General features: G+C 42.3%; 1 protein-coding gene across 6 annotated transcripts; it reads left to right on the top strand.

The window, feature by feature from the left end:
• The first annotated feature begins 8,711 nt into the window (after window positions 1-8,711).
• PKIB (cAMP-dependent protein kinase inhibitor beta) lies at window positions 8,712-65,432 on the top strand. Of its 6 annotated transcripts, none has more exons than XM_030031848.2 (4): window positions 9,213-9,402; window positions 58,979-59,129; window positions 60,021-60,195; window positions 64,566-65,432. In XM_030031848.2, exons 3-4 carry the CDS (start codon window positions 60,048-60,050, stop codon window positions 64,649-64,651), a joined length of 234 nt encoding a protein of 77 aa, XP_029887708.1. In that variant the 5' UTR covers window positions 9,213-9,402; window positions 58,979-59,129; window positions 60,021-60,047; the 3' UTR covers window positions 64,652-65,432. The 6 variants fall into 6 exon arrangements, with proteins under 6 accessions (XP_029887687.1, XP_029887708.1, XP_040984038.1 ...); XM_041128104.1 differs by lacking the exon at window positions 58,979-59,129 and adding an exon at window positions 12,788-12,853; XM_030031827.2 differs by lacking the exons at window positions 9,213-9,402; window positions 58,979-59,129 and adding an exon at window positions 8,712-8,838.
• The last annotated feature ends 398 nt before the right edge of the window (window positions 65,433-65,830 follow it).

The following is a 65,830-nucleotide window of genomic DNA, read 5'->3' as shown; positions in this document are numbered from 1 at the left end:
GCTTGGATGCCTGTAATAATTTTAGTTCTCTGATCACCTTGTGATGACACACAGATAATTCTCCACCATGGTGTTTCTCTCATCATTCATCTCTCTACTGATGTGTGCTTCATTCCTTGTTAATGTGTTTCAGGGCTTGTTTGCTCTTCTAGCTGTTGCAGCCATAGAGAGGCTGTTTTATATTATTCTATAAGCTCCAGTCTTTTATGGAACACTTACTGAAGAATGCTCCCTAGTTAACAGAAGTCTGAGGAAGAACCTGGCATTTTGGAGATGACAAAGGTAAGCCGGGTACCTTAATGTGGCATTCGTTTAGCTGGGACTGGCACTCTGAAAAAAGCGGTGCTCCAAAGCCCTGGGAATTTATAGCTGAAAGAGAAGTTATTACTTGCTTTGCTTAAAAAAAAAAAAAAAAAAAGAGGAAACCCAAGAGAATAATGTTGTAAAGGAGTTACAGAAGTATCAAAATACATTATAGATTGCATGGGAAGTAAGAGCTGACAGAGATGTCACTGTAGCCTGTGTACTCATAACATAAATGAACGACAACACACAGTGTCCAGTCATTTGATGAGGAAATGAAGAAATGTGTTATTTGGGGATTGTAAGAGAGAATCAGGCACTGTAACTCTTCTAACCTTATTTCTTGCACCTGAGTCGCCGTACGATGCTACACGAGCGGTCCTTAATGCCGGTGGAGTTCATCTGATGGCAGGAGCACTGGCTGACTGTGGTTGCTGTTAGACTGCACGTGCTGTGTCTTGTGCTATATCCCATCTGTGCTTCCCGTGCAGGCAGAAGGGATGTCCCGCTGCTACTTGCCTTTCTGTGGTTTGAGCAACATGTGCTTGTGACAGGCATGTGCTTTACATGGCCAGCTTTGAGGGATGGGTCAAACACGCTTGGAAGAGGGAAACATGGAAGGGGACAAGAGGAATGCTGCGAGCCCATTCCTTTTGGAGTGAGAAAACTGGAGATTATTCTTCGTGTTCAACTTTTTTGTTTTTGCAGTTCTCTGCCTTTTTAGCACCTTTCCTCAGTAATTACAGCTTATCCTGGACATCTGACCAGATTGTACCCGGTAGGACAATTTCCCAACATTTCCAGCTGGGACTGGTTGGTATCCTCATCCCATATGATCATTTTGTCTAACTGCTACGGTGTGCAGAGGACAGCTAGCTCAGAAAAAGTCAAAATGTTCAGCCCAGGAATTCATACAGGGTGTGACATTACTGCAGCAGCCAGTGTTAGCAGCTCTGGAAGGTTGAGTGGACTTCAGTCATACAGAAACACCTTGCAGACAGCCATACAAGTAAGTATTGTCCAGCCTCCTTGTACCTTTCCAACAGAATGAGGAAAAATGAATAAAAACCTAAATGTAAAAGGAACTGGTGCATTAAGGTGTATTTGGACAAAAATCTGATACCCCAGAAATCAGGAACTGTGTAAATCTTCCAACTGAGCTAGCTTGCTAAATAATTTCTGTCAACAGAGGGCCTGGGGTGACTGAGTAGACAAGATGAAATCATGCACACCAAAGAGTGTTAAGAAACTATTCCACAACACAAAAGCAATTTGCACTGTTTTTCTCACGGTTCTAAAGCAAGCAGGCAGCAGTTTTCCAGTGCTTGCATTGTACCTTTCCTGTGCCTCATGCTGCAAAACTCAACTATTAGGAGACAGGTAACGGCCTGGCAACCTTTCTGCACTGCTTCTGTAGCACTAGGAACTTAGAGTTGTACAATGAGAGGAATCGGTGTCTTCTCTTTAAATGCTAATGCATAAACTGGACATTTCACCCCAGCAAAGGGCAGTGTTTGAGCACAGTCCATCTGCTAATGCATAGCTCTGCATAGTCAACCCCAGTTCTCGAGGACCTACCTGACAATTAAGCACATGTAGATGGTTGCACTATAGCAGAGCTTGAGTGGAGACCATGCTTTCGTGATACCACTCTGGCAATATTCATTAGTGCCTGTGGCCTGCCTACCCCCCCATTTGCTGCTCCAGTTTACAGTATGACCCCATAGCCAGTTGTACAGAACAACTGAGGAGATGATGCACCATTTCACGGAGCTAAAATTGACTGTCTGTGAAGGAGGTGTGGGGGCAGAAGAACTCCTTAACTTGATGTTGCTGCCAGCACATTCGTATAATGAAAACACAAGTCTCAGCTGCCTGTGTTGCAGTTGTAACATCGCAGTGATATGTGTTAGGCCTGGAATACGTTCCACAAGGCTCTGGAAAGACTGGTGAGCACCACCATGGAGGGTCTTCTGAGCCTGTACACAGTGCTGCTTCTCTTCAGAAGTCCAGCAAGTCATGTTTGAGATTCTATCTTGCCTTCGCTGTCTTTTGGGGAATGCACTTGGAGCTCTTTTGCTGTGGTTTATCACTCCTGAACAAAAAGGTTGTCTATTTATTGATCTGAAGAGGAGATGTTTCCTCCCCAGCTAGGTGAAACATGGAAACATAGCCTGGGGAATGACTGTGAACACATTCCAATTCTCTGTATTTTTTGCACCTCATCTTTCTTCCCTTATTTCATATTTTCACCTCAGCTAGCTTAAGTTATGAGGGTTAGGGTGTTTATTTCAGAGGTATTCCTTTACTTAGTGTGATGCTTTGTGAAATAGTCAGCTAAGCATTAATCACCATTTATCCTGTCATTTTGGCTGTGGCTGACATATATTAAAACTGTACCTCAGGATATACACATCTGGCGATGACAGTCATTTGTTAATTGAATGTGACTTTTAATGAACTTTTGACCCAGCAGGCTATGCCAGGGGTTTATGAACAACCATATTTGTTACAAGTGTTTTTGTAATTTTTGGTAGCAAGGATCAAACAAAAACATAGAGACTTTACGATAGCTGCTGCAGCACGCAGGGTTGAACGTATTTTGCCCGTTAATCCCCACAGGTACCGGATTCACCAAAGTTACATCTGACTTGATAAATGCAAACTCCTAATGACTGGTGTTTTATGGCCACTCTGGAATGTATCCTCTGAATATGGCCATTCATCACGCCAGCCATCACAGCACATAGCCTCCTCAGTGGCAGTACCACCAGCTTGACTTGACTTCCTTCTCCATTCTTTGGAGAGAAGACTGCTCTTGATGGCATGGTGTACGTGCCGTTGGCGAGGTTATACGTGTGCCCGTCTGTGTTCTCCATGGAGGTGACATGGAAGCAGCTCACTTTGCCTTAGAAAGCAGCAACAGGCTTCAAAGGGGAGCGCATACTTTTCCTATGAAAGAAGTGAGGATGACCAAAATGATACAATTCAACTGTAGGTATATCTGGGATGCAAAAATGAACTTTACAGTGGGAATGGACCCTTTCCTGATTCTTTTGGTTCTGTTTCTATTAAAGATTTGTCTGCAACAGCTAGCTCTAGAGATGCCTCTTTCTTTAGCTCCATTTCTGATTGCCATTGTTTACATTCCTTTGGAAGAAATGGAGGTCAAACACAGGACAGGATGAGGGAAGCTTTGGAAATTAGCTATGTATACAGAGACTTGGCGAGAGCATTAATAGACGCAAAGGAAAATTGCAAAATGAAAGAAAATAATCTAAATGAAGGCAACTCGCAATGTGAATATCAAAAGAGAACTAGTTTGGAAATGGAAATACAGCATGCTTGGAATTAATGTAGACTCATTCTAGGCCTGGCATGATTCATACATTGCCAACAGGCTGTACAATTTGCATCAGTATCTATGTTTCAATAGAATTTTGTAATGAGGCTATTTAAATGCTCTAATCCTTTTATGAATGTGTGTGGGAGCCTGGAGATGAGGAAGGGTAGGAGGCCAGAGCTGGATATCTGCAGGGCACATCTCACATGTGACCTGTCAGGGCCAACTCTGGGCTGAAAAAGCTGCATCTCTGTTCAAACCCTGGCTTTGTCGTTCTGATACGAACACACATTTCAGCTGCAGATCCTCTGGGTAGACATTTCTGAATCTAGGCAATGTAATCTAGTCCCTTCTCCTTAGAGCGCTTTAATTCAGAGCCCACATATAGCTGTCAGTTCTGCTCTAGGTCGCAGCAAGACTTGAAGCCTGATGCTGTATCACAGACGACAGGATGCTTGCATGTGGAAGTTTGGATGTATTTGGATGCATATGTGTAATCTCATGAATCAGAAGCTTGATTTTTACTTAATACTTGCTTTCAACTTCTGTGGAGTTAACTCTTGCTTTGTAGTAATTTAGAGGCCAGTTGCTAGAGACCAATATGTTTGATCAACATGAGGGTACGATGGTAACAAGAAAAAGATGCTGCCACTTAGAGTAATTGTGCTATGCAAACTAGGAAGGGCTCCATGCAGTGCTCATGCTGTCAGTATTTTAATGAAAATACTGGTAAATAAGTAAATAAAAAATCTAGTATTCCTACTGAAACACCTTTTCCAACTAGCATTCTCCCCAAGAAGATTTCTGAATGTCTCCAGAATCTGACCTTTCCCCAAGTAAGGAGGAAGACCGCAGGCGTTAAAGCTGCGGGGAGCTGAGACACAGATGATGCACTTGCTTTTCTGTTTCTGTTGCCTATTATAAGCCTTGTTGCTTTTGGTCATTTATTAGAGGCCTCACACATATAAAGAACTGGAAATCTGAATTTTTGTGTTTAATTGCACCTGATGGGTATTTCTTCCATAATTTGCACTTTGTTACCCATTTATGATTTTTGTTTCTACATCATTCTCTGATTATGTGGGCAAAGTGTCTTTTAACATTGCACCATGCGGAACAAGTACTTCCTTTTATTTGTTTAAAACCCACTGTCTGAGGATGTCATTCAGTGCCTCTTTTCTTGTGTTGTGAGGCAGAAGTTGCATCTGGACCATTTTCTTTAATATCCCATGATGGGCCTTTAAGTAGTTATTAATCCTTTTCATCTCAAGATAGTTGAGTTTCTTTATAAAGGTCTTTGCAGGTCTTTCCTAAAAGACATTAACAGAAGCATTAATGGTATTTAAAAGTCCTGTATAGACTGGATCATTTACATATGAAGGAGCTTGACGAAGCCTTCAGAAGACAGCAAGGAGGAAGAGGAGGAGGAGGAAGAAGAAGAGGGGGAGGAGGAGGAGGAGAAGGAGGAGGCATGGCTTCCTTCCACAAAAGGAAGGTTGATGATTCCCCATTAGTTCAGAGTTATTCATGTGCCAACTGAAACCACTCTTTAGGATACTTTTAAGTGGAATTGCCTCAAATGCAAATACCCTCTGGAGCCCTTTTCCAGCTTTGGTACGTGCTATTTGGCTGACTTCAAAATCTATTTGAATGGTAAGTTTACACTTCAATTAGTGGAACAGCTAGTCAGTATCTGACCTCTCTAGGAACTTCTGGGTGAATAGGACTTAGGCCAGCTGATTTTATCATCCATTTTACTTATCTGAGCTATTTTTTTTTCTTCCAACCATTCAATGTGAGATAACTCTTCAGACCTGTTTTTTGTAAAGAAAGAGTACGTACAGATAAGAAGGTCTCCAAGCTCTTTGGTAGTGAACACTACAACAAAAAGTTGAGTTAGCATCTCTTCTGTGGCCTTTTTTGTGATCCTTCTACTCCTTGGTCACCTCTCAACTCTGCAAAGCTTCCTAGTTCTTGTGGTCTAAGGTTTTATTAGTAACTTTTACACTTGCCTTTAGCAAGGTGTTCTTTCAAATCTTTGTTTATAGTTTTAAGCCTCATTTGTCTGGGTTTATGATCTATGTAAGCTCCCTTGTTTGCACACAACTTCCACTTTTTGAACAATGTCTTTAACCTTCAGATAAGGCCTCTTCTTCAATTTAGCTCTGTCACTTATAGCCCTCTAAGAATATATACATATATTTTTTTACAAGGAATATTCATTTATTCTGCATCTCTTAAGACGATGCTTTTAAGGAGGGCAAAATGTCACCTTTCTAAAGCCAGCTCTCTAGAAGAAAGGAGAGAGTTCAGAAGCCTTTACTGAGGTGAGACTGCCTCCAGCTTAAAAGGCAGCCTGAGCCTCCGATACATTGCTACGTCCAGTGCTGTGACTGCTGAGAAAACCCAGCTCAGCATAGGTCTATCCCCAGCTCAGGGAAGGGCCATTGGCAGGAGGTTTGCTACGTGGCCCATCCAGTGAGGTGGCCAACGGAGAAGGACGGTGGTCCTGCACCTCCCCGTCGCTCCCCAGGTGCGGTTCCCTCCCTCTCCTGGCTGGCATCGCCAGTGCCCGCTGCAGCAAAACAATCGTAAAAGTCTGCATTTTGCCTTTGTTTCATTTTTACTTTACTTATATCCTGTTTATCTTGAAAATTTTAGATGCCAGGTGGAACATGGAACATGGTCACAGGACTAGCAAGGATCTGGGCCACTGAATTCATTCCCTGGCTCCTAGGCACCACAGTAAAACACAATCTTCTTCATTAATTTCTCAACTGGAATTCAAAAATAGTAATCTACAGTATTTTCCTCACTGGGTTGTTTCCTGTGATAGCAATCGATTTCATTAGAAGCTTCTTCAGGATTTAGTCTTCTATTGTTTTCTATCAGAAACATCCAACAATATGTACAATACAATATAAAGAAAGAAAGGCTTGGCATGAATATTATTTAAGTCCACTAGGATTTTTTTCCTAATCCTCCAGATGTCTAAAAATATAGAAACTGCACAGAGCTACAACATGAAAAGTTTCTCAGCAAGCCTTACAGATATAAAACCTGTTTTTCAGGTGACATTGATTTTGCTATAAGGAGGGAAAAATGAAAATAAATGAAAGAAACAGCAGTTTACGATAACGAAAGGGAAGAGAAACCCTGTTGTGGCTCTAAGTAGGATGCTCTATGTTTCTGTCAAGGCATGCCCACAGGAGAAAATAAGTTGATCCCAGCTGCTTCGAAACAGCTTTCCACTACTGAATATCACAAAGGTGACTGGTGACAGGTTTGCAGGAAGGATTTTTCTCTCAGTGCCACAGTGGGAACATGCACATCCCTGAAGAAGAACTTCTTGCCATGTAGTGACCATCTCACTTCTTGGCAGCGACAGTTCTTCCAGGCATTGGGTTTGGGTCTGATTTAAAATAAGTGTCTGAAGTGCTCCATACCAAACACGACGTGTGAAATCCCACCTGTACTCGGCAGACAGGGGTGAGGAAAGCATCTTGTACTACCCCCGAAGAAATAATACCACTACAGCAGTCTGAAGGAATACGCAGGTTGGGTTTTCCCTCAGAAGACATCCAGATGGGCTAGAAAGATGTCAAGGCAATATTCACAAGCTAAATCTAGGACTGCATTTTGGCACTAATATCTGTAATGACGATACATATGGTGGTTGGGTGTATTCTTCTTTCCTCATGTGTCCTCACACAAACGAAGCACCGTAGGTGATCAGCGCACTGAATTCCAGTTTCTGCAGGAAAAATAAGCTGCTGAATGTAAATCTGTAGTATAAATACTAGCTTTATGGGAGAATAACTGCAGGTTCATTCTTCTGAATAAACTTTTCTTATAACCCAGAAAATGAAAGACATCTCTCATTTATTTTTGTCATTAAATTAAAAATAGTAGTCATAAGGGTTTTTTTGAGAAATCAGACCATCTGCCCAAATAATAAAATGAATGGCAAAGAGACTATTTATTAAAGAAAAATATTTTAGAGGGAATAGTGGAATGACTCCAAACTAGAGCTCTTATACTTTAAGAGGACATTTAGAAAGATCTAATAAAAATGTAAGATCACCAATTCCAAGCCATCACCTGAGTTATTAGGTATTTAAAGTTCCCATTGTAAATTGGATTACTGTAACAATATGGCTTAAATAGCCTTAACAATAGATCCTAAGTATTCTAGGTCACACCAGAAAAGTGTAAAAAGAAAACTAAGGGATTTTAGGTTCAGGTATGCCAACTTCAGCTTCAAAACAGGATAAAATTTTAACCCTCTGACTCCCTTTATTTGTTATCACAAATAAATATGATAAAAATCTTGACACAGTTTGTAGTGTAAGCACTGAAAAACCCAGGTACCATGATACCTATCTTCAGCTGAATCTGTCCAGTTCTCAGAATATCAGGTATAAATGGAAAACCTCTGTGCAAGTTCCCTTGTCGGGCAGCTATGAGTGGATCTAGGGAAACGGCTGGATCAAGGCTCCCATAAACATGGATTGCCTGTAGTGAGATTTTCAGAGCAGTTTAAAGGGATTTCAGAATAGATAGTCTAGAGTCTTTTTGGTACAATGTAAAAAAAAAACCAAAACACAAACCTGTATTAATAATCAGTGCCTGAGATTTCTAGGTCTTTTAAAAAGCTTTCAAAGCCAGTTTGGTATAATACGGTCCTACACATCCAGCTATAGGGAATGCAACTATGCCTTGATATACTCTTAAGATGCCGGGCATTAACTTCTGCGTTTCCACTGAAACGCAGTAATTACGACAGAGAACTTGCACTATTCTTCACAGGGCAACCTTTTAAGAGGAAAAACGCAACGGCTGCTGATTTCAGGCCCAGGTTGGATTTTTTCAAGCTCCTGCGTAAAGGCACGTCCCAGAGGCCAGAAGTCTGAGGACAGACTGGTGCAGCTGCACCACGGCCTCTCCCCGCGCCCTACCGTAAAGCTGGTGGCCAAAAAAGGGTCACATATGGCTGCATCCAGGTGCCAACTCTTCGCCTTGTTTTCACACAGAATTTGTCAGACCGTAGCTGCTCGCGTCGGGCCGGAGGGGGAGGACGTCCTGTGTCATTTTGCTGGTGCAGTTTGAGGGACTGCAGCCAAAAAAAAAAACAAAAAAAAACAAAACCATGTAACATGAAGAACTGAAGACTAAACCGAGCAAGGCTGCAGGTAAGAGCTGTTATTTTTCCCCGCCATTTTTGGGGTGACCGGGCACCGGGGCCTGCTCTCCTCGCCGCCATGTTTGCTGAGGGACAGCTCGGTGCCTCAGGGGAGGGCCGCGGCGGGGGGGACGGGGACAGACAGGGACCCTCAGGGCAGACAGAGAGACACCCTCGGGGCAGACAGACAAACAGGGACCCTCAGGGCAGACAGACAGACAGGGACCCTCGGGGCAGATGTCCCTGTACGCTTGTTGGAGGTGAGGGGGGGTGTCCTCGGCCAGCACCCCTTTCCCGCCTGCAGAAGGTGTGTTGTGTGGGGGGGACAAGCCCGTCCGCCCCACACTCGGTATTTTGGGGACTGGCGCCCGCGGCAGCGCCGAGGGTCACCTCACGCAGGCGGCCCCTCGGGGCTGCCCCGCCGCGGCCACCTCAGGCGAAGCGCCTGAGGCGGGGAGCGGGGGGGGGGGGGGGGGCGGGCACGGCAGCCCGCCGCCTCCCGTCAGGGCCGCGGCTCCCGGCGCAGCGCGGGCCGAGGGCAGAGACCCGCCGGCCGCTGCACCTCCGGCGCCGGGTGAGTGAGGGAGGGAGGGAGGAAGGGAGGGAGGGAAGGCGGGCAGGGGCGGCGGCGGCGGCGGGCGGCGTGTGGGGAGACGCGGGAAGGGCCGAGCGGCGGCCGAGCGGAGCGCTGAGGGGAACGCCCGCGTCCCTCCCGGCTCCCCCAGTCCCCGGCCAGCGGCCCTTTGGTTCGGGGACCCCTTCGAGCGGCATCGCGGGCTGTCGGTCGGGGAGGAGTGACAGCCCGGGTGCTGTGGGAGAGGAGAGCCGAAGGAGGGGGCTGAGGGTGCTCCTGGGGACGGGAGGTCCCGCGTCCCGCCGTGTGCCGGGTGTTCGGCGCGACCGCGGGTAAGTCACGGCTCACCCGCCCGAGGTGCTCCCCTGCGATTGACCGAGCGGGTTTAATGCTCGTTAACGTTAGGTAATTAGGGTTTGGGAAGCGCTCGGGAAACTGGTAGTGGGTGTCGGGAAGAGACTTGCCTCTCGTCAGGGAGAAAACTCAAAATGACTTTTTCTCCGGCAGAAGAGCAATCAGAAGTGCTGCGGGTGCAGTTTGTTTCTACACCTCCTTTCTGAAATCGTGGTTGTGTGGTGAAATTAAGCAGTGGTGAGACCATGAAGAGTAGAGAATAAAAAGATCAGCTTTGTTTACGTAACGACACCGCTTAGTTATATTAAAATACATCTCTGAAAAACAACCCTTGTGCGTGAAGTCCATAATTAACGTTGCATGGACAAGGTAATGAACAACTAACATGCAGTTTGTTGATGCAAAAGACGTTCCTAGAAATTCGGTTAAAATACATCATTGACTTTCATCTTTACAGGATTGCGAGGAGTGTCCTTGTACTTTGATCACTCGCAAGGCAGGAATTTTTCTTTCCGATTGCAACAAAAATATTGGCAGTAGGAGAATTTTTTCTTAATTCGGTTATGAATGATGCTCCTCTGCATTTGTTAAAAGTTATTTGTGCACTCTGAAGAGCAGGCAAGTGCTTTTAGGGAAGGAAGAAGGAAGAGTATTCAAAATATTCCTGAAACAATAGATGAAATGATCTACAGTGTGCTGTTTGGTTGGTTGGTACAGATACACCCAATTCTTAAAGCCCTGAATTTTGAAAAGTAATGAGACTTTGGTCATTCCAAGAAAATCCCAGCCAGCTTTGGGGACATTGTGGTTAGGACTGATGAATGTGAAAAGATGTAGGGCATGTTGACTTACCAGTATAACTTTGTCACCTTTTGTAGCTAGAAGAAAACAGTTTGGATGAAATGCTTGATCAGAACAGGGATCTTGAAAACAGCTGAAGGAAAGAACATGACACTGTTTGCCTTTCCTCACTGAAGAAGTCATGGGGATGAGAATGGTCTGGGTTTTTTTTTTTGCTTCTGTTGTTAATATTCCCTTTGAAATTATGAACTTGAATGTTTGTGCTATGAAGTTTATGGAATGTTGCATTGTGGTTGATAAAAAATACTTATATGGAAGTAAGATAAATGGAAACTTTACTAGAAATACCCAAATAACTTATACAAGCAATCACTTTACTGTGCCATTAGAGTGAAGGTTTAGTTCTGTAGATTGGTTTTGAAATACACCCTGTTGGAATAGAGACCAGTCTATTTTGTCCTAGACATGTCATGACAGTAACAAATCTAAGCAAAACAGCGTAGTGTACATCAGTATGCTATAAAAATATAAATGAGCTTCAAAATCGTGACAAATTTAAAAAATATTGATGCAAATCAGGAAATGCAGAGAGAGAGAGAAGCTCAGGCCATGTTGTTAATCCGTCTGGAAGTGCAAAATTGTTCCCTTGTGTCCATTTATTGATCTATCCTGTTCAAATTATACTTTCTGTTAGTATAACGATGAGTGTTTTTAATGAATCATTCAGAATGTACCTGCTTCCTTCGATTTCTAAAACCTGGGATGAAAATCTGTGAGGAATCACATGTGTAGTTTTCTCCATCGGCTAGATCACTCTTGTGGGAGATTGTATGTTCCTTGAACTCCTGCCGGGCTTTCTGCTGGACTTCATTGATTTCTCTTTCTGGTGAAGATGCTCCAGGACCTTGCTCACTTCTCTGGGCATGGCTCCCTCTTGACTGGCTTTGGGGGAAAAGTGAGGGAAATTTCTGTGCTCTCTCCGTATCTCGATGGCCAAAGAGCCCTCATTCAATGCAATGTCTCCCCAGTGTGCTCCTTGTTCTCTCAAATGGTTTTGCAAGCAGTGAAACGGTGCAGGATTTTGGATTGATGACTTCACTTGTTCCACTCTGTGGCATCCAGACCGGTCACTCAGACCCATGGGATCGCCACCAGCACTGAAAGGGGAGGACTGCAAAAGTAAATCCAAGCCATCCTGTCTGGTAGAAGTATTTGGACATCTGTGTTAGAATGGATTAAGATTCTGGTGTTTACATTTTTACAAGGGGATCATCCAGATTTTCATTGCAGCCTAAGAGTATGGCTTAGCAGAAATCCTAGAAAGCCAGGAATGGTGATCTGTTTGTGAAAAGCTCCAAAATCTGGCTTTCCTCCTGTGAAATAATGTCTTCTGTACTTGACTTAATAATTCTGGTTTTAGAAGTTTTCCCATTTGAGTTTTCTGTTTGTTGTTTCTTCCCCTCTGTCCTGACTATATTCTTTTCAACCTGGTTTCCTAACGAGATGAAGCTAAAACAATAATGCCATCTTGACTGATAGCCCCCCTCATTGTCCTGGAGTAATTTTTTACCCCTGGGGATCAATTTCAACCAATATAAATAGAAGAGTAGAGATTTCAAAGGAATAAAATTCTTAGAAACCTCAAGACTGCTGGTGGCCAGGAAGATGAGAGAGATGACGTTGATGCCCCCACTGAGGGAAGAACTGTAGCAAGCATTCAGCTTATCAGACATGAGAAAATTTGTGTGGGTGCTCCGTAGGATGCTGACCTTCCTAGCTGCTGCTACTCACAGAGTCAGCAATTATATTTTTCAACTTCTCTGCTCCTCGGGAGTGCAGAGTCTTGGAAGTTTTGAACATGCCTTTTTTCCGCCATAGTCCCCTCAAAAGAAGCTCTATTTGTCCGAGATGTTTCTGGTAATGACATATATAGAAATGCTGTTGTTCCTCAACTACCTAAACTGACCTGCTGCTTTCCTAGCCCATAATTTAAAACTTCTAGCTAGATACAGGGTTGATAGCTGATGGTGCAGTAATTTTTCTTTCGTTACCTTGACCCAGTGCAAACACTCAATTACTGTGTTCATAATAAAACCTACTTTCTTCCACAGTCAGTTTCTCTGAATTGCTTACAAGTTTTTGATTAGACTTTAATTTGCTTCTTACTGCCACTGCTGTTTCTTCTGGTTACGGCTGCTTCTGAATGTCCTCTTTTGCTTTCTCTGCCTAGCGGGATGCTGTAGCACTCTTCCTGTGTCATGACAGGAGAAGGATAATGGAGGAGAAATGTAAAAAGGTATTGTGAGTTTATCTAGCAAGACCTTTATAAATACACGATGCTTTTATTGACTTGTAAGTGGTGGTTATTCTGATTATTTGTTCTGTTACATAACTGAAGTTAAGAGCTGTATTTATGGGTAATTGCCCATTTTCTCCTTCCTTGTCTTTCCAACATTAATACCATCTCAATACGTCCTTTCATCTCTCTCTCATTACCTCCCTAAAAAATTGCTTTGGGTGTTTGTTTTGTTTTGTTTTTTAGAAAGCTTTAATAGTATAGTAAGTTGATTTGCTAGGTTTTTTCCTGTTGTAGAAATCGTATCAACTGGACTTGCTCTCTGGGCATGAACATACATAAGTAAATGAAAGCAATTTAGTAAAGTGCTTAGTGGATAATGTTGATTTCTTTTAAGTATTTGTCTGCATTCAAGTTGCACTAAGCTCTCCTTTACATCTTCTAGAAATTGTTTATATATTATTAAAGCCTGTATTCCTCACCAAAGACAGAGCGCCGTGCTTGTATAGCAATTACATTTGACTTTAGTCTCCTGGTTTATATTAGCAAGAGGAGGAACGAGGCGCACAAGAACGTCTCTTGCTCTGGGAACAAGCACATATGCTCGCGTAACATCTTGCTGTGCCTCGTCTTCTTGCACTTTGATGGAGCCAAACATCTTTCCTTCCCCGCCGCAAGGACCTGGACCCAGTGGGCATGCCGGGCTGGGTGCCACCCAGCTGGTTTAAGAGGCAAGTCCCACAGCGGTTTCTCACCCCCCAGCCCTCACCAGCAGTTGCATCGCTCCCAGAAGAGCGGGATGTAGCAGTGTACGTAGGTGCTACCCAGTCTGTTTCGGTTAAGATGCATCCAAGGCATCTTAAAACCCTGCCAGTAGAAGTGTTTAACTTGAACCACTGCGACAGATCGGGTAGGGTGTGCAAACCCGTCCCCTTACCTTGGCAGGTCGGAGAAGGGCAGGGCCATCCTGCAGCGAGGGGAGCGTGGCCCCTGCCCGTGGGCTGGGGTGGGAAAGCCAGCCACGGGGCTGAGAGCAGGAGCCCTTAACATGGTTCAGCTGCGGCCAAGGCAGCACGTCCGAGTACAGCCTAAAAAACCATTGTCAGGGGAGGGAGATGACGATTTTACCAGCCGGGTCAGGTTTGCACCGCCCATGGGAAGACGTGTACCTTGAGCAGCCTTTGAGCGTGGAGCTGTGCCAGGTGTCCCCAGGCTGAGGTTTTTGGACAGGGGGTGTTCAGCTAGCTTGCCAGAGCACAGTAAGCGCTGAATATACGCGGCAGAAGCTCTTTTGCATGTGCTTGCTTTGGTGTGTAGCACGCATCTTTCCGTGCTGACCCCAGAGGTGGGGGCAGTTCTGTGCTAGGTTGTGTGGCAAGGACGCGGCTCTTAATTAAAAACCTTGCATTTTCTGCGGTGTCTTCAGGAAGACCCCAGAGAAGCAATTGCAGATCAGGGAGCACTTCTTGCTTTTTTCTTCTTTAATCCAGATTAAGCAGTATTTGCTGCATACGTAATGATAGCAACACATTATTTCACTCTCTGTTGGCTTTCCCCGTCCTGTCCACATATTCCGTCCGACAGAGGAAGGTGAAGTGGGTTGGTAGTACACAGTACTGTTTACGTCTGCAGATCTAAACACCTGCTGATGCAGAACAGGGGAATAATTTATGCTGCTTTCCAGCCTTCACGGGCAAATGGGCAGCCTTTTATTTTAGCCTTTTTCAATTACGTTTGAAACCGGTTTACAGAATTCTGTGGGAAACCCACAAGTTTGTCCGTAGGCTCCTGAGTAACCTGTAACTGTGTTTAGTAATGCAGCTGCAGAGTTGTTGAAATGCCCTTGGAAGACATGCTGCATTCAACACTTCTTGGGTAGGTACAGCTTCCTCCTCTGCAATCAAAATCCCTCCTTTGGAGTCAGCCTTGGATCAGATTGACATCCTACAACTCATTTTGCATAAAGAGAAGCCAGGGGGTCAATAAAAACAAGCATTAATGTGAATGCCGCTGGAGTACGCAAGCCATTTTTACAAGACAAACCCAAATGCCTTCAGATCTCAGGGTTTGGTCTTTGTGATTATTATTCCTGATGGAGCAGGCTGACTTGTTGAAGGGTAATGTCACTAGGATACTCTTCATGAACACCATTTTGAGTTAGTTGTGAATACAGAATGGTTAGCAGTACCTGTGTGATAGGCCTTAAAAGAAAAGGAACAAACAGAAGTGAAAATGAGGAGAACCAGGGAGGAAGGAAGTTTCAGTTTGTGTGCCCAGAGCACTTCTAATAGTGCTACTTCTTCATTCTTTCAGGACAATATTGCATTAAAGCATGTACATTTTCCCCATGACATAATATATTCTGATTAGGAAACATCTTAGAGTGAGTTTTTATGTGGAAGCTCTGTGGCTGTGTGTATATATTCATGTACACTACAGAAAACACCTGGAAGTGTGGTATTTCATGATCTCTGTAGGATGTCTAGTGACTGAGGCTGAGATACCAGACAGGTGTTAATAAAATTCACACAACTATGTGTTCTGTCTGGATAAAGTATTCCCTTTTGCTCAGGCTTGACACCTCCTTTAAGTTTTGTTTTGTCTAGTTTTGAATCTTGTGTCATTTGTATCCTCTAGCTGAGCACCTCACCCATTGATATTTATAATTTCTTTATTACAAGGTATCTTGCTTTTGCTCAGACAGAAGCAGAAGCGTTGGCAGCTGTTATATATTTCATACTAACTAATGAAAGTGCTTTGTGACATATCACTGTGTGGTGCCAAAGAGATTATCATTAAGGTGAGTCTACGCCCTCTGCCTCATCAAAAATAGCTTTAATTCTTGGGCAATATGTGGTATGCTTTGTTCATAAGCAATTCATATCTACAAAGGTGGATTTTACAGTCTTTAATTAAGAGAGTTTCCATTTAATAGTGTTGGTAAGATTTGTCCTGTAAGTATTTATATGGAGGCGCTGGATGGTCTCTTCTGTCTGTTGCAGATGGGGTTTGGTTAGATAGGAGGACTAAAGGAAGCAAATGCCAGGAAGATGATGTCTAGAAATTCTGTCTCTGAGTGGACAAGCAGTTCTGACAGTAGTATTTGAAATGTAACCAGAATTTCCCCCGTGGTACCAAGTAGCAGGATGTGGTTTGCCTAATACCTGAAGTATACACATTTTTGAGGGCTTAGCCAGTTGTGAATAGCACTGTTAGCTTTGGCAGATGATATAACAAGGTGTTAAGCAATCATATGGCACTTCGTCTTAATTTAAATCCCATATCCAGTGGGAGTGCTGGAGCTTTTCTGCTGCTGTATGAATAAAAATTTGGAGGATTGGCTTTATAAAACATTCTGCAAAAAAGGGAAGCCACCCTGGAACTGAGGAGCAGAGCAGAGCTCTGTGTTTCTGTTGCTACTTCTAGAGTGCGAATGGGATGCTCGTACAGAGACAACTTGTAAGTAAGTGGAAGATGAGAGGCTGGTTTAGCTGTAATCCTGCCTGTAGCAGAGCTGGGCTTGGACACAGGAACGCGGCTCTGCTCCTGACGCAAGGAGCGCGAAGATGCTGTGGAGTTGACAAGGGCTGTCAGCGCAATTCACCTTATCTGTTTCCCTGTAAAATAGGATGCCCTTTCCTTCGGGGAAAGAGACATTTTCTAGAGTATCAAGAGCATGATGGTCATGTCTGGAGCAGTTGCCCCATGAGGAGAGGCTGAGGGATAGGGTTGGCTCAGCCTGGGGGGAGAGGGCTCCGGGGGGGGCTGGCAGCAACCCCCCTGTACCTGAAGGGAGGTGGTGGAGGAGAGGGAGCCAGAGGGACACGGAGCATCGGCTGGACCAAGCAAAAGAGGTTCCGACAAGGAAAAGGCTTTTCCCTGGGGCCGGAGAGGGGGGCAGAGGCGCAGGCTGCCCAGGGAGGCTGTGCCGGCTCCGTCCAACCGAAGTCGGCGCTGAGCCTGCTGTGGCAGGGCCGGACCAGAGACCCCCTGAGCTCCTGTCGAGGCTGAGCTGTCCTGCTATCATTGCAAGTTCAAAGCTGAGCCTCTGAAAAGTTGCTGCAAAGTCCTTGTTACTGTCTGTGCATGAAAAATGTAACAGGAAAGAGGGACCCTTATTTCCTAGTCTGAAAGGCGGCCAGTCACAGTACCTTTAATAAGAAATAAAAAAATAGATGCTTACAACAGCACAGTGGTTTGCAGTCCCTGCCTTAAATATCTTGCCAGTATAATCTGTCTAAAATAGGTTACAATTCGATGTTGTAAAATCATTTCTAAGTGTGCTGCACATGCTCTGTTTCAGGCTGCAAGTCTAATTCAGTTTGCTGCTGCTTTTGTTCACCTAAGAAAAGCTTTCTCCGAGGCACAATATGGTACCATAAATATGCAGGGATTTCTGTAAACATGTGTTGTTAAAGTGTTAATGTGGTATTTATGTTCTATGTTCAAAAACGAAATGCTGATCCTATTGCTTTCTTGGAAATGTGCAATGGCATGATTTTGACCTTTTAAAGAAAGTTCCCTCAGTGGGGATGGGGTTCTTCTAATACGTCTCACTTGGTTTTCTTCCTGGGAAGCTCAGGTATTAGAAATTCTGTACTACCTTTCTTAGGTTTTCTCTAAATGTCTTCTCAGAAGAGCTGGAGTGCAGTGAAACCTCATGATAATGAAGTCTCCAGAGAAGGCAGCCACTCACTCACTAATCTGTTATTAAGATTGTGGGTTGCTTCTGTTTAACAAAAAAAAATGTTTAAAAGAAGTAAAATAAAAGCAATTCCTCCTAAAATAGATATAGCCTCACTTAAACAAACATCAAGCAAAAAGCTCCTCTCCGTGTTGTCAAAGCTGTTTCATAAGCAGTGATTGAACATGTGTTCCCTGAGTAGCATAAAAGAGTTTGCATTAAGAAGCCAGTGGTGCTTCCAACCACCTCCTCGCTCTTCCCCATCATTACTCAGAAACTGTCACTGAAAGTGCTTGCTGTTTACCTCAGAGAGCTTAAAAAAAGCTTAAGAAGATGAGTGTGTGAGGGTTGGAGGAATATTTGTTTTCTTTCTCCTTGAACTTGCATTTGTTTGCTGGAAAAGCTAGAATTGTGGAAGGAACTGAACTGAATAAAAATAAATCTCGGCCGATTACTAATGGAAACATCCTGTTATTGATGTGGTTGGAAGCTCTCCATTTTACTGTGGAAGGTGTATAGCATAGAGCCAGAGCACGAAGCCTTTAGGAAGAAGACTTACTGAAAAGGCAATGCTAGCTTTTTCTGTTCTGAATTTGTAGGTTTAGCACTTATAGTTTGAAGAGAGTGTACACGCTGTCCACACAGTTCCTTTTATTAATGGGCTAATGCACTTTTATGTTCCTTCTCTCCTTCCAGATTCTCATTACTTACAGGTAGCTAGAAGTAGCACTTCAAAGTAAACCAGAATAAATGGGACGATGCGTTTCTCAAACAGATCTCCCAATAGAGTCAGTGTATTGTTTCTGTTCTAGCAAGTTTTGAAAATAAAAGAAACAAATATTAAATCATTACATTTATTCATTTACTTTTACTGATTATTAAAATAATTCCAAATGGAAACCTACTTGTTATAATCACATTTAAGTAGAGACAATTTCTTTTTTTGAGTGAACTGTAAGAACTCATGCATCTTACCATGGAAATTGAATGTTATTACAGAAACTTAGATATCTTGAATGGATATAATCAGGCATTCAACTGTATATTCACTGTGTTAATTAAGTGACTGGCTAACAAGCCATCCTTTGTAGAGAGTTAAATTATGTCATATAAAGAAAGAGCAAACAAATTTGGACGCTGCTTTAGAAAGAAGTAGTAATTGGTGAAGCGTCTAAAGAGTGTAGAAGAAAGCTGAACAAATTTACCCAGCTGACCTATTTTGCAAGTCCATGTGGAGTGATATCTGCCTCTTGATTCTGACTGCCAAAAAAATCAATTAAAACTTCATACCATAATGATCTTAAAAGTTGCTTGTTCCTTAGATTTCTGTAAAACTTAGAACCTGAAGTTCTATTGCTTAAAATTAAAGAAAGATTTATGCTCTGGAAGAACTAAAAGGTGAGATTCAGAGATGCGCTTTTCTTAAAAAGGGAACTTTTTGAGTATACTTAATCACTTGATCAGCTCTTACTCTAAATATTTTAACTATGTAAGTTTTCTAAGTATACATTTTGAAAAGAAATGGTAATTTATTTATTTAAATCTGTATCTTGGCCTCATTTCTGTACCTTTTCAGAATTTAGGAAAGAGTGTGTAATATTAGGAGTGAATCAAAGCAGATTAAAAAAAGGTCAATTTAAATTTTGGATGGCGCAGCGCCTCCCCACCACCACTGCCCCCCTCCTCCCGATGCTGTTCCATTTGATTAAAGCAACCAAAAAGCTGGGATTTCCAGTCCAGACCTTTCTGTAGAGCTACCATTCAGGGTAGGACTGAATGCATTTGTTCCTGCTCTATTCCTGGTTGAGAACTGGAGAATAGAGATAACAGCCGGCACTGCTGTCTCTGGAGCGAAGGACGCTTCCCATAGTCTCAGTTTCCTTGTTAAGACTTTCCAATGCCAGTATTTCATAGAGGAAGAAAAGCGAGGCTGACAGCCTGATCTACCATCTGACGGGAGTCACGTTGGATGCAGAGATGGCAGTGGATCAGTTAGTTGTGTCTGTGACAAGTGAGGCAGTCCAACAATTCAGGCTTAGAAAAGCAGGAGCCCATGGAATGTAAGGCGTAATTACCATTTGAAATTAAACTTTTCCCAAAATGGGGATATTCGTTCAGATGTCTTACCAGGAGGTGGCAGGGGGATATGGTTCCACTCCTCCCATGCCAGTCTGAACTGCCCCAGCAGATGACAAGCCAATCTAGACAGCTGAACAAAATATGTGCAGGATGAGACCTAGTTCTGATTTTCTAGTGTCCGTGTTGATGTCTCCTGTGTTTTGGGGCAAAGGCCTTGACAGAAGTGTACGTAGAGACGTGCTCTTTTGATGGACACCTTTTTAAGGCTCGATCTTGTAAGAGAGAGTGTAGGGTTCAAAAGCAGGAGGATAGATGGCTCATCACTAAATGGGATGTGATGAGGGGGAAGATGCTCAGCCTCAGGCAGCATGGGAGCTAAAAACAGCTTGGTGGTGTTGGAGCTGCGCTTGCACGGTGCCAGCACAGCCAGTCCCTAACTTGGGAGCAGCTGGAGCTGTTCTGGGTTTGTTCAGAGGAGCGAATCCTCAGAAGAGGGAAAAACCTGAAGCTGAGGAAGGAATATTACATGGTCATGTCTGTTATCAGTATGGGAGTTTCAAGAATTGTTAAGAAAATAAGCATATGGACTGTATAAAAAGCACATAGGCTTATTTTGAGTGGGGAACATAGCAGACACTCTGTTCTCTTACATCTCTTCAGAAATGTGTCTTCACACGTTTTCCTGTAGATTTGTGTCTCTGAATTTAGGGAGGGAGGGTGAGGAGGCGGGGAAGCTTGAGGAGAGAGAGAGATGCTGGGATCTGACAGAGATTAGCAGCAGTTTGTTTGCAAATGGAAGCTGCAGTGATGTGTTATATTGGTAATTATGTTTCAGTGGAAAAGCTGCCTCTCAGGAGAAAAAGGCGTTTCCAGTAACAGCTCTGGAGCTATAGATCCTAGGAGAAATGCCACCCTGCATGAACGTGGTGCTCAGCATTTGTTGGTGAACTGTGACATCTGAAATGATACTTCCTTAGATGAAAATAGAGCTTAACCGTGCTAAACATTCACGAAATGCTTATTGAGACTCCAATTTTAATGTTTAAACTGTGAACAAAATAGCAGGAAAAGCCCACAGCTAATTCTATGGCATCTGCTTTCTGGAGGAAATTGCACCCTCATTTTCTAAGTTAGAGGAACAAGAATAACAGTTATTTTTTTTTCTCAGATCATGCTGCTTTTGGTAATAAATCGCCGGAAAATAGCCCATGAACTGTCTGTACTTCTTCTCTGGGGTGCTGAGTTTGTGGGATGTTCACTTGAACACCCTGGGAAAGGCAGCCGGCCGTGGGAGGGGGCAGAGCCGGGGTGACGGGCCAGCGGGCGGTTCGCGGAGGAAGGTCTGCGGCGCGTGGAAAGGCTCAAGGACCCCTTGCTGCGTGCTGTGCACCACGGCTTTGACAACGGGCGTCAATGATCCTGGGCAGAGGAGTGAGATAAAAGGTCGGGATGGTTTGGTCTTATAACCGAAAGGGGGAGGATGACTCTAATGAGACCTAGCAAATACTTTCCTAGTCTATTGAGGAGAACAGCAGGTGACTAAATGATTGCCTTTCGTGACAGCAGTTGTACGTACCCAGGTGTCATCTCATATTTTGGGAGCTGTGGCAAGTGTTCCGATGCAGGTTACTTTCCTTCTTCAAGGTTGAGGACACTTTGAACAGCCTTTGAAATCTTGGATCTGCCCCTCCTCCATTAAAAAACAAATGGATGCTATAAAAATACCAAGGCTAGGACATTTCCTCTGGTCATAAATTTCCCACAGGAAGATTGCTCCATATTCAGCAATTTATTACTGGGACTGGTATTGATGCATGGGTTTAGTAGGGTTTATTAAAGTATTTTCACTATTCCAAAGAATAAAATTGTACTGGTGGTTTTGCACTATTTTGCACTGTATATGCAGTACTAAATTGCACTGTGTGAGGCTTCTCCTGTTTTGGTGGTAAAGACTATCTTATTCTCATCTCCACAATTCAGGAAGAGCTCTGATGTTACAGTGTACCAGTGGATCTGGATAACCAGAAAAGATACTGGTAATCAAGCATGGAAATCTGTAGGAAAGGTCATTTTATTTACCAGATTCATCGGCCCTTTTCCCATCCACTAACTTGCTGTTTAAATGGCTGTGGCATGGCACAGATTTGTTACTAATCCTTGCTTTGAATCAGCAGTGCCTACTCAATAATGTAGGAATTGTATGGAGCTTTAGATTGATGGATGGTTCAGATTAAAAAACCAAACAAACAAAAACCCGAAACAGATCAAAAGAGCTTTTCTATTACACCACCAAATTGATTACTTCTAATTCAGAAATTCATTTAAACCTTTCTTACCTTTCACAGCTTGATTTTGGAAAGGCAGTTTTACCATGTAACCCCCATTTTTTGTCTTTGTTTCCCTGGGATTCAGTAATGAGGGCAGCTATCCAATTAATCCAGAATGAGCTTCAGCAAAGCCCAGATGTTGATGGGCGGCATAGCAGTACCCCCCAGCAGTGTAGCAAGTGCCTCCTTCTCCACATCCAAAAGCGTGGGACATGGGAAAGGGGAGAAAGATCTGCAGCTCTTTGCTGCTTGTCGTATCGCATCTATTGAGCGTTCACACTGCTAGCTTCAGCCCCACACCACCACCTCTGCTTGGTGGTTTCATGATCATTTGTGGCCCCAATCGCTGCACCGTTCCTCAAACGTTTCTCCAGCCTGCTCATGAGCCACATCTGGCTGTCAGAGCTGACCTGTGCCAGGGTCTAGGTTGTGGCACCCCACAGGTCCCTCCACACGGTGGTTTGTTGATGGTGAGGCTCCTCCCAGTTGGTTATGGGGCGTCCTGCATTGGGAGTGTTCCTCTGGGGCTGGAGGCCATCCCTCAGTTGGGGATCTGTGAGGCAGCGGCGGGTTTTCTCATGGATCTCCACCTTGCCCTCACTAAAATGGGAAAATGTTACCTTCTGAGTTGTGAGATGAAGCCTTCAAAACGCGGACAAGACAACCGTGTCACCAGGGAAGTTTCTTGAAAGACTGAGGAGTTTTATCTTCTTCTCATGAAGCAAATGAGTAATGCACTCCGGATTCTGTTGTGCCAAGTGGGTAATAATGGAAATTCATTGTTTGTGAAAAAGTTTATGATCACAGAAACATTTGTTGGCACCTATGTAAAACATGCTGCACAACGCAAATGTTCTGCCCTTGCACCGACTGGGCACTGTTGTTTTCACTCGATTTGTTTTTCTCTACAGCCACTGAACTACTCCAGGTCCATTGAACTATTTCGGGTCACTTAGTAAGCAACCTAAAACCACACTCCACTAAATACAGCTTTCCTGGGTCTGTAGGTTCAGCGTATTTTCTTGCAGCGTGAAATCTCAGAAAGGCTATTAGTATACCCTGACTTTGATTTTTCTTTTTATAGTTGTTTACAGTGTCAGATAAAATTGCCACTTGCACTGGTAAAAGACTTGGTGTGAACTTGCAGCTCATTCTCCTTTGACTAAGTTATTTTATCTGTGTCAGTTTTTGATGTCTGGTACCCATTTTTCAGCCTCCAATTCTGTAGTTGAAAGACCACAATTCCAGGCGAGTAGTTTACTTGTAGATGTTCCTGCCTTTTTCTTCATCTAAATGTAATTTTCATATATGTATTGAGTATTTTGACAGTCAGATGTATTCGAAATGCACATCTCTGAACAATCAAATATTAGCTCATGAAATTCAGTAAGCATGAAAACTGAGAGGACAGTGTAGGATGGGCTGACCGATGCATCCTAAGAAGAACGTGTGGTAGGAAGAGCCTGGGCATTAGGCACAAACCCCTGACTAATGGTATTTGTGGAAGGGTAGCTTTTGCGCTTTTAACAGACATGATACTACTGCTAAATACCTGTTGTCTCTTCTCCTTCATGCTGCCCTCAGAATTCTTCAGAGAAGCAAAAAATCACTAAGGACAAATAGTGAGAGAAAACTCAGAGCATCGTATAAGAAGTTGGCTGTAGAGCTTGGACATCCTTTAGTGGGAATGGGCATGCTTGAATGCTATGCATGAATATTTTTCTGGTTTTGAATAAAACCCTGAAAGGAACTTGGCTGAATACATGAAATACTGAGGCCTATGCCATGTGTCCTTTCATTTCTGTGAGATGTATCCTGCCCTATTTCTACTTCTGTTGGGTTTTTATGCATTTCTTTGGAAGCAGTGCATCCTTAGAAGAACTTTTTAGCAGTGCTTTCAAGAACAGTTTCCTGCCTCAAGAGGTACTTTTAGCCAGCTTAGACCCACAGCTCATCAAGGCTTAAGGAATGGACCACCCAGGACTTGAAGGATAGAGTCTTGTATTGGTGCCTGTCTGCCTTGTTGAGCTTGAGGGTAAATGAGGGCGAATTTGGTTTCTGACATAATTCAGAATATCTGCTATAAATTGTGCCTGGCTACATTGGCCTCTCAGATGGATCTCTGCAGCATAGTGGTACACTGGCTCTGCTTTTTCTTTGGTGATGTCCTCCATACCAAGGGCAATTAAAAAATCGGTAGATCTGCCTGCTTGTCGCTGTAAAGCTGCGTGGTTGATTGATGTATGGCCTGAACATATCCTTGTGTAGAGCATTGACATGTGAACTGCGGTCAGACTAAGCCGGTGCATTTGTCCTTTTCCTCAATATGGGAAAAGGGAAGATTTCGTTCCTGGAATGGACAGAGGGAATGCTGTTGCTGTGCATACCTGAGAGAGAGATGGACCAGGAGTAATACCTGGTGAATTAACATCAGAATTATGTTCACTCGCAGGCTGCTAAAAGCTGCATAAGCAGTCTCCCATCATTTTAAGTGGTATACATAGCAGAGAGAAGAGCAAGAACACCACCAGATCGCCTGAGGTTTGGTTTCACAGCACACTGAATCCAGAGGTGACCTTCAGTTATCATCAATGCAATATCCTTGCATACAGTGTGCCAAGGCTTCCTTCCGTTGTTTTATTTCAGGTTTGATCTCAGTGATACCAGATGTGGAATAACGTGGTCAGTCACAGTCTGTTAGGTTAAAAGAAATGTTAGCAAATGTGATTATAGAGCCTGCACGACGGAGACCCTTGTGCTAACAAATGCAATAGTTCGTGTGCAGAACAGTTTGGGTGGGGGGAAGGGAGGAGAAAGCGCAATGATAAAGTGACCTGAAATTGGGGAGGGGAAAATGAATGGTGGATTCAGCAGTGAATCTGGACATAGGACAGTAGTTTTCAAACACACTTGCTTCTCTTCAGGCTTATCATCAAGGCTTCAGGCTTATCATCCTTCTGCCATTGACATCAGTTATGCATCTTTTTTTGTTGTTTTGTTAATTTGCTACATGCAAATATAAATACTGTGTTTTCACAATGTGTAAAATTGCATTCCCCTACTGATAGCACCAAGGAGTCTTGCAGGGGGGATTGCAAAGCACTTGTAAAAATCCTGTTTGATGGATGAAGCTATAATAGAGTATGCAGAGGTTAGGGCTGGGGTTTAATGATTCCTGCTTTCCCTCTCCTGCTCTTTGCATAGATGCTGTTCCAGGGAGAGCTAAGAGGCGCAATCCTAACCCTCAGGGAACCCCTTGGGCTGCAGCTGTGTCTGGCCTGCACAGTGCAAGAGCAAAGACTGAAGAAAACCCTTTTCTGCTTCTGCTGTCCCTCCACCTCTTTAGGGATCAGATATGATTTATTGTCTTCTCTGGGACTGCCTTCCCTTCACCTCCAAATGCCATTCAATCTTTTGGCAAGCCCTGGTGTGCCAGCAGATTGCTTCAGCTGAACATTGGCAAGTGACCACAAGCTGCAGCTGGGGTGTCTCTGGGCTTCTGACACCCTTTTCCTTCTAATCATAGGTTTTAAAGAGGGATTTAGTTTGGAGCTGCTGACTTCAGCTCTCACATCTATGCTGATGGCTTTATTTATGGCAAATACAGCACATAAATTGTCATCTCCTGACTGCCCAATGTCAGGGATGTCTCTGTAGACAGGAGAGCAGGTGTTGATTCTTTAGGGCATTTGACTTTTAAATTTCCTCAGCATCACCTTGCTTTAAAGAGCACCGCTTCAGGGATTGATTGCTCCTGTTGCTGCCCTTTCAGAAGGGCAACCTGCAGCACTGCAGGGCTGCCTCTGAAGCCAGCAGCAGAGAGTTGCTGGGCTTCAGGGATGATCAATATGGAAAAAACCTATGTGTTCCATCTCTTTGTGCACTGTGAAACTTGCCATTTTACCATTCAAGTGGAGTTCAGCACAAGTGGAGGGGTCACATAGTTTCAATAGGAACACTAAATTGATAATCTTAATGTTCTTTTCTGATTGAGCTCTTCCAGTCTTCAGAGTGCTTTTTCATTGTCTAATGCTTCTTTGAAATCAAAAAGCTAAACTGAACGAAGAGTTAATAGGATCCTTTCCCATTTTCGTCGGAAAGCTGTAATGTCTTAATAGCCCAAAATACCCTTGTAATTTTCCACTTTCAGATTCTGCTTTCTACCTCTCCAAAATCAGCAGACACATTTGCCTTCTCCTTGCCATAGGAGGGACTAGTCCTTCCCTTCTGCAGGGGATTGCTGTGGGGCTAGTTGGAGGTGGTCTCACACACCAGCTTCCAGGGGTGGAAACCAAAACTGAAAATGTTTTTTGTGGTCTTCTCTTTGTTAGAAACTTGATGTTGTGCCTTGCCACAGCACTGGGCAGCAAACACCAGACTAGAAACCTTGGTGTGCTGTGCTGTTCCACTGCTTGGGTGTCCAGAAAGGAATGGGTTTTCTTAAATCAATGTTGACTAAATGACTTGGACTGCTCTTTGTTATGGAAGGGGAGGGAAGTTTTCCATTTGCTTTGAACTGACATACTGGGCATTTCATTTGGGGGAGGGTCTATTTTTGTGTTTGTATTTTCCTCCAGAGCATAAGATCAGCTGAACTGGTTCAGAGCAAATGGCTATCTAGTGCATAGTGTCTTGCTGCTGAGAGAGGGCAAAAATAAGTGCCTAGGAAAAACACTATAAACACATGAAAGTACTTCCCCCTGTGTATTCTCCATGTGCCCAGTGCTCAGCAGCTCATGGGTTACTTGAGCCAGACCCAGCATCTTCGTGTTTAATGGCTGTTGACAGATTTTGCTTTCTTCAGTTTTTTAAATGACCTTCTCAACAGTATCAATTACCTCCTGGACCTCTCAATCATCTCTTTAGATTGAACCCAGTTTTCAGATCCAGGATAGATTTGCCACAGACATCCAGAAATTGCCCCTTGAAGCCACCTGCATGACATCAAGCAAGTTCTGTCTTGGAAACAACTGAGATGTGTTGCCTATTGATTCTGTGAACATTTGAAATGCTATAATAACGTGCAATGGAAAGCAAACCATAAATCTGTGGAGGTGTGGGAATTTGCAGAGTGTTGGTTTCTGACAGAGATCTTCGTCAAGGGGCAGGACATCCAGGATGATAGCCACAGTCTTCTCAAAGCCAAGCCTCACTGCTGCCATAATTCATCTTTCTTTTGTATGTCACTGCTGCCTCCTCATTGCCCTCTGCCAGCTGGTGTAATTGTCTCCTTGTTCCTACCCCAGCTGTAGCCATTGCTTTCTTGTCCACTTCAGGTATATAGGGATATCGCCAGCACTTTGCAGGGTAAGCAATTTTGAAGGCAGAAGCATTGCTCGTGCCTGTTGGCACACAAAGAAATACTGAGGTGAGAAAGTGTGTTATGTGTTGTGAATGCCCTTCAGATCATCCACCTCCTCTTTTGCTTTCAGAAGGTACATGTCGAGATGTCCCAGAAGAAGAGAATGAAACAGGAACTAGTCACAGCTCTGGAAGAAACAGAAGCAGTCCTGGTGATTTTTAAGATCCTATTGAGAAGGAGAGCAGAGCTCCTTAATGTTGTATTTGAAGATCTGAAGAAAATATATGTTAACAAAATGTCTGAACTTGTGTAATTAAAACTAAAGCCTAATTACAGTAGATGATTTTTACACTGTATCATTTAACTTAAGTTCTTAGAGATCCCACATGAGAAGTGCAGATATTCAGCAGTTCTGCAAATTGGTAAGTAATTCAATAGGTACTTACAGCCAGGACTGTTAAGGGAAAGATGCTTAATTAGGCCTCATTAGTATAGACAGGCTTGTTTTTGAAAAATTGTTTTTCTGTTGCTGAAAACAAACTTCTTTGGGGTGCTCATTCCTGAATGTTTTGAACAGATTTTGAGTTTGAAATGCTTATCAGTAAGTATTAATAACACTGGGTATAGAAAATATTTTTTTTTCTCTCTGCAGCTGTGAAATTTCTTTTGAAAGTAGTAGAATGCCCTTGCTTACTGGTAGAGGAAAGAGCTACAACTGTAAGTTGCTGTGGCTTAAGCATAAGATTAACCTAGCGATCAGCTATAGACATTTTTTTAAACTTGATAAAAGAACTCATGAAATGCCATTTTTTTTACATATTTCACTGCAGATAATGCTCATACACAAGTTGTGTAGCTTAATAGTTTACAACATGGGATCAGAAATTAAATTGACCTCCTTTATCTGTTCAGCTGTAGAGCCCACATATCTTTGTGTCTGGGAATGGTAAAAATGTGCAACTCAATAAGCTCCATCCATTTTTGAAAGATAAGCTCCTCAAATATGAGTTTACAATGTGGAAATCATGCCTGCCAATATCCTTCATGTTCAGCATAGGCTGTATGAGGAAGATTAAGTCATTGTGCATCTTCTCAGGGTTCAAAGTTGCTTCACAGAAGGCAGAATTCCTTGCTGCTAGTCTAAGCCTATACGAAATCCCCCTCTGAGCCCTGTCCTGCATCTGAGATCCTGGAAATGCTTCCCCTGACTTCAGCATGAGTTGGATCAAGTATTCGATCCATGTTAACTTCACATCTTTATTTATTTAATATAGACACCTTTGTTTATGCTTCAGAGCCTCCAAGGACTGTATAGGCACCACACTGCAGTGGGAAAAGTCACTCAGGTCAATATAATTATACTGGACCCAGGAGGAATTGTGGTAAGGGACTTTCTCATTGGAGACACCATGTCTAAACCTCTCACAAAAAGGACGGGGCAATCTCTAAAGCTGCTCTGCGTGCCCATTGAAGATGTCCTATAAAAACACTATGCAGTCTAAACTGATGCCATATTTACATATTTCAGAAGAAAGAGCAAGTTGGCCTCTTCTGGCCAGAGCAATGCTGTGATTTGCAGTCATGGGAATAGGTAGGAAGCCTAAGGAGAATGGTTTGTCCGTAGGCTGAAGTTCTGGTCCTTCCCCTGCAGAAGAGCTGTACTTGGCCAGTAAGCCTGTGCATTTCAACAGTTGGCATAAAATGCCTTTCAGTAGAAGTCAGCACTTTGGAGGCTGCTCCTAACAAAGGTGCAAACTCACCTGAAGGCAGAATGAGGCAACTGGTAAGTATGTCAAGAGCGTAATGGTGAGGGCCTGCATGTATAAAAAGCAGTTCTTCAGCAGTGTCTATAGGCTACCTCTTTCTGCGTGTGATGGGACAGAGCTGTCCCCTCTGGGTTGCCTTTCTCCAGTCTGTGGCATGGACAAGGAGCAGATGCACTTGGGTGATAAGTGTTTGGAGGTGCCTTCGCCTCTCATTCCAAAACAAGCAGGAGGCAGGAGTGTTTATGCCTTCACTGGAAACGGAATGTGAACAACGACGAAAAGAGCAGCTACAGGATGCCATTTCTTTCTTCTCTGTTGGCATGCAAGTTGCCTTTTACAGTTTTATCTTGAGAATGATTGGGAAAGGCATGGCTACCTTGGGAAAACAGCAGCTGGTGAGCATCTGGAGAGTTCACTGGTATTTGCCATGACTTTCTATGATGCATAAATCAGACATCTGGGTCCTTAAGGCTGTGCTCAAAAGCATTTGTCTTTTAACGGCTCCCGGTAAAAATCACATTCAAACCCCCTGGAAGTTTCATTGTACTCCGAACAGGTCAAATGATTTGAGCACAGACAGAAGCGAGGATGGGGTAGGGAGGCGAATTCCTAAGCTGCCTGCACCGACGATCTCCAGAAGGACTCAGGCCCCATAAGAAGGAATGCCCCCACCCCAGGGTGGGCCGGACACCTCCCTCGTTTCACCGGCCAGCTAGCTAGAGGCTTCTGCACAGTGCTCCTGTTTATGTGTTTCACAGGTGGGGAACAGCCACGGGTGAGGGTAAGGCCTCTTAGCTGGAGCCTTGGGGGACAAAAGGAGCTTTGTATGGGGCTTGGCAAGGGAGCGCGCTCTCCTCCTGTGGCTTGTCCCGCTCCTGTTCGGGGGCTTGGCTCTGGCCGGGGACGCGTGGCGGACACGACACCCTTCCCCGATGCAGCTGGAGGAGGGGAGCGCTGAGCTGCAGCAGGCGGCCATTCCTTTTACCTTTCACGGCTAGAAACTCGTGGTCTTTCAGTCTAAATCCCAGGTAAATGAACACCACAAATCCTCTCTGAGGAGACAGGCCTCTGTCTTCAAATGTTTTTGAGCCTATTCAGGCAACTTCTGGCTATGCTACCTACAGCAACGGGCTGAACGTGTGCCCTTCTTCCTCACTGCTTCAGAGGGATGTTGTCGGTTTTGGCATTTTCAAGTTTAAATTTAGTACAGCATCAGCCTCATCAATCACAGTATGAAGACAAACCCTGTCAGAGAATCCAGGCTTTATCTTTGCTTTTTGCGCTTCTCCGAGGCACAGAAGGAGGAAGGGAAAAAAGCTGTCAGATGCTTCTAGGTGATAGTACTGAGACTCAGAAATTAAAATTGGACTAGGGCAAAAAAATCTTTACCGTAAGTGCCAGGGATGGACGGCTGAATCTGAAAAGGGAACTCAGAAGGCAGACTGTCTGACTTGTTTTGCTTCCTAGTTCTGCTGTTCTGTTTGCTGTTTATGGACCGAATTTTTATCATGCTGATTTTATTTCACTACTGTTTTACACTAGCACAAAAGGAAAATATATTATCAAATCTAGTGGGTTTGTGTTTGCACTTGTATAAATAACGCTTTAGCAAGCTATTTATTAGTTATTTCTACTATACAGCACCAGGGATGAAAAAGAGTCACAGTGTAGATGTGCTTACGTGAAGATTGTATTCCTAAGGGAGCACTAAAAAAAAACCCAACCTAAAAGGCACATGCCGTGTCCACAGTCCAGTATTCGGTATTTGAAGTTCATACACATAAGGACAGTAGTAAAAGAAGGCAACCTTAACAGAAAGCATGAGTTTAGCATACATTTCAAAACTTGCAGTACTGACAGCTTCTACAGCACTGCTGAGTCAGCTGCGTAAGGGTGAAAGATTTGTGATCTTGCTGTCAGCAAAAGCATATGAAGACCAGCTAGAGAATGTAATGAAAATATTCGTGAAGTTTTTGACCCTCACTGCCTTTTTGTTTTATGATGACCCTTAATTTATAAATGGATATGGAAAACAAATGAATCATCATTTTCCGGTGGCAAGTATAACGTGATATTCTGTTCCTTATCCGGGTTTTTCCTGTGTGCCTGTGTCCGAATGCCTTCCAGGCTGAACTGCGTAGTTAATTAGTTATTTACGACAAAGCTCTTTCAGGGCGACGGTAGACTGCTTTTGTGTGTTTCACTGCATCGATTACGTTGTTGTCTTTAAACTAAGGATTTGGGAAGGTCAGGTTTTGAGTTCTTTCCTACAGGCTGATAAAGCAAAGGAGCCCACAGACAGCTTTCTCAATTGCTGTAACAACTCACTTGTGCTTTCCTGATCTTCCCTTGCCACTTACCTTTGCAAAAGATACTGCACGTAGTCGAAGTATCGTCTCTGATCCTTGCCAAAATCAATGGATCTCTTCTGCTATCGATCCCTATGCAGTTTGAAAACCACACCTGGGCCCTAGCATAGCTTAAAACTCAATAAATTGTTAATGACTTCTTCATTTTGATTTTGGAACATGACATTTCGGGTCTGTTGCCCTGTCGAACAATAATGCCATTTACTGTGAGATGCATGTCAGAACTATAGCTGAATAAATGTAATTTCCACACTATGAAAGCAGATTTAAAGTCCAACTTTCTTATGTGTAATAGGACTCTGACCGCTAGCACTGACTTCTAAAGCATTACAGACAGTACAAATACCTTGCACAGCTGCTAGGAGGTATCTGTATTGCATGACAACATATTGAGGGCAGAAAACAACTGCCACAAATGTTTACATATCATCAATTACCTTTATTTTTCTAGCTTCAAAGCAATATGCATCTTAGTTCTCTCTCTGCTCCTCGCTTTGCTCCTGGAACTTACCTGTAGGATAGAGGCCAGTATTATCCTAAAATTAGAGGCAACTGGAATTTATTCCTACCTAAGCACACAACACAAGTACAATTTGACATTTCAGTTGTGATGCATGCAAAGTGACTTACACATATCACAACCACCCAATTACTGCACTTTGTTTATTACAAAAATCTTGATAGCACTCTTCTTGAACAGCAATAGTTACAGCTTTTTTCTGAGTGGTCATCTAATGATTTAAGTAGTTAGTCAGTCCTGAATATGACCACCTCTCTGGGAATGAGTTGTGGGAGCATTTTCCTAATCAATTCTAGTCTACAGTCACCCAGATGAGCTCAACCAACCTGTGGTAACAGTTCACGTGCACATAATCTGTTCTGGTGGGTCAGCAACAAGGCCATGGCAAAGGGGGCATATTCTAGTGACTTCAGTAAGCTTAGTAAAGGATGTCTCATTACCTCCTTAGAATCATACCGTGTCTACTCCTGTTGTTTTTACACCCATCTCCAGGATGCTGAAAGAATTTCTGAGCATATTTGTTACTAGCATTATGACAGTTGGATATCCAACTTTTGTCAGTCAATGGCATTTACAAGTTCAGTGGCTCTCCTGTTCTGAAATCACGTCAAATAAAGGAGAGGCACATTCACAATACATGATTATAGCTCTGACATATTTGAAAAATAACATATAGATGGAATGGAAGATGACAAAGATGGAAGCCATCTGTACAGAAGCAGTCTCTTTCAAAGGGAAATTAAGAAGCATTAGACTTTCAAATAATGAAAGTAGTGATAATCTGGGATAGAATCAAATAGGAAATATTAAGTCTTTCTTGGAAATACTGCTGAGGCTGGTTGAACTTTGTGCATGAGTGCTTTGCTGGGATTATTTTCATCAACCTGTAGCAGTGCCCTCGCTGGGATAATGAGAGGCAGCAGGCTGTTAAAACAGGTAGAGGAGCAGGCACAGCATAGATAGCCCAAAGGCTGCTAGGGTTGGGCTGAGCTGTAAAAAAAAAAAAAAAAAAAAAAAGGCAACCCACCAAAAACCCTGGAGACATCATCAACTTTATCAGCTCTTTGGCTGCTGGATGGGTCTGGAGGGCTGGTGGCAGAATGCACTTCAGAAAGCCACAGTGCCAAGCTAAAGGCAAACAACATTTCCTTGAACATGCTCCTCTTCTTTTACCCACGCAGAGGAACACAACTCAAATCAACTAAATTGAATTGCAGACTGGGAAAGCAAAAAGGGAGAATGAAGCTGATGAAATTTCTGGGCTTTAACATTTGAGGGGAAATTTGGTGTCCTGGGAAGGTGGAGAGGCACTATGGTGGGCATGTTTATGTTCTGTTTCAGCAACCAGAGCATGGCTGTATTCTCAGAAGTCACAGTTAATGCTCTGGGGGAAAAATGCAATGTATCCTTTACATGCCAGCTGTACTTCGTTGTTTGTCACTCTTTTCAGCACAGAACCGTTGCCCTTTTTTATTTTCTATCACTTTTATAAGCTGATAGAGAATGGGATTGTATGGAGGAAGAGTCAAACGAGAAGATTATAAGGTAAAATTCCCATTTTTATTACACGAGGGCATCTTCTTAGTCTCAAAAAGAAACCTCCATCTGCAGTTTTCCAGGAGTCTGTTTCTTTAAAAAGATGTTTTCAAGATTGATTGGTATCAGGTGTGCAGTGCCATGTGATTCAGGCGTTACTATGGTGACCACTCTTTCAGATAGGATGTCAGAAGCTATAATTGCACTTAAAAATCCTGTGCACAGTATGATAACCTGCACAGAAATAAGCCGTACCCTCACTCAGACCTAGGTCTGTCTGTGTGAATTTGCGGATTCATGGGTGCAAGCCACCAAAGATTGCGTACTGATGTTTGGGGGAGATTTCTCTCCCCTCTCCCTTTTCATGTGACGAACAGGCAGGATTGGCTCTACAGTAGAAGAGGAAAGACTAAATCCTTTTGACCACCATTCCTTCCCAGCCCCTTTGGAGTCTATGGCTTTTTTTGCGTCTCAGGCTAGCAGATACGCTCGGTTGGTGCTCTGCTGATGTCCGTGTGGCACTGCTCGTGCCCACCTTGTGCAAGGGCATGTGAAAAGAGGTGTTTTACTGCCATACTGGCATCTGCGTGGTTGTGCTGGGGGCCATGGCAAGCCCGAAACGCCTTCTCTGCCTTTGGCAAATCTCTGACCAGCAATTAAAATTAAATTACCCTTCAAAATGCTGCTTGCTCAGCCTTTGTATTTCATGGGTCCTAACACTGCAGCCACACATTTGCCTTTGTACAGTGCAACTGGCAGTAATGTTACACTTGTTCATTAACTTCTGCAGGATTAGGGGCACAGGTTAATTTGCCCCTCTGTCCATGCACTGCTTATGTCTGTACAAAGGTAGTTTGACCTTTTGGATACCACAGCCTGTAGATTCCTGGGTTTCTGCTTCAAGGCAAGTAAGTTGTAGCTGACATGAAAAGTAATAAGCTCTCAAAGCTTATTAGTTTGAATTCTGCATCGGTAAGATGGAAGGAAAAGAGAAAGTTGGTAAGGAGTGAGGAAACTATAACATGGGTTCAAGGTCAAGAGGCAAGGGCTGAAGGAGCGGTAGAGTTAGAGGGTAATGTGCCTTCCTGCCCCAACTCCTCTGTCCCAGCTACTGCTTCTCATCAGCAGCAAGGAGCCCCAGGCTTCGCCTCCTGTGGTTGCCCTGAGGCAGGATGGTGTGAGCAGCAAAGGGAATCCTGGTTTTGATGACTTGCTGTATCTTTGCTCTGTTGGTCTCTTAGAAGTACCTGGGCTCAAGGCCACTGCAGCAAAATAGACCTACAAGAATGTGTCTCAGTGTATCAGACTGGTACAGGTGAGATCAGATGTCAGGGAAAGGTCTACTGTTAGAAAAGAAAATTTCCCTGATGAAAGAAACCTTTCTGATGAAGTCTTGCACATTCCTGCAATTTTAATAGAGCTTGATCCTTTAAGTTGCTAAATAACTTCAGCTCTCCCCACTATCTGTAGAACTCAACAATACTCGGGACTCCTCAGCGCTAAGACTAGGAACTTGAATATTTGGACCTGTTGTGCCCTGGTGGTCTCTCTTAAGCCTGCAACTGCTATTTTGAAAGACGAAATTGGAAAATAAGATAAGTGATTATGGCCCCAGTTGTATAGAGTGGTTAAGTATGTGTTTTTAAGCATGCAACTATGAAACTTGATTGAGTGCTCCTATGTACTGGAGCTATGCAGTACAATGGTGTATAGTGCTACAACTTGGAGTTAAAGTGGCATTTGATTGTATATTGCACTTCAGTTTATTGATTTGACATTATCCCCTATTGTGTTTGAGTTGTCTTTTGCTAGGTAATAAGACGGCTCTAATACAATAAATAAATGGAACATAGTCAAACAGTTAAAGGTGAGTGTAGTTAGCAGTCCTTTAAGTCAACTTTGTCATGTCCCCACTGTATTAAGTATGTGCCCTTCAGCTGTGCTGGGAGTCTTTTAGAAGCTAGAGTTACTCCAGGGGTCAAATTCTTAAACTGAATTTTCCCATTGACTTCTAATGATATTCACGAATGAATGTGAGATCAGTGAGCTGTAAGGAACATTTCCAAATATGGAAACAACTAAACCAGAGCTAATACAGGCACTGAGCAGTTTAAAAAATTGAATATCAAAAGCAGATAAAGAGCAAAAGTAGTCAGGCTTTGTACAGCATAGAGCACAAACACTGATATGGAGACTGATTGAAATCTGAGGGGATGGTAAACAAGTGCATCTGTCCTTTCAAAGACCACGTTTGTTAATAAAGAAATAACAAGCATGTTAATTGGCTGCTTTGCATCTAACTGTATAAATAAGACTGGAAAATGCCAGCCAAAGCTACTATAGACAGGAGAGTCAAACACTGAATTGTTTGGCATAAAAGCGAGAGCTTCCACAGCTGGTTCCGTACTTGAGAAAGCTGTGACACGGGAAGTGACTTAACTTACTAATTATTGCCTGATTCTTCATGTTTTTACTTCTGTTTCCCTGATTTCTTGCTTCTCTGTGGGGAAGGGCTTTCCCTTCTGATTTTGCTGTGTTCCTCTAAGCAACAGAAACACACAACAGAAAACCATCTGGAAACCAGACTCAGTGCCAGCCCTATTCAGAATCAAAAAGCTGATTTTTGATGCCTGATTTGGAGTACCACATGCTCTGCTGCTCTACATGTCTCACAGCTGAACTGGAAATCTGTCACCGTGCCCAGTTCCCAAAAGATGGAGGCTCTTGCAGTGCAAAATCCTGCTGGATCAGTTGATAGTTCCCCATCTTTTCCACACCTGTTGGGGTGAGCCGCTCAACCTGAAAACTCTTGGTAACTGTGACCGTCTTAGCCTGCTTTGTGCATTGCCTGCAACAAGCTAAACATTACTCACCGAGGAAGGCGTAATGACATACTGGGCTGCACTTGTTAGACCTTGTATGGAAGACTGTCCAGTTTTGCTCCTGCCTTACCAAAAGGATGTTGATAAACTGGAGCAGGAGACCACCAGGTTGGTCAGGGAAGGAGTGCTTGCCCTGTGAGGAGGGGCTGAGGGACTGGGGCTTGTTTGGCTTGGAGAAGACTTTGGGGGGACCTACGAGCAGCCTTCCCATACCTATAAGGTGTTACTGAGAAGATGGAGCCAGGCTCTTTACAGAGTTGCACAGCAGGAGAACAAGAGACTACGGTCATGAACTAGGATGAGGCAGATTTGGACTTGAGGTAAGGAAAAGCCTTTTCTTCATGAGGATAGTCAAGCCCTGGCACAGGTTGCCCAGAGGGGTTGTGGAGTCTCCACCCATGGAGATACTAAAAAGCTGGCTGGACAAATTGCAGAGTAGCGTGGTCTGGAATTAATTACTGTCCCTGTTCGAGCAGGAGGTTGGAGTAGATGACCTCCTGAGGTCACTTCCAACCTGAATTATTCTGTGATTTTATACCACCAAGTTTTCAGCCTTGCTTTATCCTCCACTCCTGGTTCTGTCCCAGACACCTCCTCCTGGCTGCCTAGCCTGTCCCGCTCTCACAGGCCTACAAGTAATGCAGGATATCACTGCTGTTCTCCACCAAGTGAGCCTCGACATGATGAAAAGTGTGCTAGTTTTGAGATGTTGACAAACTCCTATTTTGGCAAAACCCTACCGTGTCTTCATAAGGGAGTTGCTTAGCCAGGACTTGTAGGCAACTGTCCCAGCAGGAAAATGTTTGCTTTCCTTTCATGCTGCCATCTATTTTATTTAGAATGATGTTCTGTTGTCTTTAGCATTGCTGCTCATCTGGAAGCCAGTATTTAACTTCTCAAGATGATGGCTGGCAAGAAGCCATACCAATAATTAGCAGGAAGGCAGAACTGCATTCCAACAAACACTTAGCTGAGGTAGTTTAGTGTAACAAAAATGACATTTTATTTCTGCTTCAGCAAATGAAGAAATAATTCTGCCTAGTGTTCTAGCCTCAAATAAGTTCAAAGAACTTTTATTCAGGGTCCAAAGTAAAGTAGAACAATTTCTGGGAGCAGGAAATGAGCCAAAGACAGTGGATACATGTTCATTTAGGCAAAAAGACAGATGGAAAAAAAAAATTAAGGCACATATAGCAAAACAGTAGTCATTGGCAAGAGACTGAGTGACTTCCTGCATCAGGGAAGTGTAAAATATGTTTCACACCCAGTCACCACCTTGACTGATTCTGTATGAGAGTTCAAACCTATGCCAGTCTATCCCTGTGGCCTTGTAAATCTGCTTGGTGAGGAAGACGGTTCTGACCAATGCTGGAAGTGTAAGTTACTGATTTCTACCTAACTGCCTCATCCATTTACTCCCATTTGAATGGAAGAATTTTGTTTTGTTAACTTGTTTTCACTGTGAAGGAGGCAATTGCTCCTTTTTTCAGGAGATGATAGACATTTTAGAATACCCGTAAATTTGTCTTTGATATTCTGAAGCAAGAGTCAGCAGACTGTGGCCTCTGAGAAGCCACCAGAGCCTGCTTCTCCCCCTAGACCTTTCTTCATGTCTCATGCACCCCATCTGTTCATAAAGTATTCAGCAAAGTCAAGTAGGATTCCTTGCTTTAATTGGGTTTTTCAGCTGTCCCAGAAGCGGTGACCCTAATTCATTTTCATATGCAGAATTCTTTTTTAGAAGACTAAACAGAATGAAGTTGAACTAGTTTGTACTATTCCTAATTATGTTACTTGTTCCCTTCCCCTCCTCAGCTGACTTTGAGAAAAACTCAGAAAGCTTGTGCTTTTCTTCAGCAGCAGAGTCAGAATCCATACAGAATGGGCAGATACAAAGACATCATCTAAAATGTGCCCATGAATAGTCTGAAATAATGACTTAATAATAAATGTGAAATAAAGTTAGGAAAATGGCAGAATTTTTCTTTCCTAAATTTAAAGGGACTCAAAGGTCAGTTTTCTAATGTGGATTAATGTAAAATTTCTAAAATTGTGATAAAGTATATAACAAGGACACTTTCTTTATGGCCCACTGTTGAATGTGTGGTATTGCGTCTTTTCCCCAAAAATGTTACTTTTGGAGCTGAAATTTCCTAGATTGGCTGACGATAAGGAGAGCAAAGAGTCTGTCCCAGAAAACATAGGGCCTTGGGTTGACAGCCAAGTAGCATCATCAGTTTGCCTGTCTATCAAAAGTCACTTCATTTCATTAAGTTATGCTGCCTTGACCACTGGTCATCACTGTTTTCTTAGCAGTTGTTAAGAGTTCACCAACTTCAAATTCAGTGATTAACTTGGGATGTGCCTGAGAACTTCTCTCCAGAAAAGCAATGTGAACAAGCCTTTGCAGAACTTGGGTAAATAGGCCTTCTCTGTGGTGAGAGGAAAAAAACAAGGGGCCTTTTCTGATGTACGATGAGGTACGTGTTGGCATCAGTTCAGACTTTACCATATGATGATCCAGCTCTTGAACTCAGTGCAGCTTGTCAGTGTTCAGGGGTTGAGGTGGTAGAAGGAGACACAGGGGTGATGTAGAAATGATAAACACAGAAACTGATGCTGAGAGTTTCCAAAATAATTACATAATTATCTTCTATTTATTTTGGACATGTTAGTGGTCCATTTTTCTCAAGTACTGTGTGTCTAACAGCTTATGCTGACCTCCTTTACTTTTTTCAGGACTCTTAACTCCAGTATTCCTGGCAGACTGATGTATGCCATGCATTTAAACTACACCAAAGGCTGGCAAGAGGTGTAATTTTTTTCCTGAGTGTAGTTGTATTCCAGAATAAATTATCACTGTTAGAGTTTGGTACATGCAAATAATACATATAATTGAAAACTGACTCTTCAACTTTCTTTTAATCCTGTTCCTTTCGTTGTAGGTGTGGTAACTCCTCACTGGCAGGGACAAATTCTGATAACAATTCCCCTAGGGAGATAAGAAACGTCTAACTATTAGTTGTGGTGAGTCAACATAGCATGTAGCAACAGAGGTGATTACAACTGTCCTATCATCAGATTAGCAGGGCTGTGTTGTGATCTCTCTAATTTACTTTCAGTTACAAGAAGCATGTAAATGTCCCAAGATGTTTTGCAGCTGTTGTCTCTGAGAGAACAGCACCTTGTTGGGGTCCTCTTTAGTGCTTTCTTTATCAGTATGTTGTTAATGTAATATTGGCAATGCAAGGAAAATATTCTTTCAGAGAAATACTCAGCAGTTCCTTGCAGCTGGTCAATGTTGTTAGTGTCAAGTCTTACTTAAATAAACATACAGTGTTTTCCTTTAATTTTGTTTTGGTTTTACTCATGTTTGGTTTAACCCCTTTCTAACAGCTCAGTGCTGTGGACATTTTTTATCCAGTCAGTTGGAAGCTAATTAGAGAAGAGGACAGCTAAGAATTCATGGTTTGTGGGGACAAATGAGCACAGTCATTACGGTACTCAGCTAGAAATGTGAAAGTTGTGAAAGTTGGACTGACTCCAAGGCCTCTTTCTTCTTGTATAAGAAATAGTCATTGCATAAATTACAGAAGCAGTCTTTAGGTTTCAAGTATAATATTTTTCCTATGTGTTTCAAGTGGTGGCCTGACTAATGCCAGTCCTGACCCCCAACTTCTGTGACATACTATTTTTCCCCCTTAAAGAAAGCGTTGTATTAGAGGTTGAAGTGTAAAGACTAGGGCAAAACTTACACTGACATCAAAAGAGCAGAATTTCAGTTACAATACTTTGGCACAGTGGAAGGTGCTATTGGTCAACTTAACCTCTTCCCTAGGGATCAAAGCATTCATGTAGGAGACAGAAGCTCAAGGCAGTTTTTCTTCAAATCACGAGGTATTCTCCTCTGGGCATGTGTTCAAAAGGAGAAATGAACCCTGCATGGTAATTTGAAGGAGTCGTTGCAGAGGTGATGATTTCTTCGTCAGCTGAAGTGAGCGGTGGGTAGATGCAGGTGCTTCCTGGCAACCCAGAGGAAGGCAACGTTGTGATGGGTAGGATTCCTAGGCATGCCCTTCTCCCAGGTATTATCTGTTGGTTAGTTCCAGGTCGCTCTCCTTTCATGTATGAAATTTGTAGGTTGAAGCAGTTTTCTGAAGCGTCCAACTTGGTAGAGGAAATTTTAGCATCTAGTTCTGTGGTTTGGCTTCTTTCTACTTCGCAGGTCTGGTACCTCAAGCAAAGGTGTTGTGGCACCTGTCTTATACATACACATGCTCTTGGCTGAAGAACGAATCAAAATCCACTCCCAGATGCTATGAAGAATTGTGGTGTGTGGAACAAGAAAAGAGGCAAGATGAAGTCCAGGGACAGTAGTGGGCCTTCATCATGACAGTCCACAAAAAGCTTGACTTTGCATATGGCTGCTCGCAGTAGGCTTGGCTCCGCCTTTATTCACTTTAGAGAAAAGTGGGCTTTTATCAGCTGTAGTATGACCCTGAACAGTTCCATATCCAGTGAAATTTAGAGAAGTTTCTTTTCGTCCCTATCTCACCTTAATGGCTATGGCAAGAGCATTTAGAGAGAAAAAAATTTGGATGACATATGTCTTCAGACATCAGTGTAGGAGATGTGGAGGTATCCATACCTAATAATACAAAATAAATGCAAATTACAAATAACCTGAAATGCATTTATATGCATTGTATAAACCTAAGAGCACTCTAGACATCAATCCAATAATGTATCTCATGGTCTAATTTTTATTTCTTTAAAAACTTCATACAAGATAACTTGGTTGTTCTATAAAAGGACTCAACTGAGCTTCTAAAATGCACTAAACTCAAGTTGAGAAGACTTTCTTCATCTGTTAAAAAATGAATAAATAGAACTTACTGTAGAAAAAGTCAGCAAATAAAGGTCTCAGCAATATTATTTGGAAAATAAATTTCTTGAAATGAGAAATGCAAAAATGGTTTCTTAATATATGATGACATGCCAGAATAGACTTTCCACAACCCAAACATTATGTTGTTTGGGAGATTCTGAATGCTCGCAGTGCTGCAAGACCAACAAAGTTTATCTGAGTTTACAGCAAATAATCTGTCCTTACATATGTAATGGGCAAACTTTCATTAAAGCATCCTGCTGCATATTAGGAAGCTCTTAGATCATTAGTTTATCTGGCACCAAGCCACTTGCCAAACTTCTAAGTGTGAAAGTGTGGTTGCCGAGTCACAGTTTTGGAAGCTGCAGTAACAGTTCAGAAAAATCTATCCTTTAGCTGGTAGAAGCCCTGGAGAGTTGCAAATATGTATAATATATATGCATTTGAACTTTAAAATAGAAAAGAGAGAACCCACGAACAGACCTTTTGTATGTGCACGTTGTTTTCTTCCTCTCCTCAGCACTTAGGTAACTATAAAGCAGCTAAAATCAACACATAAAATGTCGGATTTGAAAGGGCATGTGTGCAAAAGAAAGCATTTCGGGCTAAGGATGTGAATCAGAGCACTGACTGTACCAGCAGTTTGTCCAGTAATATATCAGCTGAAGTAAAAGCACGGTTTTTCATCTTCAGGTGAGCAACAGATTTGGAACAAGAGAGCATTTTAACTTGAGGTAACATTCACAATTTTGTGCTTCCCTGCTGATACCAGGCATGATTTACTGAAGGGAGGGGGAATAGAAGGAAATAAAATAAGCTGGAAAGGGGGCTGATGGGGCTCTAGCCATTGCATTACCCCAGCTGGCTTGTGTTTGTGCATCAGCATGGTGGCAACCAAAGACTTCCTTTCCAATACCGCAGCACAGGTCAGTGTGACCCTGATAACATTTTCTGTCTCCCTTTATTCACACTAGGCTCTTCAGATCCTGGTTCTTAGTTAGAAACCCATTATTGCTTTGCCTTGCTAACTATACTTGTAAAATAAATGAAGCATATCTCCTAACCAATGGCCAAGGACAGTTATGTCATTGAAGTTTCTTCTGGATAGTGTTAATTAAGCAAACCCAATAAAATAGGCATAATCGACAAGCACAAGAAGAAAACTAATTTTACAGAGTGCTGAAAGCTTCAGGGAAGATTGCAGTTATTTCTGTAAATGTATGCTTTCTTTACTGTGTCAGCTACTGTTGCAGAAATGTTGAGGTGGAAGTTGAGAAGCAGTACAATTTATTTTGCAATATTTTGAAATCCAGTAATCTCTCCATGATGAACCCCCATCTACTTCAAAATGCTGATCTTTGTATTAGTATTCTAATAACTTTCTGGAGCAGCATTTTTTATAACTAGTACCTGTGGAACGGGCAGGGGTTCTCTGAGCCCTTGGCAAAGTTTGTACTGAGTTTCAGGAAGTATTATCACTTAATATGAAAGTGCAGAGGAAAGAATGTTCATCCAAGAGAGAATATGGGGAAGAAAAGGTTATACTTGGCTAGTGCTGAATTGTTGAATAGATCGGTGTAGACTTTAGTGTGGTTTCACACTGTACCCAAATAAATACATAAGTGATTTGAAGAATAACTTAATATAACCATTTAAACAAATTGTTTCCTTTTTTCTTTTCTTTTTACATTTAGGTTAAACATTTGAAATAGAGATGACACTGTACAAAACAGGAATATGTATCTAGGCAAATTAAATTCTATTTCTGCTACCTGACTTTATGATCCCAGTGACATCCACTGAAACGTCCCATTTTCACTTCAGTAACTAAGTAATTGGCTGATGTGAACAGTTTGTGGTAAGACCCCTGTCTCAGTTGCCCCGGTGTACATCCAGAGGAACGTTAACTCCAGTGGGATTGCTCTAGATTTACAGCAGTTGAGTTTTACTCAGCTTGGGTCCTCTGTGTCAGAAGAAACCTATCCATCCAGTGGTAAATAAAACGTCTTCCCCCCAGTGCCCCACCTGTGGGTGGCTGACCCTTGAAAAATGTCAGGTGGAGACTATCTTGACTTTGTACAAACCGTTGAGTCATTTCCTCAACTGAGAAGTTAATTTTTCTTCAGTGTTCCGTTCCTTTTTTTGCCCTTCTGACGTACTCGGCACACAAGAAGCTTGCTTTATTTGTATAGCTTCAAATTGTTTCAGCCTTTCTGATTTTTAAAAGCAGGGAGGCTTTTCCAGTGGCGATTTGCTTCTCTGTTAGTTGTGTGACGGCAGGTTATTTTTGAGGAGACGGTGGAAGCCAGAGCTGCTGGCACTTTCCTGGATATTCCTCTCTGCGATTGCCCACAGCTCGAGCAGTGGTTTTCTTCTGTAGCTCACGCCCAGCCCCACTTCAAGAAAGACCATGCTGTGGGGCTGAAGGTATGCATACCTGAACCATGAACTTTAAGGTACTTAGCATTTTCGGGGGCAGAATGGGGCAGATTGCCAAGAAACCATGCTAGATGACCCTCTTTCCTGCAGGCTGGTCGGTTCTCCATGCAAATCAACTGGCAGCTAATACGAAATTAAGCAGTATGGTTATTTCCAGGTAGCTTTCTGGTCCGTTGTGAAAACTCTCTGTGTGTAGATGCTGAAATATTAACTCAGTTGTAGACATTTGCTGAAAATGTGGTGGGAAAGTAGTATTTATCTTATAACAGCTTGAAAGCGGTTTTTATGCTATAGTTGTGTGTTATCGCTTTGGATAGCAGAATGCCATTGAACAGACACGGCTTGCTTTCTTACACGGTGTCCAGGCAGCAGTTGCCACCTTTGGGGTGAATGTAGCAGCACTGCTGGTGCAGAGAGATTCACCCTCCTTCACGGGAGGATGGAGAATTTGTTTTGTGACATGGTTGTTACGGGCTTATTTTTGTACCAGAAATGCCTTGAATGGAAAGGCTGAAGTCCAGAAGTCTACCTGTAAGGCATGTGCTCCTGTATGTGAATTTGTAGTCTGTTTATTTATTTTAAAAGTGTTCAAGTTTTGTTTCCTTCTTGGCAACAGTTCAGCTTTCCCTTGGCATTTTGCTGTAGTCAGCTGACAGCCAGACATTGGGATCACATTCTGATTGTTTCTGGGTGTCTCTGGTATTCATCAGCCCCTTTTTGCTGTCCTGTAAGTAGCTTTTTTCTTATGCTTTCATTTGCCGTTTTCTACCATTTGTGTCCTCTACCTCTTTTAGGCTGTTTTTAAAATATTTTAACAGGGTTTCATAAGCGTCTACCATTCCTAATGAACTTTAGTTAAAGAGCTGTGCTTGTCTCCACACTGCCTTGAACAAACTAAGCAAACTGAGAAGTTCGCCTTTATTTAAATGTTCATAGCCTTGCTGATGTTCTCCTGTTCGCTGGGCTTTACACACTGTGGAAGTCATCTTTGTCTTTCTAGGCTCTCCTTTGAAACACTAGAGTAAGCATCTTGTTTGGTATAATAAATGTGGTTAGTTTAAAAACCAAAAAGATGCTAGATTATATGTTCAAATTTTGTTCTTTGGCTGTGACTGTCGGTGCTTTAGGGAGTTCCCTGCTGAGAAGTACAGAAATGGGTTCCGTTTCTCTGTGGGTGCACCTCTTCCTTCTTCAGAGGGGAAGAGGGATTCATCAGGCGAAACCGTTCTGTGGCCCTTCACAGATTTGAAGGACTCTTTACAGTTTGGGGAGAAGTGCTAAAACTTCTAAGGCAGGAGCAACTCTTGCTCTTTCTTTCCCCCCTGCCCCCATCAAAATAAATGAGCAGGGCTTTTGTGGAGGGACATCTGCAGATATTAATTTTCTGTCAGCTCTCTCCAAAACCTCTATTTTGTTGAACAAATCTGTAGTGGTTTGGTTGATGTTACAAGGAACAGAATGGGATCCATAGTTTCAAAATGAGTGTAGCATACTGGTCTGTTCGGTGAAAGGTCATGTCTTTTCATCTGCAATCAAGAAAATTTAGAATTATTTCTGCATTTTTTTGAGAAAAACACAAGATATAAATGAAACAAACCTTTCAGCTGCTGATTTTAAGGGGAGCCATAAAAAATGTGACAGTGAAGACCAGAGAAAAATGTTTCCCATGGTGCCTGTAGTCTTTTGTAGCTCTTCAAGAACCAGAGGTCATCTGCAGAAAACAGAGGAGTCCCCTGAAATCACACCATCTGCAGTTCTCACCCAGATTCATGCAAGACTCTAGGGAGGTGGTGTAGGCTTTACACATCTCCAGTGTTGACTGGAGTTTAGAAAAAGGATATGCACTCATCAGGAAAGCATGACAAGCATCCTTCTTAATTTTTACCTTTCAAAGATACAGGTCTTAATGCAGAAGTAAATGCCAGTACATAAAACAAGGACTAAATGTTTGAGTACTACAACAACATCAGCATAACCCGCCAAAGATCTGCACTTACAAGTCAGTATCATTTCCAGGTTTTTGTTTTGAAAAGCTCAACTCCATGCTTCCACAAACAAAACTCCTGTGGAGTTTCCATTAAGCAATGCAATTAGGTCTGTGTGTTTCTGGGAAAGATGCATCTCTGTAGAATGTGTCCTCCAAATGGGCTTGGTGTTGGTTTCAATCTGTCTAGAAACAGAAACATCAGTTTGCAAAAAGATTCACTTAGTGATAATGCCTGTCTGATTTTCTCCTTCTCTCCCTTTCTGTGCTTAGTAAGACAAAATGGGGAAAAAAATCCACTTCTGCGGAATTTGCATCGGAAAAAAAGAAGGAAGATTAATTTACACTGCTGGGTGTCAGGCTGTAATATGATTATGCTTGCAGAGCTAAAAAAGGAAATGTTCAGAGCTTATAAACATTTTAGAAGAGGTCATTAGCTTAGCAGATAGGAAAAATTTGTTTCTGAGCATTCAGCAGTTCCTGAACTCACACAACATGTTACACAGGTATGTGTAATGCCGTGGGGGCTGCAAAATCCTACGAGGAGCTTGCAAGGGTGGTATTTCCAATTAGACATGAAGTCCGAAGGCTACAAAATGTCAGCGCTGAACAGTAATTTTTAACCAACTGGAAATGGGTTCTTTCGGGCGCCTTGTTCCTTGGCATCCGAGCGCCTTCAGCCGGCGAGTGAAATGGCAGGTGTGATTCACCGGGCCAGGTCGCCTTGCTCATTTCTTCTGTCTTTCCACGGGGAGGTTCGCACGTGGTGCTGCCTGGGGAAGAGCCTCCGCGGGGACGGTGGAGGCTCTTGCTGTGGTCCTCCTGTGGGGCAGGATGGGGAGGGGGGCACTGGCACTTTCTGCATGGAGTGAGAGTGTCCTGGTGGGGGGGGGGTGTGAATTTGGTGCTGTAGAAGGGCAGAGGAAGAGGGGGGAAGGCGTTTGCTGCCATGGGAGGGTGGGAAGGGGGGAGGCAGGGCTGGTGCTGCATCTTTCAGGGTAAGGGAGGGAGGACACCCCATCGCCTACGTGGTCTGTGTGGCTGCCAGGGGTTTGACCGTCTTGGTCTCAGTGCCAGATGGGAGCCCAAAGGAACCACCCTCCTGTGATAAAGCCGAGCGAGGTCTGGGCTTTCCTGCCCTCCTAGCATTTTAGGAAATGACCTGTGCCACCGGGGCTGTATCACGGGCTCCTTCCAGGGTGAGGAGACCCGGTGAGGTCGTGTTTGTGTGCTTGCGGGGATGAAACCAGCCTGTGAGATCTTCAGAGGTAACGAAGAACCTAGCGATTAAAGCACTCGCCTAACCCGTAGTAACTCAAGCTGACTGTCCTCCCACCCTCTGCCAGCCCCTGACTGCAGGCAAGCAACTCTTTGGCAGCAGTCGGCAGGCTCTCTCTTGCTTGTACCCAGTAAAAAAGTTTTGTTAAAATTGATGTGATTCAGGAACAGCATGGTTCCAACAGACCTCCGTGCAGTGAAAGTGCAGATTCCTTTACAATGGAAAACAGTTTTCAGTAGGAAAATCCTATCCAATTCTGCTCCAGAGGAAAGCAAAGTAAAAACATTTGCTCAGACAGATCTTGCTTGTTGCTTTTGCTACTCCTTGTGGAAGAATGGCTCTGGTCTGACATGTCAAAATTAAACCCACCTCTCACTCAGAATATAGCAGACTAAATGTTAAATTAAAAATGATAAAGATGAGGAAAAAGAAAGCTGATATTGATTGTTAAACTTTTAAAACCAAAAGATTCAGTATGTGGACCTCCCAACTAATGTTGTTTGTGTGACAAATAGGAACAAGACTTGATGGCTTTCTTATATTTTGGTTTCCATCCCTCCACTTTTCCTTAAGTGTTAATGGCCCATGTAGATTAAGAAAGTTAAATAAAAGTTCTATGCCTGGTGGCATTCCAGCTAAAACAGCTCAAGGGTCCAGCCATACTTCATTCAAGTGATTTATAAAAAGCACACTTCAACTTTCTACTCTGTCATCTTTTAAATGGTCCTGTATGTACTGGTTGTTTTCACAGCCTCATTATCATCTGGGATATTAATATACTTTTTTTGATCCTTATTTAAAGCACTTTATCCAGGTGTTTCAAAAGCAGGGCATGTTTAGTGAAGGATCATTTACCAAAATTGAAAAGACTCTTTTAAAGCCATCTGTCTCAATGAGAGATCATTTTAATTGAATTAATTTAAAATACATGAATTCAACAGCATGGAAATTATCTGACTGCCAGCTCAGTACATGCCTTGGAAATGACTGTTTGGTGTTTGTTCTTGAACAGCACATAGGCTGTAATATTTGGAGGTAGGGATTTGCTTTTAGGGCTTACTTTTTTGAGAGGCAATAATTTTCCTCAATTGCCAAGTAAGCTCAGGGAGACCATAAAATAATTTCCTTAGTATATTTTACTAGAATTTTGATTGAAATATGTCTATTTTACCAAACTAGTCTATAACCCTGAATCTCTAAGATAGGAAGGCTGTTTTAATGTCCTAGGCTAAGGGCATTGGAGGGTAATAGAGATGATTCATACTTTCATAAAATAGAAGTATATTGAAAGGCTAAAGAAATTAAACTAAATGTATCCCAGGTGTAATTCTACTGACTTGTTTAGGCTTATAACTAGTATGAATTTCACCTATTAGCCCTATTCTCCTAGGAAAAAGAGACACTCTGAAATAGCATGAAAGTCCAGGAGTTTTATAAATCGCTGTGATCAATGGTATCCTTTCAGCCGAGACGCGGAGGAAACAAATGGAGTCATCTAAAAATAGGAAGGCAGGAGCAAGTGTAGTACTGCAGATAAACTCTTCACCTGAAGCATAAAATTAATCGAAAATAAGTTGCAAGGAAAAAGTTCTTAGTGTGTACTGTGGTTAATCATATAGCCTATTTGTTTCCATCATTAGTCCTCAAGAGATTGTGGGTTCGGGGTTATTTTTTTCATTTATTTGAAATTCTGTTTCATCAGTGCTGTTCAGTGGAGCAAGGTGTAGCTGGCTCATTCCCAGAAAATTTAAGGACAAGATGCTCTCAAATATTTGTGCCCCCATATTCCCTATTCTGTGGAAAATTTTGGTAAGTTTTCCCCCCAGTCTCAAAATATTCTGGCGGAGGAGTAGATCTGAGACTTGCCTTGTTCTGATTGATTGTGCCTCTGCATGCAGATAAGTACCCTGTGGTCTCTGACCATTAAGGAGCAGTCACAGACTTTCTGGTGCAGACAAATAACCAGGGACTGTATCAGCAGGTGTCTGATCCACTGGAGACAACTCTTTACCTCCAAATCTGAAAGGGACAAATCCAGCCTAGTCATCTGCTCCTGAATGTTAAAGAGTGCATTCCTAGTGCTGTCTCCTGTCTGTATTATAAAATTTCAATGGAAGCAACAGAAGCCTTGCAATTGGATAAAGTTAAGTACATGCATAACTGCAGGATCAAAATGTAAACCTATACTATCAGAATATGTTTCAGTAAATTGTAATTGAATTTATTTTTTTACTTGTAAGTTAAAGTCTATTGTAAATATAATTGGGAAGTCTTGTGAATCAAGGTCATTATCTAACTTAAATTACAAGTCTAAAGGAAGACACGTTTCTCAAATCTTGGTCTGTTTTCTTGGTGAGTCACTATCAGATGGGGCAGATTTTTCTAGTTGTAATTTCATTAAACTTAGTAAACAGGACTAGTACCAAGATCGATCAGGTATGCTCTAGAGGATATGACCTGAGTGGTATTGTATTAGTAAGCATGATGTATGTTGGAGAATTAAAGGAAAACTAAAAATTATTCATTTAATTTTGAAGAAATATTGTATCTGAAGCAAAAATATATGCTAAAGCACAAATAAAATATAAATGGAACATACAGAGCAGGGAACTGAGGGTCCAGATTTAAAATGCAATTTTAGAAGACAGTGCGGAAAAGTCATGTAACATAACTTCTCAAAATGTAGCCAGCCGTATGTCCTATTGATTTTTCATCTTTGTGAATGTAAAGTCACTGCCGTGTCGAGCACAGCAGTAGGAGACTTCAGTAACTCATTAAACGGTTCTTCAGTGCACCAGGGTCACTTGCAGTTGGGGGTTAGCTCCATTTTGTTTGTATTAGACTTCACATGCCAAATGGCTGTTTTCTGCCCCAGGCTCACTTAAATTCATCAGATTCCTGCAAAAAGCACAGTGATCTCTGTTGGTTCGTCTTCCCCTGAGGGCAAACTGAGCCAAAATGATTTAGTAGAACTTTCCAGCACCTGTGGTGGCCTAAGAACATGGTCAAGACAAAGTTTTTAGGGAGAGAAAATATCTTCTATTAGTTAGAAAAATGTCTTTGGAAGAACTTTTGGGTAGACCAGCTCTCCTTCAAGCTGAGATGGCTTTATAGAATTATCCTACAATTGTTCACTTATATTTTCAAAATCAAAGACCTTTTACTACCCTTGAACTGAGTTAATAAACTAATATTTTATTAACTAACTAAACATTTATTCAGTTGAGCAAACATGATTTTCTTTCCAACATCCTATCCAGTGAAGAATGCCAAATGAAGTATTTTGGATTGGATTTCCAGAAGTATTCATGGATGAGCCAGAAGAACAGTTCAGGAAACCCAGATCATTTGTGGAGTAGAAGAAGGAAGTGGAGTGAGAGATAGAATAAATAATTATGGGGGAGAAATAGTTATGCAGAGCTTCATGATAAAAGCAAAGAATGCTGAGACCCCAAGAACCATTTTCAGTGAAGTGTTGGGGTGATGTCTATAGGATATCTTGGCAGCTCTCAGACTGGTATTTGCTCCTTGTGAACAGGGTGGAAGAGATGCTCCCATCAACAGTAAATACTGGTGAAATAGCTGAAGTTGTCAACTGCTTTACCTTTCAGGCTGGTGCTTAAGGAAGCTAGTCGAATAATAAAAACTTGGAGGTTAGATTTACAAAGTCACTCATGACAAAGACAAGCAGGCTTTGTTGCAGCTTGCTGTCCTAAAGAAAATAAAATTAGGTTTTCATAGTACGTTAGTACTTTGATTGCTCAGTGAAGACTTGAGGGTTACGCTGACTTTGCTTTAAATGCTATATCCAGACCCCTGTGAGTAAGTAGCAATTAATGACTAAGTTTTACTTCAGTTTTTGTTGTTTTGGTTTGGTTTGTGGGTTTTTTTGTTGTTTGGGGTTTTTTTGTTAGAACAGACTGCAATGAGTAATTCTTGACTGGAAGTAGTGACTTCTTGTGTGTGTTTGGCACTATGAAACCGGAATGCAGAAATTAAAAATTTGAACAGGAAAGTTTTACTCCAACTTAGGGAGAAGAATGGTGCTTGGATTTGGTTACACTTTAGCTTTTCCGAAGTGTTCATCAGACATGAACCATATGGTTACCAGACAGAGAGTATCCTCTCCTGTCTTCAGGCGAAGAAGCACTAAGGGGTGTGACTGCAAAAGTGGCTAAACACAAGTATTTCAGCACCAGTAAGGTGCAACTGAAGCTGACCAGGGAAGAAATCCACACGTAGGGTGGGATGCTCTCCAGGTCTGATCCAGGTCATAAAAAATACAGCTCATAGATTTGAAGGAGGAAGAATCATACAAATAAGATATGATTAAGCTGGTTTTTTATATAATTATGGAATGTTATCTGGCCGTGACAAAGATAATAAAATCAAAAGTCAGTTTTCATTTGCATAACTAAAACAATAATGTGTTTCTGAGAGCTTGTCCTTGCTTTTTAATGGAAATAGTCCCATGCTTTGAAGGCTTATGGACTTAGCAAGGTGCCTGCTGCTGTTCACATGCAATTCCTGCTCACTGCCAGACTGTTACCACCCAATGGCTAGATGGAGAGAAGCCCTGGCTTGTGTCCTTTCTGAGTTTCTGGCTTGTGTCCTTTCTGAGTTTCATAACGGCAAGATGAACCCTTTCATCAAACCCACTTCTGCCTCCAGGGGACCCTCTGGAGGTCTGAATGTGAAACAAGCAGGGACTTTTCTCCCTGGAGGACAGCTGCTGGCAGGGCAAAAAAGAGGCACGTCTGTGCAGAAGCTCATATTGCAGCTGCTTGTTCTTTTGAGGGCTCCAAACATCAGTCTGTAAGCGTCGTCGCAAATACTACATATTCAGTTAACAAGACATTGCAGCACGTGTCATGTTAAGAAAATAATTTATCCCCTTCCAAAAACAAAGAGAAAAAAAATTCCTGGGTGTAGTAAACTGTCCTTGTATTTCTTGTGCAGACTCTTCAGGTTTCCTACATGTGGGCATATTGGGATAATTACGCACATATTCTTTTAAGCAAAAAAAGGCCTGTTTTACTGCAACCTAGCTAGTTTGCTCCTAATCCATAGGTTTTCTATCGTGTCCATCTCTGTGCACATCCTCCAGCAGAGCTGGTCTCCTGAAACACTCCCCAAACTTTACCAAGACTCTCTTCCTCCCTGCCTCCACCCCGCTTGCCGTGCAAAGAAGCTCCTCGTTACTAATTTTGTTCCTCTTCCTCAGTAATGTTCCAGAGCTCTCCTTTCTTCCTGTGTCCCTTTACCTTGCCGTGTCACTTCTTTATCTCACACAGACCCTCAGTTAATCTCTCCTTCTCTCTATGTACGAGCACAGTTACAGGCTCCCCATGCCTCTAACTTCTCTGTCATCTTCGTGCTCCTGACTTTCAGCCCTTCGTGCCCACACGTTGCTACCAGGCAACTCCTCCTCTTTCTCTGCAACTCCTTCTCTTCCGTAAGCATTTCCACAAGGGTCTCCATTCCTGGGAACCTCCTGTACGTACCGGTACCCTCTGATTCACTCTGAACTGGATGGAAACGTTCCTCATTCATGTCAGTAGGATCTCAAGGAGACTTGGGCCTTCTCCAGTAAGAGGATTTGGATGCATAGGTGTGTTGGTTGTGTGCATAGGATTGTCCCATTCTCATGTATCTGCTAAATTGTAAATTAATCTTCTCTCAATTGCATTTTATATTGCACTGTGCTGATGGCTTTACTAGAGTGCATTGTGTAACTGGACTCCAGTATGCCACAAGCTGTTTGCTGCCTCAGCCCTTCCCAGTGGTTTTGTCAGAGCAGTTTTCTTCCACAGAGCTGGCAAGCAGACAACTGAATCCCTCGCTGCTTGTGATAAAGAATACATTACTGATGCACGCATATGCTGGCTTACATAGCTGTTGACTTGTCTGTGTTGCAGAAAGTGTTCATGGGATGCTGGGGCAGCAAGTATCAAAGTAGAGGGAAAAAGTCCTTTGATTCTTCCCTAAAGAATTCCCAGTTCAAAGGCTGAGGAACAAGGAGATCAGAGAGGTTGGAGGATACTCGTTTCCTTGTGCGCCTTTGGCAATGTGAAAAATCGTGACTACAAGTTAACTGCAATGTTGTAGTTGCAGGGCCTCTTCAAAATTAGCCTTAAAAACGATTTCTAAATCCTAAACTGCTCCTCGGGTATGTTGTCATGGGTGGGCAAACTTCTCTTGGATTTCAGGCCAGATGCAAATCTTAAGAAAGGATTTGGAAGGGGGGAGCTCTGTGGCTGAACTCAGGAAGTGGTATGTGGGTATGTGGGACAGGTGGTATTTATACACTTTGCAATAGGAAATGAAAACTCTGTGAGGGTGAATGGCCAAAATATAAGAGGAAGAATTAGGTTGGTTGGTTGGTTGGTTTCTATTGAGATTCATTTCTTATTCCATAGTAGGGAATGCATTTGATTTCTTTCCAGCATAGGTGATGCATCAGAGTTGCTTCCTGTTGAACTGTGTTTCCCGTGAAGTCAACTAAAGCTTATGTCTGTCATTGCTTTTGGTCACTCAGAGACATTTGGAAAGTGACTTGCTCGCTTGCCTGGTATTGACTGCCTTCAGCTAATGTCACTTCATTTATTACTTGCCACAGATAACTTCTGATTCAGTTGTCAGTATCATGACCCTTTCTCCTCTCTTCCTTATTTTCTTTCACAATGGGAAAATTGTACCATTACTTAGAACTGCTACTGGTTTTGTAATGTGTTCTTCTGTGCATCGGAGCGCTGTGAGTACTCAGGGTCAGACACAGCTCACAGTAAAGCCGTTCTACTCTGTACGGGTTTGTAGAGGGTGAACCGCACGATGGTATCTGTGTGTTCTCCAGAAGCGTAAAAGCAGCATGATTAATGAGTTACGTGGATTTTTTTCTCTTGCCTTTTCTATAATAGTGGCTTTATGGAAGTGATCAGAAAATTCAACTGAAAGTTTCGAAGTACCAGTCTGAGGAAGAAGAAAGTCCATCCCATTTCATTTGTATAGAAAGTGGTTTCATGCCATACATACCTTGTAATGCTGGCATGGCATACTGGACCTAGACCAGTCCTTTCAGCTGCAGAATCTATACAAGTGCACACATACACTTTATAGGTACTGTACACAGGAGACAGCAAAAGTTAAGATATGTATTGCATTTGGAGCTGAAGATTGGTGAGGTCTGTGACAGTCCTTAATAAAAGTAATTCCCCATCTTCAGCCATTCCTCATGAAAGCATAGACAAGATTTATGTAGAAATTGGACTCACCAAGGGGCAAAACTCGTCAGCTCCTGTCTTTATCCTACAGCTTTGGCCAAGGTTTTCAGATTCTGTGCCCCAAAGTGGTGAACACCTGAACAACTTGATCAAGATCTTGGACCTTCATTCAGTGCTTCTGGGAGCACCGAGGCAGGAAATGGAGGAATGGTGTAATCTTGGTATCCCAGGCTGACCAGTTTGGGACTAGGAGAATCAGGTATGGAAGCCATTTTTGCACATTATCAGTAAGGATGTTGCTCCTGGTGCAAGAGGGTAGAGTAGGTCACGTAACCAGAGCAGAAGAAACACACAAGACGTGTTAAATGTCTGTCCTGCTGTCTACACTGCAAAGAACCAAAAGTGAAAACCTGTCTGGCAGGTTTATCTATACGAGATACCAAACTTTCAAATTCATCCCCAAAACACCATGTGTTATATGGGCTGTAACATCCAGACTGAGACAGAAGATGTAGAAGGACTCAGACATGCTTCTGCACTGTAGGTTTACTGAGATGGGATATAATTTAGTTTCCCTGTATGGGAAAACAACTCACAAATTTTTCAGAGAACATGCACTAGAGGGGCCATCTCCATTGGTACAGGAAACCCAAATCATCTTTCCAACACGAAATAATAAAAGGAACTCTTGTTTCAACTTCAGTGATGTATTCAAAAACCTGAAAGCTAACAAATTTACATTTTTTCCTGAGTGATTCACTTCTAACTTTCGTGTAGATAGCTATATTGGTTCTGTGTATTAAGAAATGGTGGTCTCTTTTCCTAAGCCCCAAACAGAATCGAGACTCCTGTGTTTCATATAGATATGGTAAAGGCGGCTTGCTTATCTTTCTGTGTGCTTCCCGGCACTAGGCTTACGAGTGTGTTACAAACTTCACTGATGTGAAAAAACACGTAACAGAAATTTTTCTCACAAAAATTGTTATGTGAGTGCCCAGGTTACTGTTGGTCATGATCATAATCTCTGGACTGTCTTCCTTAAATGCATGAATGTTCCTAGCTTTTTTCCTTTTCTGTGGCCCAGTAATGCTTCAGGATAAAGCAGAAGGATTACATGAGCATGTATAATGAGAATGTTCCTATTCTGAGATCTTTGGGAAGAGGAGGCAAAGGCATCAGGGTGCAGCTGCCACAGAAGAGGATGTGAAAGCATGGCAACTGCATAGCAAGGAGATGCGGTTTTCATCTCAGTTGCACAGTGGGAAGCACTTCATTCAATAAGTTTTCTGTTCTCCTTACTGAGAAACTTTTGAGTGTTGTCTTTTGGGGTAAAGGTGCTTGGAGAACACTCATTACTTACAAGTAAATAAAAACCAGCTAAACACAGCGAAAAGGACTAAAGTTCTTTCTGACTGAAGTAAGATGCTGAAATGCATCTTACAGTAAGAGACCATCAAGGCACAAAATCAATCAATCGGCTCTAAAAGTCCTACCTGGCTATTGTATTTTTCAGGTGTTTGTGAGAGGATTTCATGCTTTCCGGTTTGTTCCTATTAAGGGGCATTCAAAAGGAACAGTGTTTGGGAAGTGTAGCTTTCTCTGATAGTGGAGACAGAGACTATTCGTAAGACCTAAGAGAAAAATATTTGAGAGGAGAGAAGAGCCTGAGTGGCAAGGAGTGATGTGTTTGGTCTTTCAGCCTCCTGTGTGGAATTGCAACAATACCAATGTCAGGAACCTTTTGACACTTCCTGAGGAAGAGTTTGTTCTTCCAAGCGGAACAAAACCAGTATTTTGTCTCTGTGTAAGACAGTAAAAAGATCAGAAGAAAAAAGAGCTTTCACAAATACGTATGGTGGTGATTTATCTACTTCCTAACAGATAGGGTGAGGAAGAGACAGCATTGACATTTAATGTGGACCGTAGCACCTGCTACAACTGAGCACTGTGAAGCATTTTTTCCCTTGATCCTCAACACAAACTGTTTCAGGAGACTTATTTGTTCTTTTCCTTTGTCATTTATTTAAATAAATTCTCACCAGCTTCTGTGACTCATTTCCCCCCAAGGGGCTGGCTATGCTGCCAACAAAAGAAGATTCAAAGATTAACAAACTAGCTGTCTTGCTTCGAGAAAATCCCACTGGTAGTTTAGCTGCCATTGCTTTCTCTGAGGACACTTAACTTGAATGTCTGGTAGATACAGTAACTGAGTTTTACTTTTGGTTGTAGCCAGTTTTCACAAGCGGAGATTTCCTTCCCCCTTGCACACCTGAGTGGTCTGTTGTGCATTCTGGGTGGTCCTGCCGGGATTTCAGAGGTGTATATGAGACGATTAACCTAGTATTCCCCAAAACCCCATAGCACTATGTCATGGCCCAGTAATGAGCTGCAAAGTTAGTCTGGTGCCATGGAGTACTGATGGAGTACTAGTTGGGATGCTAGTCAAAGTCTTTGGTCTCTAATTTTAGTAGGTGAGCTTTTCTGGGAGGTCCACCTGCCTTCCTACTGTTGACCCTCTGCAAACAGCCTGCATCCCTGCTCAAGTCTGTTTTCCCCGAAGTCCCCTTCTGCTTTTGGGTGGCCTGCTATGGAAAGAGAGGGAGCTGGGGAAGCACAGAACCTTCTGCTCTGGAAATCTGTCACTATTTTAGAGCTGTGCACCATTGGTCTGGTGAGCAGTGACGTGGGAGAAAAATGACAACAGTAATTCGGAAGCTGGGAGAAGCAACTGTATGCAGGCATTGGCAAGATGTGTCTTTAACTTGGATAAGGCTACAGCAAAATGAGTTCAGTGAAGCTGAAGGAGATGTTGCCAGCGGGAGAAAGAGTGGAATTGGGAAAATAGATGCTGTGCACACTGTGATTATTATTTACTCTGTGAGGAAGCATGAAAAATACTACACATAACAGATGCAACATGCCAAAGAGGCAGTTATTTCCTGATGGTTATGTTAAAAAAAATTAAAGGTAGAAACAGATGAAGAGTGGAGAAACTCTACATCCCTACTTGTATGTAGGCCTTAGAAAATACTATTATAAGAGAGCATCAGAATGAAATTGAAGAAATTCCTTAGAACACTGAAGAACGAAATGCCATTTATTTAAGGCACAGCAGCAAGCTATTTTGAATATGGTCAGTCATATGTCTGGAGGTAGACTGAAGTTTTTATTTATATGGACCTAAGTGGACTTAAGTTTTGATTTGTAATGTCATTTCTAAGCCTGCTGGGGTAGTCCCTCATCTTTCAAATATACTTAGAGAACATCCTGTACTAGCGCAGTGGGTAGCACTTTTGAGCTCAGTCTTCTCCTCAGCCTCTAATACCTCAGGTATAGTATAGAAAAAACAAAGGTGAAAACATAATGGTAACTGCTACATATATAAAGGATGGTGTACTTTTATTATTTTTAGACAGCAACATTTGAGTTATGGCCACCGGACTGATGGATAATGATCAGCTGATTTTCTGTCTGACAGATGTTCTAGATTTGTCTCTGCACACTTTTTTAATCAAGTGCATAAATCAAAATTAATGTACGTGAAAGCGTGTCAGAGTGTGTCCTTCATCATCTTCCTGGGTTGTCTAGTATTATGCAATGAAGGGAGATTACATCAGGGGAGAAAGAGATGAGCTAGAGAGGAAAGGGAGGTATTTGAAACAAGTGCAGAAGGTGGGTAAGATGAAACTGTACTACAGAAGAGAGTAGTTTCATATCACATGAGTTGTAGAGCAGATTTTCTCCATTTAAAAAGTAACCATTTAGGGACCAAGACATCCATGCAGGAGGGAAAAGAAAAAACAAGTCCACAAGACGGGTTTGAGAAAGTGTTTGGTGTGTTTTGATGTTAATGTAATTCTGTAGATCTTTGTGTGAACAGCAGTCAGCTCGCAACAGTATTACTGTCTCACCAACTAAATGGCTGAAATGAAATGGGCAGGAACTGCAGCAGCACTGGTATTTTGACATTGGGAACAAATTTTAACAGCTTTACTAAGCAAAGTTGATCCTGAGTATTTTCTGTTCTGAAGTGTAATTTACAGTCTCTGCTTGCTCTGGTGAGCATGTGGAGAAATATATTTAGGACACCTACAGTTAAGTAAATACAAACACCCACAAAAAGCCACGAGACTGTGTCTGTAAATATGGTTTCTCCATATGTTGATATTTCTTGTCAAGGGCTGACCTCACCCATTTTAATGAATACATAGTATAATGCTATATCTAACCAAGAATGTTGATACACATAGTTTGTACATTTTCTCAGAAGTTGCAGTCTCGAATGTCCATGTATAGTTTTTATATTTTTGCTACTTATGGACAAGATTCATTTGGACTTGACCTGACTTGTTTCATGCAACAGAGGAACCTTCTACTAAATCTCCAGGTTAGAACTTTCAGTTACTGACTTTGGTTAAAGACAGTGGCTTATTTGCATGTGCAAGTCATCTTTCAGACTTGCAGATTTTACTCATGCCTTCGTTTCTTGCCAAGAAGGATTCCTTTCTTTTATTACAAAGTATTTAGAGATACAAAGATTAAGAATATTTATTCTTGTTATTGGAGTGACACAGCTGAAAGGCACTTTGAGAGAGAAAAGGAAAATGTTCTTTGTGGTGGAAACGCCAGGTCAGCATCAGTATTCAAATTTCTGCCCCTCCCTTCCTGCACATCAGCGCAAGTCACATTTGATCTCTGTTGGCCTCGGTTTTTCTATCCGCGAAATGAGAGCACTGATATTTCCCAACCTTAGCAGAATTTTAGAAGGGGGACTATGATGCTTTGCTTCTTATATGAACAACACTAAAATGATTGAGACTTTCCTTATCCAATTCTTATTCTAAATACAGCCAGCTGTCAACCGAAAGCTGACAGCTTTCCATCAGATTGGTCTCCAGCCCCATCTGTATCCCTTCCCACACAAAGCACTGACCGTATTTACACAGAGAGACAACATTCCTGTTCCCATGTTGCACACAGAGCTGCATTCATAAACAGCAAGTAAGTATTGTTTTTAGTTGAACAATTCATGTCTAATTATTAGAAATTACCTGTTAATTATCAGGAATTATTGCGTACAATTCTGGTATGATAGTCTTTTGTGATTCTTAATAATACAGTTGCTAATGGCAGTTTTCACACACTATCCCTGTGTGCCACTTGTGGCTAAGTATCACCTCCTTCAGCTCCAGGTGCTCTCACTTAACCTGGTGCCCTGGGGTGTGATCCTGCAAACACCTCTATGCCTGATCCAAAGTCCATCTTGGTCAGCAGTAATTGAATATTCAATGGGCTTTGAGACAGGGATTGAGGGAGCTGAGCACTGTTGGTTCTGTTATTTCCAGGCTTCAGCTGTTTATTAGATAAAAGTCACATGCACAAACTGAGATGAAACCAAGCTAACAAGGAGCGGTGGAAAACAAATGGTTTGATACCTGCAGGATAAAACCATTAGGATTCTAAATGAGAATCTAAACAAGATTCATAATAAAGAAAACATGCTTTGCTTCATAGATACAGTATGGCAAAATAGAATTTCAGTTCCCTTCTGAGTGGTTGGATGGCAAAACCACTTAAAAAGAGAGATCAGGTCATAAAAAGCCATACAAGCAGCTCGCAGAAAGGGCTATTGCTGACCTATCCACAGGTTTCTTGTAGGTACAGAGCTGTTCATTGTGCTAGTCTGATGTGCAAATGGCAACATAAGGAAATGCACAGAGATTCTTTTATCTTCTGGGGCACAAATAAAGCTTAAGCACTCAGTATTGAAATATATGGCTTTTAATAACAAAAGACCCCTTGGGCAAAGCCTATGGCTATTGTATTGTTGAGCAGGTGATAGCATCCATCTGGGCTACAGCTGTTTTCTTCTTTTGTTTGTTACATATGCAGATGTTGCTATGAGGAAAGGAGTCAGCAATGACTGATGTGGAGCCTGTGGTCACAGATTTTGCAGCATCAGGACGGGCAGGCCGCCGGAACGCTTTACCGGATATTCTGGGCTCTCCTGCTGGTGCTGGGACTTCAGATCTGCCACACAAACTGGCTGAGCTCTCCGTTTCAGAAGGTAATGGCTGCACATTCAAGAAGCGGACATTTTTATGCAGTTGTCCTTTGCTTTCTCCTTAAGACTTCGGCCACAGTGCAGTTTTGATGTCAATACTAATATTCTTTCTTCATTTAGGATTAAATTCAACCTTCCAAAGCAGTTACCACTTGTACCTCCTGATGAAACAAGTTAATTTTAACCCAGACTGTCTGCCATATCCACCCACAGATTTAGTGTTCAGCAGCCTGGGGAAAGGTGCTGGGAACTCAATTCCAGTTCCTCTGAGGAAGAGCAAACACAGTTGCATTGCTGGGCAGCGTGGAAAACCATCACTCCAGCTATAAATTAGGGTCTACTCCTGCACAGAGATAACTTAGCACAAGACAGCAATCTGCACTGTTAATCCAATTACAGCTATCTTAACTCAGGCATATACATTAAGAGTAGGGTTTACAGTGATTTACTCCTGTTAGTAGGCTTTCAACTTTGCTATCTGAGACCAGTGACCTATTTTGCCATGTCCTTTTATTTGATAAGGTGCTCTGTTGATATAGCACAGGTCCAGTCAACACCAGCTTTACATTTGAGTTCTTCTTACTTTTATTTGATAAGGTGCTCTGTTGATATAGCACAGGTCCAGTCAACACCAGCTTTACATTTGAGTTCTTCTTACTTTCAGGGGGATTTTCAGATTCAGAAAAATCTGGTTTCTAATGCCTATGAAATGAGAATTATAGGTTGGCCCTCAGCATGCGTTGCCCCTACATTTTTAGGTTCTGATTTGGAAGTAACTTTTTCCTCTCATGCCCATCAGTGTTGCTGCTGTCACAAATGCCAGTGCAACTGGTGGTCCCACATCCAGGAGCAGCGATGGTGTGGGTGCAGCACAGCGGGAGGCAGGCCTGTGCTGAGGAGTGGAGGATCCGTGAATCTGAACTGAAGCAGATTATAGGAGGGATTCCCAGGCTCTGAGGATGCATGTCCTGCTTGTACGTTGCCCGAAGCAATTACAGGATGTTGAGTTTACAGCCCCCTAAAGCACCATAAAGGTGGGAGGCGTTATGATGCCTCCTCGAAGGAGGCATTATTTTTGCAAAGGGACAGAACAAAGATTTATGAAGGAGAGAGGATGGACATGACAAAAAAAAGGGTAAGACAACAAGGTCAGATACCCTCAGGCTGCAGGGCAGTAGTGAGGGGAACTGGGAGAATCTGGAAGAGCATGTGGGAAGGACGGCGGGCACTGTGTCAGTACATTCAAAGCCCTGTGAGTCGAGTTAAAACTCCTTTGTTTTGAGGAGAGATTTTTCCCTAGGAATATGAAAAGTATGTCCTTACAGATTTTCTCCTTCTGGTGTGTGCGACTGGAGCACTGGAAATCCATTCCAAAGCACACACAGTCACTTAACATTTAATGCTTTGGTTTTCAAATATTACGGGGTTTTTTATTCCAAATAGCTCTTCCGCCTGGCACAGTCAGGCTCCAGCAGGAAAAGAACTATTTCCCTTATGAAAAGGGAGGTAGATGGGAATTTATATTGTTATTAGTGTCAGGAGCTGTGGAAGTGAAGTGACCAGTCCAACCCGCTGAAATAGTCATTGCTACATTATGTGTAACTAACCTTAGTATTGTTTAGAGCAGTGAACCTTGAGGGAGATGCACCATATTAACCATGTTAAACAAAGCACAAAAGAATAGAACAGCTGTAGATAAGTTCCTCATGTTTGTTTCATTTTGGCCTCTGGAAAGTTTAGTAGTTGGAAAGAAAATAATTTTTAAAGCATGCAAAATTTCTCTCTTCAATCTTTTTTTTTTTTTCCTCTGGGTAAAAATAAACATGAAAGAGTGAAAGTCTTGTTAAAAGAAATGTTACAGCACAGCATAAAATAAGTACTTAGCCCTGCAGACAGCATAATCCTCCTCTCCTGGTGCCTGTCCAATGCATTAAGAAGAAGAAATGAAACACAGCTACATTAGTTTTAGCAAAATATACTGATGCTTTCTTACAACTGCAAGGACCAGCACTGCCAGGATTTGAAGAACAATTAAGAGCATGGAATTATCCTTTGCCTTTGTCATTGACAAATAGCTGTGCCAGAGCGTGCCTGGAAGGAGCAGTTTCTGTTATCAGCAGTTTGCAGTAGTGATAATAGGAAATGAATACAGGATACAGTTAGGTCCACTCTTGACTGCTTGGATGCTTTTGGGGGCTGGGAATTCTACAAGTATCAGGTGGGAAGTACAGCCTCATTGTGTTGTAAGTTAAACTTCTGATGAGACAGCAAGCAAAACGAGGAGAATTCATCAAAATGGAAAGAAAGCTTGGAAGTTCAAGTGCTGTGACAGGGAAACAGTTTGTTTGTGAAATGTTTGGGGCTCTAACAGGCATCTCTTTTTGCCTGTTTCTGGCTTTAACAATAAGTTGTTAAAAAAATGAAAGCCATTTCCAGCTCAGAACAAAGAAGTTGGATAAATGAGAAAAGTGCAGAAGATGGAACATGTGGCTATATAAAGTATGCCCTATTTTTTTTCTACTCTAAAAGATTCAGTGAAGATTATGGGAAATGGTGAGGAGGACTTTCTCCATCTTGCTTCAAATTTAGCTAATGCTCATTGGATCATACATTTCCTCTCTTTCTAAAATGCTGTCAGCTGCTGTCATAGTGAAAGGTCAGGAACAGGATGTACTAATACCTTTTGTCTGGCTTAGAAGAGAAAAGAGACTTTGCTTTATTCTTTATGAATATACAAGGATCATAGCTGTGTGATGTAAATTTCCATGTACTCTGCAAGCCACACCAAATTAACGTTCTCATGAGATGGACAGGAGAGATTTTGGCACCAGGTGTTTATCTCAGAGCCTAACTCTGAAATGAAGACCATCTGTATCCTGTCTGACCATCCTCTGATGGTGCGTAAATTTTGGAGGGCTGAGACTTTCCACAGGTGGTCTGGTGGCAGGCGATACTGGAACCATGTTAAACAGTTGATTGTTGTCACTGGTGATCCAAAGGTTGAAGAGGAGTCTGCAAGAAGTTTGAGAGCAAAGAGGCTATATTGGTCTCCCACATTTGGTAATCTGTGTTAGGGCACTATTTTGCCAATAACCTTTATTGTTTACTGAATTTTTTCTAGGTGACTGTGTATAACTATCTTGATACACTCAGCAGCTTAGCACCTGTTGCACACCTAAGTGCTACCAACTATGAGATTAGATTTCCTCTAACAGTTTTCCTTTACCCTGTCTGCAAGACTCCATTAATATTAGACATCCAACCCCACACAGAAACAGCCAATAGTGGAGATTGCTCTGTCTCCCTTTCCTCAACGGTGCTGTGCTATGTAATGCTGAAGGGTGTCAAATAACTCAGTTCCTCATTTACCAGTATAAAACTCTGAAGCCTCCAAACCTCTGAGGAGACTTACAACAGTTTCTGCCAAGAACTTTAGCTGATGAATTGTGTACAGCATTATATATTTGCTGTGATATGTAGAGAGCAAGATATATAACTCTTTTGAATGTTTGTGATATTTTACAACAAGTCTCCAGGGCAAATAGCTGAAAATGTACCCCTTAGTTTACAACTATTAAAGTGGAAGATGGTACAGCCAGATATGCCAAGCAGACCTCTCTTTGCCCCCAAAAGCTATGGGCTGTCTTAGGTTTGGGTTTACAAACTGTTCTGTTAGCACTGGTAATGCCATGTGGGACTTGAAGGTAGTGTTAAAATAATTAAGCTTTGCAAGGAAATTGAGGCAAGAGGAGTTCCTGTTTCTCAGTGAGAGAATTTGAGCATCAAAACCAACAGAGTGGAACTCTTCATCTAATGACCATGCACGCTGGGGAGCCTTTACTTACATTAGTCATGTAAGCATTCAACTCTAACCTATGGAAGAGTCAACTTCCAAATCAGAGTAACAAAAAATCCTCTCGTCTTGTGAAGACAGGGTGAATTCGCCTAGGTATTTCTTGGCAAAGAAAGTCAGCCAGATAACTGGCATGTTCATAAACTCTAATATTATCTACCTGAAACCAAGCAACGCTCAGAGGAATGCAGTATTCTAACTTGACTTTGGAAATCACCCAGAAAAAAAAAGAATAACCATAATAAAAAGTTATCTCCAATCTGTTTCTTACAACCAAATGCACATTGATCAGCATGTGCAAGGAGCTGGCAAATGAACAACAATAGGCAATTGCTTTTGGAAGATGCCTCTGCAAGTTCTTTATCTTTTGAGTTAATCTCTCTTTCTAAAGCACCCATGAGTGTGGTAATAAAGAGCCAGTCCAAACAGAGATGATCAGTGAACCCAAATATTTGGCTGCAAAAAAAAAAAGCTGTGAGAATGTGTGTCGTATAAATGTTTAATTCTGTCTTTTTTTTAGATGAAGGAGCAGAGGGTGGAGAAGTGCCATCATCCAAAGCCTTGCTGGAAAGTCAAGAGGCAGAAGGAAAAAGCACTGATTCCTAACACCTAAGGACTGCTGGATTAATGCAACCCATCGACAGACTTTCCAGTTTCCCTGTGTCACCCCTTCTGAAGTGTGGTAGCAACTTTAGCAGCAAAGACAAGATTTTGCAACACACTTGTACCTAGATGACATTAACGTGGAACTACTGTTTTTTCTACTGTCGTCCTTCAAAACCAATGTTCTACACATCCAAAAGGGAAGAGAACTAAAGAATGTATCTGGTTTTGGGTTTTCCCATGGTTATAGTATTCATCCTAACTAATCTTCTTTGACAGTTTCAATTAATATACCTAGCAGATGTATCACCAACTAATGATTGCTTCAAAATAAAAATCCTGTTTCTTAATTTCCCAAAATAGCTTCTTTCTCTGTGACAGAAAGGTGTATTCACTCTCCCCACCTTAAGATGATATTAAGTATATATTAGATTACAGACATTATCTGTATTTATCTCCTGAGATTTTTGTTCTCATTAGGCATATGTAGATGGGTGTGAGAAATAAAAAAAGAAACAATTTTTTTCTCTCCCCCTCCTGTCTTCAAAAGGTTTTGTAAACTACTTAAACACCAGTGTTTGTTTTCAAACTCTCTTTAAACTCTATTTGATTATGGCAAATCATCTCAGTTCTCCCACTCTTAGCAGTCTTGCCACTTCTGTCATTTTTGTTTTCAGGCTGAATATTGTAGCTGTTCATGTGTATCTAAAATAAAGTAGCCATGTTTGTAAGTGATTAAAATTGTTTAATCTCACTGTGGAAATTAAATAGCTATCGTCTTTTCTGTCTTCTGTTGATTCTTTTGATGTTTCTCCTGTATGACAAGACTTAAAACCCCATAATATGTATTTCTTTTATTTCATCTGGTTCTTGCTTTATTGTTTTCTGACAATGAAGATATTTCAGTCATTGTGATTTTTACAAAGATTTTTACGCAAAGGTTTTTCTCTGCTGAAGGGAATTGTTTTGTTATGGAGGTCATGCTCCTGGAAATACTTAGCATTCATTCCCTTATTGTAGGAGATCGAAGATTCGCATACAGACATGCACCTTTACTGCAGGCTAGGGCAGCAGCCATTTATGTACTTCTCGAGACCTAACCAACGCTGACATCAAATGCTTCTATTTGCCCACACAATCTCTCTGCTGGGCTGTAGCCAGACAGAGGAAGCATCTCTGATG

The sequence above is a fragment of the Aquila chrysaetos genome, chromosome 2 (genome assembly GCF_900496995.4).
Source record: "Aquila chrysaetos chrysaetos chromosome 2, bAquChr1.4, whole genome shotgun sequence".
Classification (NCBI taxonomy): Eukaryota; Metazoa; Chordata; class Aves; order Accipitriformes; family Accipitridae; genus Aquila; species Aquila chrysaetos.
The sequence above is the reverse complement of the archived record's forward strand: the minus strand, read 5'-3'. Positions and strand labels throughout refer to the sequence as shown.

Coding starts and splice junctions, on each gene's coding strand:
- PKIB (XM_030031827.2), top strand. CDS start 60,048: ATGACTGATGTGGAGCCTGTGGTCACAGATTTTGCAGCATCAGGACGG. Junction 60,196..64,565: donor TGAGCTCTCCGTTTCAGAAG/GTAATGGCTGCA, acceptor TCTTTTTTTTAG/ATGAAGGAGCAGAGGGTGGA.